At 39.9% G+C, this 72089-nt stretch overlaps 1 protein-coding gene and 3 long non-coding RNA genes across 4 annotated transcripts; all 4 read right to left on the bottom strand.

Annotated features, from left to right (window-relative positions):
* Nucleotides 1–2750: 2750 nt before the first annotated feature.
* Nucleotides 2751–8443, bottom strand: LOC139951823 (uncharacterized). Its single transcript, XM_071950889.1, has 6 exons — nucleotides 8420–8443; nucleotides 7124–7715; nucleotides 6089–6821; nucleotides 4500–4550; nucleotides 3510–3567; nucleotides 2751–2807 (listed from the first exon to the last, which is right to left on the bottom strand). The coding sequence occupies exons 1-6, from the start codon at nucleotides 8441–8443 to the stop codon at nucleotides 2751–2753; spliced, it is 1515 nt and encodes a 504-aa protein (XP_071806990.1).
* A 7997-nt stretch (nucleotides 8444–16440) lies between these two features.
* LOC139951549 (uncharacterized) lies at nucleotides 16441–17763 on the bottom strand. The gene is made up of 3 exons (XR_011787796.1): nucleotides 17640–17763; nucleotides 17132–17263; nucleotides 16441–16867 (listed from the first exon to the last, which is right to left on the bottom strand). It is a non-coding gene; the product is annotated as an uncharacterized lncRNA (long non-coding RNA).
* Nucleotides 17764–30974: 13211 nt separating this feature from the next.
* Nucleotides 30975–50288, bottom strand: LOC139951427 (uncharacterized). Its single transcript, XR_011787766.1, has 6 exons — nucleotides 50274–50288; nucleotides 46434–46510; nucleotides 43220–45589; nucleotides 39997–40235; nucleotides 35788–35873; nucleotides 30975–33477 (listed from the first exon to the last, which is right to left on the bottom strand). It is a non-coding gene; the product is annotated as an uncharacterized lncRNA (long non-coding RNA).
* A 14971-nt stretch (nucleotides 50289–65259) lies between these two features.
* LOC139951514 (uncharacterized) lies at nucleotides 65260–66186 on the bottom strand. Its single transcript, XR_011787789.1, has 3 exons — nucleotides 66092–66186; nucleotides 65585–65716; nucleotides 65260–65321 (listed from the first exon to the last, which is right to left on the bottom strand). It is a non-coding gene; the product is annotated as an uncharacterized lncRNA (long non-coding RNA).
* Between the last annotated feature and the right edge of the window lie 5903 nt (nucleotides 66187–72089).

Raw genomic sequence — 72089 nt, forward strand, 5'->3', positions numbered from 1 at the left:
AAATTATTTCTACATACTGTATAATGCTCAGACGGCGGTTCATTCCTAGCATCGTCAAGGGTGGATTAAGACAGGAAATTCTATAAAGGGGGTGGGGGCTTGTTGGTAGGGCAAACCAATTAAAGATGGAGCATGCTATAAAGCGGAACGCAAAACCTTTTTCGGCCTGGGCAAAACTTTGCATTCTAGATTCTCTGGTGCAAACTTAGGCCAATAGGCAAAACGAATGGAACAGAACATTTATAAAGCCTTTTAAATGTGAGCAGCAGTTGTATAACCTTTTTGGTTAACATCATCTTCATGTGCGGATCTATAAGCATGCTCATGTGAAACCTTTACGGCGTGGGTCGGGCCCGTTTAAGGGCCTGGGAACAGTTCACATTCTAGATGCTCTGTGGTGCAATCTTAGGGCAACTGTCAACAAGAGGCAACAAGAATGGAATAGAGCAAAGCCTTTAAAATGTGAGCAGCAGTACAACCTTTTGAGTTAACAGCATCTTCAAGTACGGATCTACATACATGACACAAGTTGTAGGGGGCAAATGAGTCCGGGCTCGCCTAAAGACTCTGGACACTATTGGTAATTTTCAAAGACCAGTCTTCTCACTTGGTGTATCTCAAAATGCCTAAAATAACAAACCTGTGAAAATCTGAGCTCAATCGGTCGTTGCGAGATATTAATGCACAAAACAAAAAAACACCTGTCACACAGAGTAGTGTGCTTTCAGATGCTTGATTTCGAGACCTGGCATTCTAAATCTGAGATCTTGAAATGAATTTCATGAAAAATTACTTCTTTCTCGGGAACTACGACACTTCAGAGGGAGCCGTTTCTCACAATGTTTGATACTATCAACCTCTCCCCATTGCACGTTACCAAGTGAGGTTTTAGGCTGATAATTATTTTGAGTCACTACCAATAGTGTCCACTGCCTTTAATCAGGCCTGGATCCTAGATGCTGTTTGGCTTCTCACACTATTGCTCAAACGTTGACAAAATTGCACCTCCCCCTTGAAACAGTGGAAGGGACTATCCCCCCCTCCCCCCCCCCATTTTTGAAGGGTGGAGGACATAAACTCAAATGTTTGCCGTATCTAATGACTTGTCTTTATCTTGAAACTCAAGTATTGCACCGTATAAGACCAAACCCTGTGTCCCGTCAATGGCATCAATCATAATGTTTGAGCATTTGTGTGAGAAGCCAAACAGCATAGGGTCCAGGCCCGCTTATAGGCGATGTGACCATGTTTACATTCAAACCACCCTCTGTTGACAAAACACTCTATACGTCATGTTTCGCCGGGCACCTGAGTTGCGCAGTCACAGTAAGATTGCGTACACTTTCTAGCTGGCTGCCAAAACACAAAGGTTTTGCCTGGCAGTATGCGCGCGAATCATGTTATGGTTTTCGTGTGATGTCAGAGGTCACATCGTCTATAGGCACGGGAAAATTCTGCATTTTAGATGCTCTGTGGTGCAATCTTCGGTCAATTTTGAGAGGGGGACGTTTGATATAGTGTCCCCCACCCTTCTAAAAAGTTGTGTCATCCTTAGGGGTCTTGTCAAAACTCATCCTGGACAGACCACAGGACGAGGCTCGTCCGATGTCACATTTTTGTCGGACGGGCCACAGGATGGGAGTTCATATGGAACAAGGTTCCACACGATGAAATGTGTATTCCCGTCCGATACACAGTACCCAAGGCACCCCACTGAGCGCTCTGCGGTTTCACTGGCTCATTAAACACTAACTAAACAAACCTGGGGTTTGCGGTTTGGGGCAAGTCTGGACTGACTGTTTGGAGGTCACTGTAGGAAAGATTATACTAGCATAGCTCATGTAAACCGTTAACAGTGTTTTATTCTCCATTCCTAAATTGTATAGGTTTATAAAAATTAAACCAATGAAAAATATAAAGCATCAAATGAAAACTTATTGCAATATTGGTGAAATTATCCACCATCTTGAAAAATAACCACATGGATGCTAATCATGGCCACCCGTTCATACACAGGAAATTCCCTTCAAAGATTTATACCCTTCAAAAATGGACCATAACACTTCAAACTTGTTGGATTGTGGGGTGATGTTCCAAGGTTATTTATTGTCTAAATTACTTTCAGGATAATTTCTATTCAATCACGATGCATCAAAAGGGATACATCATTGTAAAGGTGCTGTTTAATAACATGGATTTCTCAAATAATTAGATTTTAATCTAAAGATTTTAAAAGGGGTTGTCCCACTAGATTGAATGGCACCAACACGCATAAACATAAAACTGACTGTTTATTGTGTTGATCCTAATTCATCATTTGACGTTTGTGACTTTTGTTTTAAGGAAATATATACCGTAAGAACCGTTTGCTTTTTAACATTTTATAATCACTGCGTACAATTTTGAAAATACCATTGTAAGATATCTATTTAAAATACGTACATTTTAAGTGCATAAAACTTCTATCCTTTTGTTGATAATGAGTTAAATTAAATATATATACTGTAATTAAAAACACCCCGACCGATTTAAACTTTGTAATGAACTGAGTTTTTTGGGGGGTTGATGCAACACAATTACATTCGAGTGCCTTCAAGTTTAAGTTGACCATTAATAGTGAAAGATACGAGAATCGGATCCGTCTCATTGTTCCAAACTCTAATAAAACAAGGTACCCCGTTTGTTCGAAAACTTTTCTTGTTGATATGTTGAAACTGATTCTCTAGGATCTCAAATAATTAAATAAGCTTTTATTGACGCAGAAGAACAACATAGACAATAAAGACAATTGCAATTTTGTCCACAGACTGAAATAAAAACGTTGAAACCCATCCTGTTAAAAAGTTACAAATTGAAATGCACAGAGAGCTTAAGACATGACCAATTTGTCTGTAGTAAATACTCAAGGTCATTGAAGCCCAGTGTGAAACCGCAAACTGGCCCTCGGGAGACCCCCTGCTTGTTTTCCAGTAGATAGCAATCTAAACACTCTGCGGTTTGTAAACAAATGATCTCTGGTGAAGGCCAGTCACTGCGAGCTCGTCCTATAGCCCGTCCGATAAAGTAATCACTACAAGGGAATTGAACATGGGACAGAAACCTGGTCCTGGACGGGCGCCCGTCCGTTGGCTGTCCAGGATGAGTTTTGACAAGGTCCCTTAGCCCCCAGGATTAATGCCCATGGCGAGACACAGGGTTGGTCTTACACAGTGCAATACTTTGGCTTCATGATCAAGGTGGTCAAAAAGATGGGGGGGGGGACATTTGATATTGTGCCCCTCTTCCCTTGTCACACCCCACCCCCACCTATTTGATGCCCACCACCATTAGTAGAATTTGAAACTTTGTATGGTGGAATTATAACTATAAGAACATTTTGTGATAACACCGTGTGAGTCTCTTTTTGAATAGTGTTGGTTAGGAAAAGAACTATTGGTTAAAGACTCATGTTTCTATTAATATACGCTGATCATCTACAGGAGAAAAATCATTAGAAAGACTGTACTTACTGTTTGTCTAGATGCTACTGCTCGCCGAATGTACTTCTGTAGGGCTTCTCTACGCAACCTACAATAGACAACAAATATCGGACAAATTTACATCAGCTGCTGTTAAACGAAGAAATTCAGTCTGAATGATCTACATGTGTAGTTGCATGTTTTGTGTGCATTTGATCACTAGCACTAGGCATAGTTAATTTTTTACAGTATTACATTTAACAATCATCACCAGTTTCTTAAAAGCTCAGAAATGCCTAGTTCATTTTGATGGGCCATAATAAATAATTTGCAGATATTAATTACCTATTTGTCTTTTTAAAGACAAATTTGTCTTTTTAAAGACAAATAAAGCACTTGTGTTTTAATCCAACGAAGTCTTTTGGGGAAAAAAGTACCTACATGTGAGGTGAAACTAAACATGGATTGGAAATCACTAACAAGGCAATACTTTTTTTAGAAACCTCTTTCATCAGTGAAAAGGGTACAAAAGAATTTAGGCTTTGCATGGTGAGGTATCAATTGTATTTGGTTTGCGGTAACAAACACCATGTGTGTTTCTACTTGCCAGGTAGAGTTTGTTCTTTAGAGAACTGTCTTGCTTTATTTTACTACCGCAAAGAGTAGAATATCAGATTTTGGGGAAACTTGTTCTGAAAAGAACTGTCCTGCTTTGTAAATATACCCTGGCGCAGGTATAGAAAATTGGCTGGGACAACTACTTTAGCTTTATAGGATCATAATTAACTGCACTACCCCGGAGTCAGTCTCTTGACGATGGCTAGAGCAAGCTAGTCAAAATGTTGAGACCAATTCAAGAACTGAATAGTGATTTGGTTCCCTATTGGGCAATCCATATAGGCTTCTGCTTGCTTTTTGTTGATATGTCTCTAATTATTTTACTAATAATGCAAAAGTTATACATTTCTACTTATTGTTGCTGTGTGTTTTGAAGTTTTTAAAGCCTGGGTGAATAAATAAATAAACAAATAAATAAACTACTTGTCCTCTGCATTGTTCTCACTAAGCCTCTTCCTTGATTCAACCTCTTCCCTGCAAACAGCCAATCAAAACAAACAAAGCTCGGTAAATAACACCAAACTCACAAATCTCAACTCATGTTAATCCGGCATGGTTAGGCCTGTCGTCTTCTTGATACTCCAAGGGTTTATGAAGATGCACCAAAAATTCAATCCATACTCAGTGATACTGCCTCTTGAAATACATAATTCTAAAAACACCCCCTTTCTGGAGCTCCAGCCCTGACCCCACGCGTCGACCTGGTATTCTTTTAAAACGTAAGAGCCCATAATTTAATAACAACAAGTATGCTAGTAGCTGGGTTAAACAACAGAGGAACCGCAGTTGAAATGACCAGATAGAGAAAGGACCAATAACACTATAATTAATACCAGTATCAGCCACCAGACTTGAGATTTGCTGAATTGGGCCCGCCAGACACCCCCCCCCCCCCCTCTCCTGGGTTAAACATCTGAGGAACCACCTAAAACCAAGTTGAAATGACCAATGATGACACTATTCCCAATACCAGTATCAGCCACCAGACAAAGGTTTTGCTGCATTAGGCCTGCCAGACACCCCCCACGTTAAATATCAGACCCCCTTGTAAACCAAGTTGAAATGACAAATGATGACACTATTCCCAATACCAGTATCAGCCGCCCGACAAAACATTTGCTGCATTTTTATTTATTTATTTATTTTAAATCTTTAGACATACACAATAGTTGCAAGTTGTACAGGGGCTGTCAAGGCTAAAACAAAAGTATAAAACTGTCATCAAAAGATGTGTAAAACCAGACCCCTGCCAACGATAAAAATATAATTATACAATATAAAAAGGTGATTGCACTGAAACATTTAAGAATCACACAATAGAAATCATTAAAACACAACAAAATCAGACTATTGAAAACATAAAACTACACCCACAACAAAACACCGCAGCGATAAGAGGAAGGGACAACAATTGAAAATAATAAAAAACATACAATGGACTAAAAAAAAACACAAAAAATAAAATTGGCACAGAGTGCACCCTCACAGATTCATGCCAACCCACTGGGCTCGAGGACAATGATAGCAGAGAGCCTCCCCAAACACCCAAAAAGCACAAAGACCCCTTAGACAATTAAAACCACTAGCACTTTTAACATACTAAAAATTCCCCCCTCAGCTTCATACGAAAGGACTTGTACCCCTCCAAAATCAAAACATTCCTGGTATCCAAAGTGAGCTCTGAGAACATTTTAGGAAAGCGAACAATGGTAGAAAATTTATAAGCATCCGTCCTAGGTTTTAGGTGATGAAAAGTGAGCAATTCTGTGTGACGGGAGTTAACTTTAGACAGATTAGTTAAGTCATTCATAAAACTATACCGAGTGGACATCAACAGTTTTACAATAAAGCAAATGTTTAAAAAAAATCTTCTGTCAGACAGCAACATCAGACCCAGAGTCTTCAGTCTTTCTTGATAAGGCTGTTCCATATATGTTTGCCGAAGTATCATCCTGCTGGCTCTGCGCTGTACCGATTCGATTGATATGATGTGTTTTTTACGGTGAACCCACCAGACGGGTGAGCAGTAGTCCAAGATTGGCTGCACAAGAGTCTTGAACAAATGGAGCGATACGCACGAAGGACAGTTGCCAGAGATGAGGCGAATCAAACCAATCAGTCTATTACATTTTGAAGTAACAGCCTGCACTTGTAGATCCCAAGATAAGTTACTCTGGAATATACAGCCTAGAAGCTTGATGGAGTCCACACATTCCAGGGGGGAGTTTCCAAGATTGTATTCTGGTTTGCTCATACGTCGCCAAGTCAACCGTATCGATTTGCACTTGTCAGCATTTGAGCGCAAACAGTTCAATTTAGCCCAGTTAACTATAGTGTTTAGGTCCTTCTGAAGTAGAGAATCCGGCGCGTCAGTTGTAACATTTTTGAACAAAGATGTGTCATCTGCGTACTGTACAAGGTTCGAAGAAAGTTGAAGCTGAAGATCGTTCGCGTACAAAACAAAGATCAGGGGGCCAAGTACAGAGCCCTGTGGCACTCCTGAACCGACCGGTAGCCAGTCTGAAGTAAAGCCTTTGTAGACAACTCGTTGCAGGCGGTTTGTTACAAACGACTCAATCCAGTCAAGAGCAGCACCCTTTATGTTGTAGCAAAGTTGGAGTTTCTTAACAAGAATATCGTGGCTTATAGTGTCAAACGCACGACTGAAATCTAAGGAGATTACATCCACTGCAGGTACCCATGCGTCCAAAGATTGAAGCCATCGAGAAATAGCTGACACCAATGCTGTAGAACAAGACCTCCCAGGAATGAACCCATGTTGCCGGTCAGCTACAAGTCCGTTGATTTGACAGTGGTCGAGAATTTGACGACACAAGATTTTTTCTAAAAGCTTGCAGATTATTGGAGTCAAAGAAACGGGTCTGTAATTGATCAAGTTGCTCTTTTCTCCTTTTTGAAGACGGGCACTACATTAGCACGTTTCCACGCACTTGGAAGACAACCTGAAGCAAGAGTGTGGTTGTAAAAAGTTGTGAGAACAGGAACAATGGCTGGGGCAGCAAGTTTCAACATTTGGGCGCTAATACCATCAGGTCCATATGCTTTGTGTGCGGAAAGATTCCGAATCTCAGACGAAACTTGAGTTGAAGTGATGGAAAAACGTTCCAACGGGGGAAATTCCAACGTGGGAGAAGTGACACGGTCCTGGTCGGTGGATCCGGAGAAAAAACTGGCGAAAAGAGAGTTAAACTCATTTGCAATCCGAGATGGGTCACTTATATTTTCACCATTGATGAAATAAGAATTGGTAGATTGAGAAGATTTGCGTTTGGACTTCACAAAAGACCAGAAAGTTTTCCGATTATCTCTTTTCTTAAACAAATCAGTTACGAAGTCACTGTACGCCCTTTTGGAGAGATTGCGTACTTTGTTCCTGACAAGTTTAAATTGTTTCCAAGCTGTCTCAGTTCCACTTACACGAGCTCGTTTAAACAACCTTTGCTTCTCAAGGATGAGCTGATGAAGTTCCTCGGTGATCCAGGGCTTAGCTCTCTTGCTACCTTTTCGGACAGGAACACACTCCTTGACGCAATTGAGGAAGAAATCACTGAACGTATCCAAAGCATCGTTAATGTCGTTGTAGTCAATCACTCCCCAAGGAACTGCAGCTAGCAAAGTCTGGAAATGAACAAGGTCCGTTTTGTGGTACTGGAAGGTTTCCCTTACACGACGTGGTAATTTTCCAGGCGACCCGCGAATTAGGGGCCCGCCATCCAGGGGCCCGCCAGACACCCCCCCCCCCCGGGTTAAACATCAGAGGAACAGCCTGAAACGCAGTTGAAATGACCATAGAGAATTAGGACGATTAACACTATTCTTAATACCAGTATTCAGCTGCCTGACAGAAGTTTTGCTGCATTGGGCCCGCCCGACACCCCCCCCCCCCTACTTAAGTAAACATCAGAGGAACCACCTCAAACAAAGTTGAAATGACCAATGACACTATTCCCCAAACCAGTATCAGCCACCAGACAAGGTTTTTGCTGCATTGGGCCCGCCAGACTCCTCCTCTCCCAACCCCCAGGTTAAACATCGGAGGAGCCACATAAACCAAGTTGAAATGACCAATAACACCATTCCCTATACAAAGTTGGGGGGGGGGAGCAGAGCGTCTGCCAGGCCAAATGCAGCAAAACATTTGTCTGGCGGGTGACACTTTGTTTTTGGAAAAGTGTTTTTGGTCATTTCCACTCGGTTGCAGGTGGTTCCTCCGATATTATGTCAAAGGGGCGGAGGAGCGGGATGTCTGCAGGCCTAAGCAGTTTGTCTAGCAGTTCATACATGTGGATGTAAAGGGTTTTAAACCAGAAAGGGCTTTCAACCTTTTTCAGTTGCTCAGATCTCATGGTGTTATCTCCTTTCATAAATTTTGAACAAAAGGTTGTATAAACCTAGAGTTTTCAAAGTAGCAGAGTATAGCTTTTGCTCTTTTCAGATTTCCAAAAATTAAATAAAAAATGACAAGGGTCGAAAGACAACTCTTTTTGCCTTAAAGCATCATTGTACAAACTTAAAGTCACCTGGAAGTAGAATTTTTTTCTTTCAAACATAAGAGTATATAATTTTTTTAGTAATTGTTTGGAAAAGTTTCCGTATGGCGCCACCACTTTTTCATTCGATATGAAAAAATTTAGTATCTAATTTACCTCAATGAGATATCCTTTTTTGTAAAAATGAGTGAAAAAGTGGTGGCGCCATACGGAAAGTTATCCAATTGTTTGTCACGATTTATATGTTAAAAAAATATATAAAGTTGTTTGGGGGGCTGACTCCGCCTACCCCTTTTGTGACGCCATTCGAGGCAGACTTTGCCTGCAATGCGTATAATAAACACACGTGCAAAGTACATGTACGTCCAAGTCGTGAGTTGGTACATTTCAAAAAGTGTTTTTCTGCATTCAGCAGCAATACACCTGGTCGGCATTGCCGGAAAAAACATTTTTGTTTGTTTTTAAAAGTACAAACTCACGACTTGGTCCGTACATTTTGCAATTGTGTTTACTCTACGCATTACAGGCAAAGTCTGCCTCGATTGACGTCACGAACAGCGCCTTCTCGGGTCGGGGTCTACTGTTAAATTTGTAAATAACATAAGAACTGATTTTTTAAAACCTTAGTTAACTGATTCACATTCCACTCATCAAAACACATTAGTGACAAAAGCTTTATTTTTAAAAAATACCACTTCCAGGTGACTTTAAGAGCCCAATAAAACTTCTGCCCACAAATTAATCACAGAAGATGTTCAACTGCCTCACTGGCTGATGACCATTATGCAATACAAGACCTACCATTGGAACTAGTTGTGGTATTGGCAGTCTGTTTTTCAGCTGAAGTGCCAGGCGGAACATGTCAGTACTGGGCAGGCCCGCCCACCGTCGCCCACCATGGCTACAACACTGATCATCACCAATGAAGGTAAGTATTACAGTTCCAACATCAAGAGTACTGTACTGTAAACAAAAAAGGTGAAAGCAAATGAGAAAATTGGAAAGAAGTTGTTCAATCTTCACTTACCTTCATCCATTGTTGAAATGAACGAGCTTTACCACTGATTGGTGATGTCTTTACCTCTTCCACAGAATAGAAGAAGCAGGCGTGGGTAAACAAAGCACACATCACATATCCGTAGACAACAAAACAGGCCTAGGCCTAGTGTCAATTATTATAAAAAAATTTTTTATAGGTAATACAGCATGTACACAAAACAATGAGATCAACTGGATTATTATTAGGCCCAAAGAGAAGAAACACAGCACTAGTAACCTTAATAATCAACCACTTGATGATTGGGTACTCCGGAACTTCTGTAACTACGGTAAAACACTACCATATCGTAACTGGTAAATAACAAACTTTCCCATGCACGCAGCAAACCATCATGATTGATCATCACACTGATCACGAGCCCCATACTTAAAAAATACCAATATCCCATCTTTAGAGATAACAAAAGAAGAAAAGTCCTACTCACTTCTATACTGCACGCACGGGCGAGAATTAACTGGTTGATGGATGAAGAATAATCTGTAATTTTTAAGGCGATTTAGTGAAATTATTGGAGAACATTGGTGAAGAACAATTGGCGATATAATTTGAATCATAATGAAATTAGCCTGTCAATAGAGGGCGCTATCAAAGTTCAATTTGTATGACTTTTACCAATATTTTTGTGCAGAAATCCAGCCTTCTATTTATTTGGTCGTTATCATACAGCATTTTTCATAATATGAGCAGTGGAATGTATTGCCTGCCAGGAAATAGACTGGAACGTAGGCCTAATTTCATTATGCCTGGAAGCACAAACACTTGCTAAGCACAGAAAAATAGCTTAAAGGCAGTGGACACTATTGGTAATTACTCAAAATAATTATTAGCATAAAACCTTACTTGGTAATGAGTAATGGGGAGAGGTTCGTAGTATAAAAGATTGTGAGAAACGGCTCCCTCTGAAGTGGGTAGTTTTCGAGAAAGAAGTAATTTTCCACGAATTTGATTTCGAGACCTCAAGTTTAGAATTTGAGGTCCCGAAATCAAGCATCTGAAAGCACACAATTTTGCGTGACAAGGGTGTTTTTTTCTTTCATAGTTATCTCGCAACTCCGACGACCAATCGAGCCCAAATTTTCACAGGTTTGTTATTATATGCATATTATGTTGAGATACAGCAAGTGGGAAGACTGGTCTTTGACAATTACCAATAGTGTCCAATGGCTTCTGGCGACCCCAAAATTTAATGTAAGAAGCGTCACTGCGGTAATGCTTCTCAGATTGTGTTTCTATAGGAACTATTCTTCCCATTATGACAATGAAACTCTGAAAAACCAGTGGAAAAAAATCTAAGTGGTAAGAAGTACGACAGCTTTGGATAGTACAATGCATCGTTTAAGAAGTACATTTACGTCCGGGTATGGAAAACGGGGTACCACTTTTTATTCCCTCCCCTCCCCCCCCCCAAATTGAATATAAAAGCATTACCGCAGTAACGCTTCTCGGATTGTATCCCTATTGTATCCTAATTTGACTAAATTCTTTCCAGTTGGACCATATTGAACTCTGGAATGCCATAAAACTTTATACATGCGGTGAGGAGTAGGGCCTATAGCAGTTGGATAGTAGGCCCTACAGTGCAAGTTTTAGATAAAAAAAATTATACTTCGCTTCCTGTTACAAACGCTTGACCCCCCCCCCCCTCCCCGATCATAACACGCATTACCGCGGTAATGCTTCTCAGATTATATTCCTATTGTGATCCTTCCTATTTTTATTCTCCCAAAAATTTAAAATGAGAAGCGTTAAAGGGAAGGTACACGTTTGGTAATTACTCAAAACAATTAACTTAAAAACTGACTTGGTAACGAGCATTGGAGAGCGGTTGTTCATGGTATAAAACATTCTGGGAAACGACTCCCTCCGAAGTAACGTAATTTTTGAGAAAGGGGTTATTTCTAACTAAAATATTAAAAGACTTCTAGCTAGAAGTATTTTATTCCTAGCTGCAAGCACACCTAATGTTTTCTCGCAACTTCGATGGCCAATTGAGCCCAAATTATGACAGGCTTGTTATTTTATGCTTATGATGGGATACACCAAGTGAGAATACTGGTCTTTGACAATTACCAAACGTGTACAGTGCCTTTATTGCCTCCCAGATTGTATTCCTATAGATAATATTCAACTTTCAAATAATGGGTCAGTAAAAACTTATAACTGCGGTGAAGCTTAGTAAACAGCTTTAGATAATCGCATTTTGAGAAACATTTCATCTTTTTTGTACATTATGGGGATGAAAAAGGTGTAACAATTTTGAACCCCTCTCACAAATTGAACATAAGAATCGTTACAGCGGTAATGCTTTCCAGCTTGTATTCCTATATAAAGGGAAAATTCTTTCCATGTTGACACAAATTACACAGGTTTTTAAAAACGCAATCACTTTTTGAAATGTTTTGTTGCAGATTAATTCTATGTTTGAAGTTCTGGCATAAAGAATCGTTAACCAACGGTCTTTAAAACAAACACTTCTCAAAACAGATGTTTTACTGTGTACTATCTCTTTAATAAAACTTCCACCGTGCAAAGTTTCAAATCATATCAAAGGAAATTACTGACTGGGCAAATTGTAAATGATTTTGGGGTGAACAAAGACAAATTCACTGGAGTGGGATACAAACCAAATAACTTAAGGTTTTTCCGGATTTTTTATAGGTTAACAAATCATAATTCACACGGGCCCCTTTTCCTTTGACATTTTGACAAAACAATGCACGGTTGTTTTACAGGGCAGGGGTATTTCTACTATTTTTTACAATGATCAGTCTACATCACACAGTTGTTTCCTGTTTCACATGACCAATGCATTTATTTTACTCAAAAGCCATACTTGTACACTGAATGTTAAGCTCTATTTTTCTCTGCCTCAATAAACAGCTTTGTTTATTGGTTATCCTTTACCAAAACCAATTGTTTGTACTTGATTTCATGAAGATAAATGTAAGTTTGAATGAATAAAAACCTGGCAACACAAATTGAACATTTTAAAACTTACTATAGCTTAGACCTAATGGCAAAAGAAAACACTTCAAAGTAAAGTGATTGATAATTATGTTAATGAGCATTACCAGCAATGACATACGGATACTAAAAATAACATAATGCCAGGGAGCTGATACACAGTCGAGTTATGATAATGCATTAAAGTTAATAAACTGCAAACTAAGAAAGCTTAGACGGAAGTTTTACTGAAAATTCATGAAATTTATAAAAATCCATTCATAAATACCCAAGACAGTTTCGCTACTCCTATTGGTTGAGAGCGCTACACCTGAGGTGTTTAAATGGTTGAGAATGACCAGGGCCCAATTTTATGGCTCTGCTTACCGCCGAATTCCGCGCTTACCATCACGATTCCCCGCTTACGTGCAAGCGCCAAATTTCTGAGGTAGGCTTTTAAGCGTAGAATGCCTAGAAGCGTGGAGTAGGCTTGTGCAAAAGCCAAAATTCGTCGCAAGCCCGTGAAATACACTTGCCATATACACAGAATTCACTGCTTCCGTAAGCGCTGATTCTTTGCTTACGGCAAGCAGAGCCATGATATTGGGCCCAGCTGGAGCTGTTTATAACCAGCTTTCTGTGCTAGCCTTTTAAGCAGAGAATGCATAGAAACGTGGAGTTACCATCACGATTCCCCGCTTACGTGCAAGCGCCAAATTTCTGAGGTAGGCTTTTAAGCGTAGAATGCTTAGAAACGTGGAGTAGGCATGCGCAAAAGCCAAAATACGCCGCTAACTTGTGAAATACGCTTGCCGTATACACAGAATTCTCTGCTTCCGTAAGCGCTGATTCTCTGCTTATCGTAAGCAGTGCCATGAAATTGGGCCCAGCTGGAGCTGTTTATAACCGGCTTTATGTGCTAGCCTTTAAAGCGTAGAATGCCTAGAAACATGGAGTAGGCACGCACAAATGCCAAAATTTGCCGCTAACCCGTGAAATATGCTTGCTGTATACACAGATTTCCCTGCTTCGGAGAGCGCTGATTCTCTGCTTACTGTAAGCAGTGCCATGAAATTGGGCCCAGCTGGAGCTGTTTATAACCGGTTTTATGTGCTAGCCTTTCAAGCGTAGAATGCCTAGAAACGTCATGCGCAAAAGCCAAAATTCGCTGCTAACCAGTGAAATACGCTTGCCGTATACACAGAATTCCCTGCTACCGTAAGCGCTGATTCTCTGCCTACCATAAGCAGTGCCATGAAATTGGGCCCAGCTGGAGCCGTTTATAACCGGATTTCATTGCTAGCCTTTTAAGCGCAGAATGCCTAGAAATGTGGAGTAGGCACGCGCAAAAGCCAAAATTTTCCGCTAACCTGTGAAGTACGCTTGCCGTATACACAGAATTCCCTGCTTCGGTAAGCACTGATTCTCTGCTTACTGTAAGCAGAGCCATGAAATTGGGCCCAGCTGGAGCTGTTTATAACCGGCTGGCTTCCGCGTGTCAGGCTTGCACGTACGCCAATATACTCATGCCAAACACGCAATTCATAGCTTTTAGTAACAGGGCGTAATGTAAGTGCGCACACATATCTATTTCTAAGCGCGCTTTTTAACAAAAGGGCATTACTATTAATGGGAATAAAAGATTAGTGACTTGTTCTTAAACGTATGTTGCTGTGCAATAAAGGCCCTCGCCATCTGCTCGGGCCTTTATCACCTGGCAATGACCCTGCTGGTTTTAAAAGGCCAATAAAGAACTCGTCGCTTCCCTTTTGTTCCCCTATCAAACGTCCATCAATTGAACAGATAAACAGTTCTTGAACTTGGTTCATGATCTGCTCTAATGAACATGTTATGAACTGTTTTAGGCATGGTCATTGACTGATCATGAACATTCTTGAAAGTTCATCGAGCCTGATGGGGTTACTGGTTAAATGCATAGAGCTATATATACATACGTATATATAGCTGTATTGTTTGATGACAATTAGTTAACAACAGGGTGGACCACGTGAAGGTTGTCATCTCCCACCCCACAAAAGGGATCGTAATAAATTTGAGTGTGTAACCACTACAACAATTGCTTATTTGTAATGTTACCCCTCTCTGAAAATTATTTATCACTATTATTTTATATTATTATTATAATATAAAATCTTGATAATGAGTACTCTACTCTGCTAAGACAATGCCATGACCTTTGTAATTATTAAACCTTGTTAATGAGTACTCTATGACAATGTCATTCCCTTTGTAATTAATTAACCTCGTTAATGAGTACTCTATGACATTGTCATTCCCTTTGTAATTAAATAACCTCGTTAATGAGTACTCTATGACATTGTCATTCCCTTTGTAATTAATTAACCTCGTTAATGAGTACTCTATGACAATGTCATTCCCTTTGTAATTAATTAACCTCGTTAATGAGTACTCTATGACATTGTCATTCCCTTTGTAATTAAATAACCTCGTTAATGAGTACTCTATGACATTGTCATTCCCTTTGTAATTAATTAACCTCGTTAATGAGTACTCTATGACATTGTCATTCCCTTTGTAATTAAATAACCTCGTTAATGAGTACCCTATGACATTGTCAATACCTTTGTAATTAAATCATCTCATTGGTGAGTACTCTATGACATTGCCATTCCCTTTGTAATTAATTAACCTCGTTAATGAGTTCTCTATGACATTGTCATCACCTTTGTAATTAATATAACCTCGTTAATGAGTACTCTATGACATTGTCAATACCTTTGTAATTAAATCATCTCATTGGTGAGTACTCTATGACATTGCCGTTCCCTTTGTAATTATTTAACCTCGTTAATGAGTTCTCTATGACATTGTCATCACCTTTGTAATTATATAACCTCGTTAATGAGTACTCTATGACATTGTCATTCCCTTTGTAATTAATTAACCTTGTTAATAAGTATTCTATGACATTGTCATCACCTTTGTTATTAATTTACCTCGTTAATGAGTACCCTATGACATTGTCAATACCTTTGTAATTAAATCACCTCTTTAATGAGTACTATATGACATTGTCATGACCTTTGTAATTAAATAACCTCGTTAATGAGTACTCTGTGACATTATCATTCCCTTTGTAATTAATTAACCTCGTTAATGAGTACTCTATGACATTGTCATAACCTTTGTAATTAAATAACCTCGTTAATGAGTACTCTATGACATTGTCATTCCCTTTGTAATTAAATAACCTTGTTAATGAGTACCCCATGACATTCTCATGACCCTTGTACTTAAATAAACTCGTTTAATGAGTACTCGTAACCAACCTCCCTTTTCACACGACACAATGGCATGACCTTTCACATTAAAAGCTTTATTCAGAGTTACCAACAACAAAGTATGGTGGCCACCATGTAAGCTACCCCAGAACAAATACCATGTAAACAATTAGACTAATAAATAATTGATAGACAGAATGACACATTACAAAAGTTACATTTTATATTTGATTCATTATTCAAATTAAGTAGTAACAATACAAAACTTAATGTCTCATAAACACTTAAACACACTCATTAAAACAAATTCTCTTTTTATTTGTTATGAATTTACTACAAATAAAATTATGTTGTTTCGTATTTTGTAATTAGCAAACTGCATTACAAATTAACTTAACTTGTTTCATGGTTGTAATGCGGTACTTCATTACGCACATGAAGCTTTTACATACTTGCAATAAGGTACTTTATTGCAAGCATGTTATAATTACATGATTGTAATGAAGTACCTCATTACAAACATGCAATTTTTGTATGTGAATACATGAACTTGTATAGTACCTCAATACAAGTTTATTATGTATTCTGTCTACATACTTGTAATTTCAAGTATGTTGACAATATTTCTAAAAGCACATATACTTCCAAGAATGAATTAAACAGGCCAACGAAATGTGAAATCTTCACAAATCTTTTTTTTTTATTGTAAGTGACATAATATCTAGCCTATGTGGCTCCATACTGCAGAAGGAAGGCTTCTTCATCACCATTCCACCTTGATCTTTCTTGTGCTTATTGCTTGATGTCATCCATCTAACGCCAACTTGGTCTGTCTCTTCGTCTCATTCGTGTACTTGGGTTCCATTCTGTTGACAATGTGTTCATCTGTTGTCATGACGCCTTAGATGAGGTGGTGATGATGATGTTGTATGCTATGCTGACTTTAAATGGTACGGCATAAGGTGGCTCAGCATCTTGATGTGTCCAACTCAAAGTTGTTCGACTGCGTTAGTCCTGTAATATGATCAAAAACCAAAAAATAAACCAGTTAGATTGCGACTTGGATTTAAAGATCGAAGATTTGTGCATAATAGTAACAATAATGGCTTTTTATAAAGCATGCATATCCCTCACTCAGTGACGCTCCTGGCCCTTTAACAGTATTCGTGCAAGGTAAATGGGACTAACTTTAATTATGAGACCCAAGAAATGTCAATTTTATGCACTTTAATTGACTTCTAAACTTGAAAGTCAAGCTTAACTTAAAAGACATCTTACCTTCATATTCCATTTGGGACCCTGGTATGTAGCTGCCTCAAGCCATGATGTATCTCTCTCTCTCTGTACTGTGCTGTCACATCTTCATGGTCCAGGTTGACGGGATGGCTGGAAAGCAGTCGTCACAATCATCTGAAAGAAAATTACAATGTACTACATAAGTACAAACCATATAAAGACATAGATCATCAGGGGCAAATTTCATAGAGATGCTTATAGGCACAAAAAGGATCAAAGCATAAAATAATAGAGAACTGTTTTAGCAATATTTTCTGCCTAAACAGCTCAATAAAATTGGGATCAGATGATCATCACAGGACTACTGCTTAAAAAAATGCTTAAACTGACTTTTAAAGCACTTTTAAAGGCATTTATCGAAGAAAAGGAACCTTGTAGGGGATGGGACTTCCAACACCATTTGGGGGTCTAAACCAACATGTTTTCTACGAGGGACCAAGTGTTAAACCGAGAGCCCTTTAATTAACAAGATAATTTTCTAGCCATCTACCAATGTTTGATGTGCTTCAATCACATGGGATGATGGCTCGTAGTCAGGCACCCTCTGGGATGTGGCTCGTAGTCAGGCACCCTCTGGGATGTGGCTCGTAGTCAGGCACCCTCTGGGATGTGGCTCGTAGTCAGGCACCCTCTGGGATGTGGCTTGTAGTCAGGCACCCTCTGGGATGTGGCTTGTAGTCAGGCACCCTCTGGGATGTGGCTCGTAGTCAGGCACCCTCTGGGATGTGGCTTGTAGTCAGGCACTAAAAAGATTCACACAAAAAAACTTGGCTAGGGCAAGCACTTTTAAAGGCATTTATCGAAGGAAAGGAACCTTGTAGGGGATGGGACTTCCAACACCATTTGGGGGTCTAAACCACCATGCTTTGTAAGAGGGACCAAGTTTTAAACCGAGACCCAATGAATTAACAAAATCATTTTCTAGCCATCTACCAATGTTTGATGTGCTTCAATCACATGGGATGATGTCCTTTAGGCAGGCACCCTCTGGGATGTGGCTTGTAGTCAGGCACCCTCTGGGATGTGGCTCGTAGTCAGGCACCCTCTGGGATGTGGCTCGTAGTCAGGCACCCTCTGGGATGTGGCTCGTAGTCAGGCACCCTCTGGGATGTGGCTCGTAGTCAGGCACCCTCTGGGATGTGGCTTGTAGTCAGGCACCCTCTGGGATGTGGCTCGTAGTCAGGCACTAAAAAGATCCACACAAAAAAACTTGGCTAGGGCAAGCACTTTTAAAGGCATTTTTCGAAGGAAAGGAACCTTGTAGGGGATGGGACTTCCAACACCATTTAGGGTCTAAACCACCATGCTTTGTAAGAGGGACCAAGTTTTAAACTGAGACCCAATGAATTAACAAGATCATTTTCTAGCCATCTACCAATGTTTGATGTGCTTCAAACACATGGGATGATGTCCTTTAGGCAGGCACCCTCTGGGATGTGGCTTGTAGTCAGGCACCCTCTGGGATGTGGCTCGTAGTCAGGCACCCTCTGGGATGTGGCTCGTAGTCAGGCACCCTCTGGGATGTGGCTTGTGGTCAGGCACCCTCTGGGATGTGGCTTGTAGTCAGGCACCCTCTGGGATGTGGCTCGTAGTCAGGCACTAAAAAGATTCACACAAAAAAACTTGGCTAGAGCAAGCACTTTTAAAGGCATTTATCGAAGGAAAGGAACCTTGTAGGGGATGGGACTTCCAACACCATTTGGGGGTCTAAACCACCATGCTTTGTAAGAGGGATTAAGTTTTAAACCGAGACCCAATGAATTTACAAGATCATTTTCTAGCCATCTACCAATGTTTGATGTGCTTCAATCACATGGGATGATGTCCTTTAGGCAGGCACCCTCTGGGATGTGGCTTGTAGTCAGGCACCCTCTGGGATGTAGCTCGTAGTCAGGCACCCTCTGGGATGTGGCTCGTAGTCAGGCACCCTCTGGGATGTGGCTTGTAGTCAGGCACCCTCTGGGATGTGGCTTGTAGTCAGGCACCCTCCGGGATGTGGCTCGAAGTCAGGCACTAAAAAGATCCACACAAAAAAACTTGGCTAGGGCAAGCACTTTTAAAGGCATTTATCGAAGGAAAGGAACCTTGTAGGGGATGGGACTTCCAACACCATTTGGGGGTCTAACCCACCATGCTTTGTAAGAGGGACCAAGTTTTAAACTGAGACCCAATGAATTAACAAGATCATTTTCTAGCCATCTACCAATGTTTGATGTGCTTCAATCACATGGGATGATGTCCTTTAGGCAGGCACCCTCTGGGATGTGGCTTGTAGTCAGGCACCCTCTGGGATGTGGCTTGTAGTCAGGCACCCTCTGGGATGTGGCTCGTAGTCAGGCACCCTCTGGGATGTGACTCGTAGTCAGGCACCCTCTGGGATGTGGCTTGTAGTCAGGCACCCTCTGGGATGTGGCTCGTAGTCAGGCACCCTCTGGGATGTGGCTCGTAGTCAGGCACCCTCTGAGATGTGGCTTGTAGTCAGGCACCCTCTGGGATGTGGCTCGTAGTCAGGCACTACAAAGATCCACACAAAAAAAATTGGCTAGGGCAAGCACTTTTCAAGGCATATATCAACGGAAAGGAACCTTGTAGGGGATGGGACTTCCAACACCATTTGGGGGTCTAAACCAAAAAGTTTTCTAAGAGGGACCAAGTCTTGAACCGAGACCCCTTGAATTAACAAGATCATTTTCTAGCCATCTACCAATGTTTGATGTGCTTCAATCACATGGGATGATGTCCTCTAGTCAGGCACCCTCTGGGATGTGGCATGAGCCAGGCACCTTCTGGGATGTTGTCAGCAGCAGGTAGCAGCACATCCCCAGCAGAACTGCAGACTCCTGAATAAAATATCAATCGAGTCAAATCAAAAAGTGTAACACTGCATGTCTCTATGTGGGTCTATACATAAGCATAGACTTGGGGCCCTTTTGATTAATTATGATCAGAATTTGGAAATGAACTGACGAATTTCTGTTGAATTTCAACTCAAATTTCAACCCAAATATATTTGAATCGTAATTGAAAGGTTTCGAATAGATAAGCATTTTACGAAGTTTGCACACTCATAATCTAACCCCCCTCCCCATACTCATGAGGACTCTTGCAAATGGAAAATTGGTGATTTACAAAGATAAACTTGACCATGGAGTCCCTTTTTTCAATTTAAACAAAATCTTTATTTTAGGATAAATCTGAACAAATTATGGTCCCTCATTACTTCCCCAGCCGTCAACCAAACTGAAAATAAACTTACCTTGTGCTGTTGCCTTCCTCACAGCGTACACAGCTCCCGTTGATGTCTTCGTGGCCGGAACTGGATGGTGTGTGCAGTTTCCATTGGACTCCCATAGGCAGATGGTTCCATTCACCGTCGCCGTAGAAAATAAAAGACAAACATAAACAGTGAGAAAAGTGCACTTCGAAACAGAGTTATTCATGTTACATATGATTGTCAGGTGTGAAAAAATGGCGTGCGTGGTTGTTACATGACGTGTAAACAATGACGGATGGTGTGGAGTTTGAGATTAAGATGTCACATGCAAGCATGCTGGTATATGAGCTTAGTAGATTTAGGTTAGTGTGCAACGCTGCGCAATGGGTAGGACGTGCAAGTTTGGTTAGTATAGCAGTTATAAATAAATTAGTGATAGCAAGGTTGATAATGTACCTTTCTAGGTGGACGTGGTCCCACTGTGGTAATGCAACTCAGTAGATTCCTATGAATTAAAGATGTGTCCAAGTATGTTGAGTACCGCTTTACCATCAACAGGATTCTAGTGGTTGCAGGGCATGTGAAGATGAGAAGGACTCCATACCAGGTCACCAGACTCAGTCATTGCATGTATGGGAAAAAGGGTGACATTTCCAAGTTAGACAACAAAAATCAGAGTAGTGGTATACTATGGAGCATTTTTAGTATAGTTTTTGCATTATTAAGCACCTTAATGAGCCGGCACAAGGTGCTTAAGAACAAGAATGTTGGCATGGAAATGCTTTTCATCTTGTTAGTAATGTGTTTGCTGGGGTGCTATAACACAGCATCATTGTGGAGTTGTGTTGTTGCGAGCCCCTGCTGAAAGGTCATGACAATGTTCCGTTGGGGAAAGACATGAACTTAGCATGCGTGTTGTTTTAACTGTTGCTGGTGTAAGGGTGTACAAGGTGTTCATTGTAAAGACATGACCGACGTATATCTTTTTGTGAGCTAAAATACTAGGTGTCAAATAATTGGGGTCTCGTCTTTTGCGCGCTCTATGGTACTGAGTTGACCACGGGGTCTTGTATTTCGGATTCATTATAGTGACTACACGTAACACGCGCAAACCCCTACTATTGATTACACAGATCGGACGAGAAGGAAGCTCGGATGGGTAACGCGGCGCTAATCATAATAAACATTAAACAATCACTAAAACATATTTTTAAATCCCCAAAGCAACGTATCACGCGCACACTAATGACTACTGCAAAACACAGCTCAGGCGGGAAGGTAGCTCAAACAAGTTGCGCGGCACAAAGAGCGGTAATGTAAAGTCTTCTTCGGTTTTGCTGACGCTCGAACTAGACGCCAACGGATGCAGCTACTTTACACGAACGCATAGAGAAAGAGCCATAGTTTCGCCAACACCTAAAATATTTTGTAATTTTTTACATAGTTTTAAGAATTAAATATTTCATAAACTATAATTGTTTAACTTGACTTTGTAAACTTTCTATATCTTTTTTTTTATAAATTTGGATTTATGATTTGTTTCATTTATACATTTTTTTTATTTATTTATTTTTATTTTTTTGAACTTCATTCTTTTTGTAAACTTAAATTTTTTAATACTTAATCGACTTTAAATATTGAGTAACAATTTATACATTTTTTCCACTTTTTTCCAAAGATAACTAATAGACTTTACATTATTTCAATTTTTTTCAATTTTTTAATTTTTTTTATAATACATAGACTTTACATAGATTTATATTTTTTTTTTCATTTTTTAATACATTTTTGTATACAATGTTTAACTTTGTTTTAAAATTAATAGACTTTACATATTTCGTACAATTTCTTATTTTATTTTAGATAAATAATTATTGACTGTACATGATTTTTAATGTTTCTTATTTTTTTTTTATACTACATATAATTTACATAAATTTTGTAATGTTTTTAAAAAAATTTTTACATTTTTTTTTAATGCATTTTTATGATTAATAGACTTTACATATTTCGTACAATTTCTTAATTTTCTTAATTTGTTTAAGTAATAGACCTTTAATGTATGTATATGTGTATGTCTCTAGAAAACATTTGGTGGCTATGAACCATGAGAGTGAAGTGTTGAGAGGATGGTCCAAGAAAGGAGTAGGATTTTTTAAAAATAGGTATAAGGAACCTGTGGAAATATTTATTTATATAAAAACTATACATTTATATAGTAAAATTATATAAATTATATATATTGCACTATATCCTATATACAAATTTGTTTAATTTATACAATTAGTATAAGTAGTATTAGCAGCGTGCGGCGCCTGTGGTTTATTTCATACTCAACATAGTAGCTCACAAAGATTTATAAGTTGGATTCACTGGAAGCCAAAGTATGTTTGAACTGTATTTATGTGCAGTGTTGTCATGCTTACCGTTGTCAATTATTCAACAGTGATGTGATAACGGTGAGAATTTCCTTTGCACTTTTTTTTTGGCGGGCTGGATTGTTTTCCCTGGACCCACGCTGAGCTCACTATAACAAGAGCTTAGTGACTTATTTTTGCGAGATCCAGTTTCAAAACGCCAGGTGTGCAAAAGGAAATGTGTAATAAAGGTTCGAGGAGACGGTCGATAGTTACATTTATGTTGCAGAATGAATTTATGTTGTCATTATTGTTCTAGGAGTCTTAAAGAAACCTGGAAAGTATCGAAGAAAAAACAGTACTCACAAAACATAGCACAGCAAAGCAAAGCAAAACAGCACAGCACACAGCACACAAGCACTTCCAACCGCGGCATATCAGCGAGTCACTCAACCGTGCTGTGTGCAGGTTTCGTAGCAGAAATTTCCACTCAATCACGTGCTTACTTGAGAAGAGCTATTGTAATACTTTCACAACTGGGCTATTCACATTCAAATTAGCCAAGGAGCATGCAAGCCCCACACCAAAAATAACACAGAAATTGGATCACAAAAGCGCTCTTCTTAATCACTACGATCTTATAGCAGTAGCGATCGATGGAATCTTCACGGGCTTTTACTTTCTGAGTTATAATTGGTCAGCTATGAAATGATGTACGAAGTCATACATCCATGGGCTAGTTCCATAAAGCTGTTAAAGGCACTATTTGTAATTACTAAAAAAGATGATTTTTTAGCATTCCCCCCCCCCGGAAAGTAGACAATCGGACGTGAAATGAAAGTAAAAAAAAAATAATAATTACTCACTAATAAGACTCCAAAAGCACCAAAGTGCGCTCACTTTAGGCAGAATTGCCCCCAAATTCTCGAGACTAAAGATTTGCATAAAAACGAGTATTAATCAAAGACGTTTACTTTACGTCAGATTTTTGCAAAGTTCTTTTTTTTCGCACCATGACTAGAACCACGCACCCAAAATACCCCCTTGCCAAATCCCTATTCAAGGCCTGCGCAAAAAGGGCTCAAAAGCTAAGTTTTTCTTCAAACAATGACACTACACGGAGGCCCATATCGTATCCAAGACATTATTGAATTCGCACATACTATACACCAACGGAAAGCGCTAATCATGGGCTACAGTTTCATATTTTTGTTTTGTGTAAGTGGTTTGGATATTAGCGATGCAAGCCGACAAAGGAGGGAGCCACTTTCTGCCATTTTGGCGTGTTTGAAAATGCCAGGAATCGGGGTGCCGAAAATGGTTGGCATACAAGTTCGCCCAGACTCTGTGAACTTGACCACTATTCCTGAACTTGGTAAGCTAGAGAAACAATCAGGGTACCTGTGTGTGGCTTGAATATTACCGCATCCGATGATAAAGTAGCGGAGGCACTGCATCAACTCCGTGGTGCTCAAAAAACGTTTAAGCAAGCCTACTCCGGATGGTTGGCACGAAGAGTGTTTTCCGGATGTCAATATTAGCCATTCTGGAGAGAAGTTCAAAGTACAAAGGTTATTTTGAACCCAAAGAATTTGTTTTTATCCACACATACTATACACCAGAGGAAAGCCCTATTCAAGGGCTACACGTTTATAATTGTTTAGTGTCTGAGGCATAATTTTGCGCACAAGGGCGGCGAAAAAGCTACCCCTCACCCTAAGGGAGAAAAAGGCTAAAAAAGTAAGTTTTTCTCCAAATAATGACACTACACGGAGGCCCATATCATATCCAATACATTATTGGATTCGCACATACTATACACCAACGGAAAGCGCTAATCATGGGCTACAGTTTCATGTTTTTGTTTTGTGTCTGTGGCTTGGATCTAAGCGATGTAAGCCGACAAAAGAGGGAGCCATTTTCGGCCATTTTGGGCAAGTTTGAAAATGCCAGGCAACGGGGTGCCGAAAATGGTTGGCTTACAAGTTCGCTCAGAGTCTGTAAATTGACCATTATTCCTGAACTTGGTAGGCTAGAGAAATAATCAGGGTACCCGTGTGTGGCTTGAATAATACCGCATCCGGTAATCAACTTGCGAAGACCCTCCATCAACTCCGTGGTGCTCAAAAAAACGTTTAAGCAAGCCTACTCCGAACGGTTGGCACGAAGAGTGTTTTCCGGACGTCAATATTAGCTATTCTGGAGAGAAATTCAAAGTACAAAGGTTATTTTGAACCCGAAGAAATTTTTTGATCCTTACATACTATACACCAGAGGAAAGCCCTATTCAAGGGCTACACGTTTATAATTGTTCTGTGTCTGACGCATAAATCTGCGCAACAAGGGCGGCGAAAAAGCTACCCCTCACCCTAAGGGAGAAAAAGGCTAAAAAAGTAAGTTTTTCTCCAAATAATGACACTACACGGAGGCCCATGTCATACGCAAGACATTATTGGATTCGCACATACTATACACCAACGGAAAGCGCTAATCATGGGCTACAGTTTCAATTATTTGTTTTGTGTCTTTGACGTGGATCTAAGCGATGCAAGCCGACAAAGGAGGGAGCCATTTTCGGCCATTTTGGGCAAGTTTGAAAACGCCAGGCAACGGGGTGCCGAAAATGGTTGGCATACAAGTTCGCTCAGAGTCTGTGAACTTGACCATTATTCCTGAACTTGGTAGGCTAGAGAAATAATCAGGGTACCTGTGTGTGGCTTGAATAATACCGCATCCGATAATCAACTTGCGGAGACCCTCCATCGACTCCGTGGTGCTAAAAAAAAAAACGTTTAAGCAAGCCTACTCCGAATGGTTGGCACGAAGAGTGTTTTCCGGACGTCAATATTAGCCATTCTGGAGAGAAATTCAAAGTACAAAGGTTATTTTGAACCCGAAAAATTTTTTGATCCACACATACTATACACCAAAAGAAAGCCCTATTCAAGGGCTACACGTTTATAATTGTTTCGTATCTGTGGCATAAATCTGCGCAACAAGGGCGGCGAAAAAGCTACCCCTCACCCTAAGGGAGAAAAAGGCTAAAAAAGTAAGTTTTTCTCCAAACAATGACACTACACGGAGGCCCATATAATATCCAAGACATTATTTGATTCGCACATACTATACACCAACGGAAAGCGTAAATCATTGGCTACAGTTTAGTGTTTTTGTTTTGTGTCTGTGGCTTGGATCTAAGCGATGCAAGCCAAAAAAGGAAGCCTACTTTCGGCCAATATTTTCAATTCTATTTGAACATTCTTAGGCCCAGGTAGTAGTACAATTAAGAAAACTTTCACCTCAAATTTGAATGCAAACGTTTCTTGAAACTTAAAAATACAAAGCATCGAAAATGTATACAAGTTTAGAAATATTGGAAACTTGCACAAGTTCAAATTGCCGTTTTCGCCTATTATTTCCACTAGTTTATGTGTGCACACGCCCTGATAGTTGTTTAATAGACCGATCCACTAAGCTCCGCCCAATTGCGTATTGACCAATCACAAAGCAACGAAGGTCCGACATGCGTGCGCGTATCTTGGCGCGCGCGGCAGAGTTCTGCAGAAAAGCATTGGAGAGCCCCACGTGTTCTTGATCACACGTGCGTCGTGAGCGGTGCCTTCTGGATCGGTCTATTGATATCACTGTCACACCGAATTTGCATGCAATTGTCTCTTGAAACTATGCCTACCAAATAAAGCATCTAAGGTGACAATAAAGTGAAACTAAATTTGTTTAATTAAAGTTACTTGCGTTTAATGCCTAACAAGAAATGCGAGACTGCTTTAATTTATGTCTGTCGCCTTGGACCGGTCACCACTGGAACGGAAGATATTAGAGAGGGGTTGCAAAAGTATTATCTCTAGCCTGGTTATGGGGGTTTAAGTATTTTTTGGGACTAAACTTAGTTAAATAAGTATTACGTCACGTATTACAATGCACTAAAAGTTATTGAAATAATTATGTCACTTGCGCTTTAAATTATGCTGGACACCTCAGACTGGGCACCACTAGGTAAGGCTGTCAACCTCCCTAACATCTACTGACCTTGTGTGGTCAGGCCTTAAAAAGGTGCACTCATTATTGCAAGCATTTGTAGGGGCTTGTTACGCACGTAATCTTAATTAAACAAATTCAATAGACCGATCCATTACGCCCCGCCTCCTTACCAGTTGACCAATCACAGCCGCGAAACCCGACCACCATTAGTGCAAAGACCACCAAACAGTTAAAATGGTGATCAGATTTCCCGGTTGTGATTGGTCAATGATATTTGGGCCTGGCTTAATGGATCGATGTATTAAATTACACTGGAATTGAGGGGTTGGAATAAAAAACTTGTAAAGTTTGGAACCTCCTTAAAGGAACACGTTGCCTTAGATCGGACGAGTTGGTCTATGAACAGCGTTTGAAACTGTTTAAACATGGTTAGAAAGATGTTTTAAAAGTAGAATATAATGATCCACACAAGTATCACTCAAAATTGCACAGTTTTCATTTTACGTCGTGAACTAACTCGGTCGATTATTTATGGGAGTCACAGTTTTGACTCCCATAAATGGCCGACCGTGTTTATCGACGAGGTAAAACGAAAACCACTCAATTTTGAGGCATATTTGTGTAGATCATTGTATTCTACTTTTACAACATCTTTCTAACCATAACAAGCGGTTACAGGACGCTTTTCAAAGACCATCTCGACCGATCCAAGGCAACGTGTTCCTTTAACATTTTCAACCTAGGGTGCTCAGTGCAAGACGTCAAACATAATTTAAAGACGCAGTCATTATTGCATTACTTGTTAGTGCATAATACGCGCGTAACTCTAAATGTACAAATTCAATTAAAATGTCTGGTGCATTTGTGATACCTCGAATATGGTTGATACATTATTCGGGAGGGTTACCTTGTTTCAAGAGACATATGACAAGATATCAATTATTCTGGAACTATCAGGGCGTGTACACACATACACATAGTGAAAAACAGGCGAAAACAGACAATTTTGAATTTATGCAGTTATGAATATTTTTCGTGGTTCCTTTTTTCTACGTGATACATTGTTTTGGGTTGTTTCAAAATTGATTTCAAAATTTGAAGTGAAAATGATATAACTTTGACTACTACCAGGGATACATACATACATTATTGTAAATAGAGGCAAAATGGCAACTTGAAATTTTACAAACAATGCATATTTTACCTGCTTGCTTTTTTCTACTTTTTCGATGTGGTGTTCCAATTTCGTCTACAGGTCAAGTCATTTTTGGGGGGCCTTTAAAGACTAGACTATTTGGCGTATAACGGGCTGCACTGTAATCTTCTAGCGCCTCCTTTGCTTTAAAAAACACCTGGTAATGCTTCAATGAACTAGGAATGGTAGATCTGTATAGGACTCTTTGTACTATAAATCCGTACACTATATTTAATAATACGAAAGTATATGGCCGCCAGGTCTATAGGTATGGCAACTATTACCGCGCTGTTGCATTCTTGCAGCCAACACTAAGTCCTCCCACCGAACAAAACTCAATTTTCATTCGCCTTTGCTTTGCGTATAGGCATCAAATAGGGTTCTGTATCGGGCGACATAACAATTACACCGACACATCAGTCTGACTCCAAAGCATGGGTAGCAGCCGCCTTGACTACTTGAGTTTTGACAAAGAATATCGGTTATAATTTTTATAAGTTTCATTACCTCATAAAAGATCACAGTTTGCAGAAAGTGTCCTGTAGCCATCTTGGCATCTACGGTCTTCTTAGCTCCAATTCTTTCTTGGATGCCTCCTCTGATACTAAAACTCTCTGTCTGTCCTCTGAGGAAATGCTGGTTTTTCTCCCATCTCTCGAGACGTTGGATGATGGTTATCCGACCAGATTTGCTTGTATCAGTTTTCCCAACCGAATTTCCAACTGTCCGCAGAAATGAAAACGGTGCTATTTTCTCGCTATTGTTAGCTGTTGTGCCTCTCCCCGCTCAAAGCTCTTTGAATCTTACATCAGCCTCGTTTGATGTTGCGTTTGTGATCGACTGGAGCTTTCAGTCGAAATAATGCTGTTTCGAATGGCAAGTCAGTATAAACCCCAGTCGGCTCCACTTTTTTTATACATCGTTTCTCGATAGTACTGATTTACTATAATGTAAGGTATTGACATGTATCCTATGGCGTATAGCGGCCTGACCTAAATTTTCTAGCGCCACTTCTATACAGGGTTATGCTTCATTGAACTAGGAATGTCAACTATTTCCTTGACTTGTTATTGGAATCAATGGATGATGCAAGATTCTCTGTATAACAACGGGACAAACTTTAAGATGTCCCACAGCTTTCATGAGCAGTTGGCAATGCACCATTTCGTTTTAAGATTAACCATGGTGGAAGGATGGTTTAATAAATATGAGTACCGAGTACTGAGTAGGCATATGTACAGTGCTAACACACGTCGGTGTGTGTGGGTAAAAAACAAAATGAATATTCTTTATCCCCGATGCAAATTTAACATTAATAAATCGTTCGCAGTACCCGCTGCTAAAACATAATATCCGAACTGCCTCTAGTGTAGCCACCGGGCAATCTATGTGGTTTAGTTGGAATGACACTGCTCTAGAATTTCAAGGGTCGTGGGTTCCAATCTCACCCGAGTAATATGCCTGTGATTTTACAAGTACTTAGTTTACAAGGTTGTTAAACACATCTGTGTGTAACTGTAAAAATCCTCATGTCGCGCACCTTACTTTGGTGGATCTGGAACCTGAGATCCGATCTGGACCCAATCTCATAATACCACGATAGCCACAATATGCAAACTTCTTTTGCTAACAATCTGTTTCTGCTAAGCAATACTTTTATGTGCTTACGTTTTTTTGTATTCCTGCATGCCTACGAAATTGGTCCCAGTATGTAGCTGCTTTAAGGCAGTGGACACTATTGGTAATTACTCAAAATTTCTTATCCTACCTCCATGCTCAAAATAACTGTTGGCATAAAACCTATCTTTGTGACGAGTAATGGGGAGAGGTTGATTGTATAAAACATTGTGAGAAACGGCTATCCCTCTGAAGTGCCATAGTTTTCGAGAAGGAAGTAATTTTCCACGAATTTGATTTCGAGACCTAAGATTTAGAACTTGAGGTCTCGAAATCAACCATCTAAACGCACACAACTTAATCTGACTAGGGTTATTTTTTCTTTCATTATCTCGCAACTCCAATGACCGATTGAGCTCAAATTTTCACAGTTTTTGTTATTGTATGCATATGTTGAGATACACCAACTGTGAAGGCTATTCTTTGACAATTACCAATAGTGTCCACTGCCTTTAACGGCAGATTTTGCGCTCACTGTGTGATTTCCATTTTAAAGCAAACGCAATACCTAGGGCCCTACTTCTTGGAATAAACACTTAAACCCATCGCTTAAAGGCACTGATGGACACTTTGGTAGTTACTCAAATAATAATTGTAAGCAAACAAACTAGCTTTGTATAAAACAAACAATGAAGGGCTGTTGACAGTACAAAGTATTGTGAGAAAAGGCTCCCTCTGAATGAAGTAGCGTAGTTTCTTTATATTCGAGACCTCAGATGAGATCTCTAATTCAAGCATCTGTCAACACAATCTCTTGCAACTTCGACGACAAATATTGAGTCCAAATTTTCACAGGTTTATTACTTTATGCATTTCTTGAAATACACCTAGTGAGAAGACTGGGCAAAAATTCAGCCCGTTGCTTGTACCGTGCACAGAATCGGCGCTTACGGAAGCAGGGGACAATGAACTATAACCTCAAGCGTATTTCACAGGTTATCGACGAATTTTGGTAATTACTCTAAATAATTATTAGCATAAAAGCTTACTTGGTGACAAATAATGGGAACAGGTTGATAGTATTAAACATTGTGAGAAACGGCTCCCTCTGAAGTAATGCAGTTTTCGGAATAGAAGTAATTTTCCACGAATTTGATTTCGAGACCTCAGATTTAGAATTTGAGGTCTCGAAATCAAGCATCTGATAGCACACAACTTCCTGTGACAAGGGTGTTTTCTTTTTCATTAATATCTCGCAACTTCGGCGACCGATTGAGCTCAAATTTTCACAGCTTTGTTAATTAATGCATATAATGTTGAGATACACCAACTGTGAAGAGAAGTCTTTAGAAATTACTATTAGTGTCCACTGCCTTTAACTAAAACAAAAACGAAACAAGAAACGAGAATGTCCAAAATTACAGACACCTAGGTAGCACCATATCGACTCGTAAAACAAGAAGTATTATTCGAGTTTACAGATCACACTTAAAGCTTAATTCACACGAGAGCACTTTTAGCAAGGGTCCATTGCTAAATTGTAGCATGGTTGTTAAATTTTACAAAGATGTAGTCATGTGAAAGGACAACAATTTGTTTCTACTGCCCAAGTGTTCTTGCGAAAATTTGTTAAACATTGCTACAGTTTAAGCACCATGCTAAAATTAAGCAAGGGACCCCAGTTAAACAGAACGTAGACCAAGAACTTGGACAGTAAAATTTACCGATCAGAATGATTTCAGTGATTTGTTTTCAGTCCTTTCCTGCATACAAGATACAAGGCACTTGGCATGTAAGGAAAAATCAACCAAATAAATGTGGCGGTTCAACAATATACATTAAAAGCCTACCACCATATCAATTGTTTGTTAAAATTAAATTCATGATTCTCACTTCTAAGATACCAAATAAGCCACACAGATAGATTTAATGTGATTTGGTGTCTACCTTAAAGCTCAGATACACGGCATCCTATACGCAGGAGAAAATGGTTATTTGAGTGTGAAACAATATCAGGGTGATAGTATAATAGTGAAAGTGGCCTTTGAATAAAAGTTTTTTTATCTAAGACTTATAAGAACATGCCTAAGTTTATAACCCAAGAGGGGTTGTGGCCCAAAGATTAAAAGTAACATTTAAACCCGTTTTTTAAACTGGTTAAAAACTTACTTTATTTACAGAGTTAAAACAGAGACTTGGCATTTGGCATCTTGTAAATGGCAAGACACTAAGCAGATCAAGCCAGAAATACAATCTTATTACATACATTTCAATGCATACAGACGGAGGACAAGTTGCATCAAACATTATTAAACTAGCCTCTACATTTGAAATGTTCAAAGGCACTGGACACATTTGGTTATTGTCAAAGACCAGTTTTCTCATTGGTGTAACTCAAAATATGCTTTAAATAACAAACCTGTCAAGATTTGAAATCAACTGGTCATCGAGCTTGCAAGATTATAATGAAAGAAAAAAACACCCTTGTCGCAAAAGTTTCGAGACATCAGCTGATAACTCAGCTGAGGTCTTGAATTCAATGCAAATGTTTTTGCGAGAAATTACATCTTTCTAAAAAACTACGTTACTTCAGAGAGATCCGTTTCTCACAATGTTTTATACCATAAACAGCTCTCCATTGCTAACAATTATTTTAGGTAATTGCCGTTAGTGTCCAGTGCCTTTAATAAAACAGAAAAAAGTTGAATTAAATACATTGATTAATTTCTTCAAATAAAAAATGACCCTAGCAGGACTGAGTAGAAAGTTTGGTTGCAATTTTCAATCTAACCTTGTCAAAAAAAAGACACTGAACACATTTTGGTAACTGTCAAAGACCAGTCTTCTCACTACGTGTATCTCAACATCTTGAACTCAACTGTTCATACTATGAAGTTGTGAGATAATAATGGGAGAAAAAAACTCTTGTCACACGAAGTTGTGTGATTTCAGATGCCTGAATTTGAGACCTCAAAATCAGTTCTGAGGTCATGAAATCAAATTCAATTATTTCAGTGAGAATTACTTCTTTCTAAAAAACCACATTACTTCAGAGGGAGCTGTTTATCACAATGCTCCCCAACAGCTCCCCAATGCTTGTTGCCAAAAAAGTTTGTATGCTAACAATTATTTTGAGCAATTACCAAAAGTGTCCAGTGCTTTTTTAATAAAATAATGTCCGAGCTACTCAGGACATAATAATAAGTGACAAATGCATGAAACGCCAATTTCACCATAGTTGCATACATGAGTGTTATAGACATAATAAACAGATTGTTTTCGAATTTGAAAACCATTAAAACACATTACTTGAAAGTGTTATAACTTCACAAAATGTCACTACTTTTACTTCGAAGTCACACCAATTTTCGAAATGATAAATAAAACTTGTTTATCATAGAGTGTCGCTGCCGAGTGGTTAAGAGCATCGAATTCAAGTTCTGCCTGAATTCACCGGAGTGTGGGTTCAAATCCCGGTCGTGACACTTGTGTCCTTGAGCAAGATACTTTACTATAATTGCTTCTCTTCACCCAGGGGTATAAATGGGTACCTGCCAGGGTAGAGGTTGATATTGTGAATGAAAAGCTTTTGGAGTGCACAGCAGCTCGGGGCTGTATACTCCCTAATGGGAGCTGAGAAAGATTAAAGGGATGTTTATTGGCTCAATGACCAGGGGACTAATGTAAAGCGCATTGATACGGTTTATTGTGAAATGCCCTATATAAGAACTTGTTATTATTATTATTATACCATTTTTTATTACTAATAGTTCAGGGTTGAATATCATACCTCCTGATTCGTCTAGGTGTCTGACCAATCTGAGCCGTTGTTTCATTCATTTTATAAGAGGCTTGCTTTGATTGGCCAAGCGAGATTTCTTGTAGTGATCCATTTGATTGGCTGGAAAGAGTACTCTCTTGCGAAGAAGTATGTGGTGCTGGCTATCTAAGAAAAATAAAGAAATCCGATAGAAATATAATAATTAATTGACTGGGTTTGTTTTGGTGTTAGCTCTTTTTCTTTTCCAAATTAAAAAATACCCTTGGTTGGCCTGCCTGGTATTAACTAAAAGTAATGATAAAACTAAAGTCTTGTAATGTGCACATATCCACCATGCTGGGTGTTCAAGGCGTAGTAAAAACCAAAAACAAAATTAAAGAAAACAGACACAACAAAATTAGTCCTAATTGAAAACCTGTGGCATAAGATAAGTTTTGATTAGATTTAAATTTTGTGGTACAAAGAAAAGATCCAAGATTAAGTGGTAGAGAGTGCCAGTACGACGCTGCACTGTTCCTCACTCCAAAGATTCGAGGAAGAAGCTGAGATGATGGGGATGCACACATCATGGGCAAAAACCAAGATCCAGAACTGTACCAACCTCCGCCAAACACCTGCTTCAGTCAACGTTGAGGGTAACTCTGTCCAAATTACACAGAAGTTCAGGTATCTCGACTGTGACATCCATTCCTCCGGCTCATCCTCCCCCGACATTCTCCGACGTCTTGGACTTGCCTCATCCACCTTTGGCCAATGAGATTGTGTCTGGAGAAACAAACGCCTGAAGCTCACAACCAAGCTGAAGGTATTTACTACCTGTGTCCTCCTCGTCCTACTCTTTGGCTCAGAAACATGGACACTCCGGGCAGACGACACAGGAAGGCTCCAAGCCTTCAGCCTAAAGTGTCTACTTCATCACTAATGCAACAATCTCGGAGACCACCATCATTGATGACATCCCAGAGGATACACCTTCCCATGTGACCATTAAGCTGAATGTCGACGCACGGGGAGGATCCCGCCCCTGCCTACCTTGCGGACTTTGAGTATCTGCGTGGCAGCTGTGGCGAAGAGCATTAGAACCCATTGGTTTGGCAGCTTAACGTCCCCATAATGTATTAAGAGAATGATGACGACGACGATGATGATGATGATGATGATGTTCCAGATGCATGGCAAAGCTGAAGAAAAAGACCTGTCACTCCATGAGTGTTGAGACTGGGGTTCAATGAGGAGAAGCATGGAACATGATCAAAGACTCCATGACAAAGTGTAAACTTGAAGCAATTCAGAGATATAGTGGGGAGCCTTGCCATGTCAATTTCCCCAAGTCCACACTTTCCTGACCCGAAGTTTGCTGCAAACGCTGGCAATAAAAAAAAAGAAGCTAGGAATAATCTAGACTTGTGGACAAGTCTAGGATTAATCTTGTGGACAAGTCGTTAAATCGGCCCCTCGGGCTGAGATAGCGCTCTCACGAGATCAATGCTCTTGCGCGAACTGATGGCTCCCCGATTTCGACTCCTTAGCGCGTGGGGCCGATTTACCGACTTGTCCACAAGTCTAGGATTAATCTTGTGGACAAGTCGTTAAATCTGCCCCTCGGGCTGAGATAGTGCTCTCACAAGATCAGTGCTCTCGCGTGAACTGATGGCTCCCCGATTTGGACTCCTCAGCGCGTGGGGTCGATTTAACGACTTGTCCACAAGTCTAGGATGAATCTAGACTTGTGGACAAGTCGTTAAATCTGCCCCTCGGGCTGAGACAGTGCTCTCTCTCGATTATGACTCCTCAGAGTCATAATCGGAAACCATCAGTTCACGCGAGAGTGCTCTCATGCGAGCACTATCTCAGCGCGTGGGGCCAATTTAACGACTTGTCCACAAGTCTAGGATTAATCCCGATCTAGAGTAAGGACAAGTTACTCATCCCAACTTAAGGAAGGGTTCAATGTGTCTTAACTAGTATGGTTACGGAACTTAACTCGTCCTAAGCCATTAGATTATATCCTAAGTTAGGAAGAGTTTGGTGAAATCAACGGCTGGTTATACAGTGGATCGCACTCTGTATAATAAACAACTAGCATTAGTTGAGTAATTGACTGATTGATTGATTGATTGATTGACTGATTAAAGTTATTTGGTTAAAAATACAGTAAGAACATGCCGAAAAAACACACACACAATATGAGAAAAAAAATGAAATAAGATAAACCAAAATGTCACGTAAGATAGAAATACTGCACAATTATAACCCCCAAAAATCAACCTTACAATGTCAAAGACCAACAAGGTTTTTATACCAATCTTCACAAACTGTTATTTTGTCTGTATTTATTTTGTTTTTCTCTATTGTTACAAACAAGTACACTACCATCAGCTATTGTTGTAATCTACAAACAAGTACAGTACCATCAGCTATTGTTGTAATCCGAATGAATTATATGAATTGTATGGATTCGTTTGAAAACAATACCTTCTTTAAAAACTCTGGCAAGCGTATTGGGCAGTCTTCCCTGGTACCAGTCTTTCCAAGCACAGTTTAATAAAAAAGGCAAGGACCTGGAGATACAGATAAGAAGACGGATGATAAATTAGCAACACCCCCTGAATACAAAACATTACAAGACATGTTGAAATAAAAATGAATAACGAAATAAATCACAGCAGGACTGGGCACCTATCAATGTGGTGGGTGTTGATACTTAACAAGAAAAATATGAGAGCAGAAAAATAAGTAAGTGAAATCCTTGTAAAGAGAAGTTCATATGCTCACTATTGGTAATGACTCAAAAAAGTTATTAGCATAACACCTTACTTGGTGACGAGTAATGGGGAGAGTTCGATAATAAAGAACATTGTGAAAACATTGTGAGAAACAGCTCCCTCTGAAGTGACATAGTTTTCGAGTAAAAAGTAGTTTTCCATGAATCTGATTTCAAGACCTCAGATTATTTGCTAACACGTGACGGACAATCCTGCAATCAAATGGCAAGAATCTGCTTGGGTGTCATATAATATAAAACATTGCGAGAAACAGCTCCCTTTGAAGTGACGTAGTTTACGAGAAAGAAGTAATTTCCACGAATTTGATTTCAAGACCTCAGATTTATAATTTGAGGTCTCGAAATCAAGCATCTGAAAGCACACAACTTCGTGTGACAAGGGTGTTTTTTGTTTCATTCATATCTTGCAACTTCGACGACAAATTGAGCTCAAATTTTCACAGGTTTGTTATTTTATGCATAATAGATGTTGAGATACAGAAGACTGGTCTTTGACAACTACCAATAGTTTCCACTGTCTTTAAATGATGCTGTTAAATATTCATCATCTCTATCTGTGTTTGTTAAAAACCTACATAACAGTTCCGTTCCTTGACTCTTTTTCAAGTTGTGTTGGTCTTGTCTCATCCAGAGCCCAGAGCACTTTGGTTAAACGAACAAGGTACCAATATTTGAGTACAAGAACATTTACTGGATAACCTGACATAGTCAGATATGGATGTTTGCCATGGACACCCAACAAAGACGCAATATAATGAGCTGAATCAAACATTGTAGGTACCACCTAAAACCAAGTCGATATGAACAGTAACGATATTCTTCGTTTAAGTATCAACCGCCAGACACGCCCCCCCAACAAAAAAAAATCAGAGGAACCACCTCAAACCATGTTGAAATGACCAAAATCAATATTTCCTATACGACGTATGAGCCGCCAAACAAATGTTTTGCTGCATTAGGCCCGCCAGACAACCCCCCCCCCCCCCCCCCCCCCCCCCGTGCCATGGGTTAACCATCAGAGTAACCACCTGAAACCATGTTGAAATGACCACATTGGAGGAACCACCTGAAACCAAAATGAAATGACCAGTAACAATATTCCCAATAAAAAGATCAACATCCGTACAAATTGTCTGCTGCATTTTGCCCGCCAGTCACCCTCTATCCCCTCTCCCTGGGTTTACTATCTGAGAAAGTAATTGCAACCAAGTTGAAAATGACCAATAACACTATTCTTTAAACAAGTATCAACAACCAGACAGGCTGCCATACACCCCCCCCCCCCACATCGGAGGAACCACCTGATGAAACAGTGCTGAAATGATTAAAAGCACTATTTCCTAAACAACGTGTGAGCCGCCAGACAAATGTTTTGCTGCATTTAGGCCCACCAGACAACACCCTCCCCCGCCCCCTGGGTTATGCATCAGAGTAACCACCTGAAACCATGTTGAAATTACCAAAAAAAGTATACTAAATACATAGTATCAGCCACCAGACAATCATGACAATGCAGACACCCCCCCACCCCCCTCACCCAACATTGGAGTAACCACTTGAAACCAAGTTGAATATGACCAGTAACACTATTCCCAATGAAAAGATCAACAGCCAGACAAATTGTCTGCATTTTGCCTGCCAGACACCCTCTATCCCCTCTCCCTGGGTTTACCATCTGAGAAAATACCTGCAACCAAGTTGAAATGACCAACAACACTAATCTCCATACAAGTATCACCCACCAGATCAATTGTCTGCTGCATTAGGCCAGCCAAACACACCCCTCCCCGTCACATCGGAGGAGCCCTATGAAACCATGTTTAAATGACCCAAAAAAACTAATCCCAATACAAAGTATCCTCTGCTTTGCTGCATTAGGCCTGCCATGGACAACACCGCCCCCCCCCCCCCCACCATCGGAACCACCTGAAACCAAGTTCAAATGACCAATAACACCATTGCCAATGAAAAGTATCAACCACGAGGCAAATTGTCTGCTGCATTTTGCGCGCCCAGATACCTCCTCCGCCCCCTCCCTGGGTTTACCATCTGAGGAACTACCTCCCAGCAAGTCGAAATGACCAATAAAAACACTACTCTTCCAACCAGTATCAACAACCAAACAACATGTCTTCTGCATTAGGCCCGCCAGACACACCCCCTCCCTCCCCCAACATCGGAGGAGCTATCTGAAACCATGTTGAAATGACCAATAACACTATCCCAATGAAAAGCATCAACTGCTAGACAAATTGTCCGCTGCATTTTGCCTCAAGAGACACCCACCCCCTCCCCCTCTCTGGGTCAAAACCAAGTTGAATTGACCAATAACACTTTTCTCCATACAACATGTACAAGCATTAACTGCCAGACAAATTGTCTGCCGCTTTAGGCCCCCCCCCCCCACCCTCGGAGGAACCACCTGAAACAATGTTGAAATGACCAAAAACGCTATTTCCTAAACATTGTATAAGCCGCCGGACAACTGTTTTGTTGCATTAGGCCCGCCAGACAACCACCCCCCTCCTCCCCACCCCCTGGGTTAACCATCACAGTAACCACCTGAAACCATGTTAAGATGACCAAAAAAAGTATACCGAATACATAGTATCAGCCACCACACAATGTTTTGCTGTGTAAGGATGCAGACACCCCCCACCCAACATTGGAGTAACCACTAGAAACCAAGTTGAATATGACCAGTAACACTATTCCCAATGAAAAGATCAACAGCCAGACAAATTGTCTGCCCCATTTTGCCTGCCAGACACCCTATATCCCCTCTCCCTGGGTTTACCATCTGAGAAAGTACCTGCAGTTGAAAATGACCAATAACACTATTCTTCATACAAGCATCAACCACTAGACAAGTTTTCTGCTGCATTAGGCCAGCCAGACCTCCCCCCTCCCCACATCAGAGGAGCCCCATGAAGCTATGTTTAAATGACCCAAAACTCTAATCCCAATACAAAGTAGACTCTGCTTTGCTGCATTAGGCCTGCCATGGAAAGCACCCCCCACCCCCCGAAGTACCACCTGAAACGAAGTTCAAATGAACGATAACAGCATTGCCAATGAAAAGTATCAGCCACTAGACAAATTGTCTGCTGCATTTTGCGCCCAGACACCCACCCCCCCCCCCCCCTCCCTGGGTTTACCATCTTAGAACACCACCCCCTTCCCCTCTCTTGGTCAAAACCAAGTTGAAATTACTAATAACACTTTTCTCCATACAAGCATTAACCGCCATACAAACTGTCTGCCGCTTTAGGCTGCCATACACCCCCCCCCAACATCGGAGGAACCACCCGATGAAACAATGTTGAAATGATCAAAAACACTATTTCCTAAACAACGTACATGTTTGAGCCGCCAGACAAAAGTTTTGCTGCATTAGACCCACCAGACAACCCCCCCTCCCCGTCAGAGTAACCACCTGAAATCATGTTGAAATTACCAAAAAAATATACCGAATACATAGTATCAGCCACCAGACAATGCAGACACCCCCCCCCCCCTCACCCAACATTGGAGTAACCACTTGAAACCAAGTTGAATATGACCAGTAACTCTATTTTCAAAGAAAAGATCAACAGCCAGACAAGTTGTCTGCTCTTTTTTGCCTGCCAGACACCCTCTATCCCCTCTCCTTGGGTTTGAGATCTGAGATAGTACCTCCAACCAAGTTGAAATGACCAATAACACTATTCATCATACAATAAGTATCAACCACCAGACAAGTTTTCTGCTGCATTAGGCCTGCCAGACACACCCCCCCCCACATCAGAGTAGCCTAATAAAACCATGTTTAAATGACCCACAACACTAATCCCAATACAAAGTAACCTCTGCTTTGCTCGATTGTTGACTTTGATGGATTTGAATCTTGTAAAAGTTACCTCACACTCAGCCACAACAGCAATCTCATTGTATCCATTCTTCTGCAGGGTGTATTTTCCTCCAATTTCGTCGATTCTCAATCCCGACTGTGAGACGCCTCCCTACTTCGAGCCACCTTCTCACCGGACCTGGGCGAAGAATGCTTCTTCCTACACAGGGATGTCCTTGACACCTGTTTTGTCTTGAAAGTTTACTTGTGTGCGTGTTGACATTGGGATGTTAACGGCTACACTGGGATCTAGCTTGTAAATTATGTAAGAAGAAAGACAGACAAAAATCAGTTAATTTATTTTTGCAGATTACTAGATTGTTTAAAGACTAATTCTGTCATAGCGCTGACATGAACTAACAGTAAAACATGTATGAAGCTATTTACATGTAGTATTGTATTGGTCTGTCATGATGAATTTGGACTAATCTATGGCATGTGATTTAGGCCTAGATGTATGATACTTCACTGTGGCACCAAAGGCGATTGCCTCCCTGGCCCCTGGTCATTGCCTTGGTGCCCTTGAAATGCTCCAGTGCAAATTTATAATTTCCTCCCCTTTTCCAAGAGAAAATGCCTTGGTGCGCTTGCCCTTTCAAAAACGAAGCAATATCATACAGGCCTGATGTATTGTATTGGTCCCTCTTGATGAATTTTGAGTATGGCATGGGATTTAGGCCTAGATGTATGTAAAAAGCACATCGAAAAAGAGTAAATGTACAACCATAAATCACTAAATAATATGGACACAATTAAACTCACTAAAATAACTAAACTGCACTAACAAAGTATTTAACTACTTACAAATGGTCAGATTTATCGGAACCTGAATTAGTATGCAATAAAATAATTGGTTGACTCAATTCACAGGATTTAAAGGCAATGGACACTGTTGGTAATTATCAAAGACTAGCCTCCACAGTTGGTGTACCTCAACACATGTATAAAATAACTAACCTGTGAAAATTTGAGCTCAATCAGTCATCAAAGTTGCAAGATAATAATGAAAGAAAAAACACCCTTGTCACACGAAGTTGTGTGCGTTAGGACATGTTAGATGGTCGATTTTGAGACCTCAAGTTCTAAATCTGAGGTATCGAAATCAAATTCATGGAAAATTACTTCTTTCTCGAAAACTATGGCACTTCAGAGGGAGCCGTTTCTCACAATGTTTTATACCATCAACCTCTCCCTACTACTCGTCACCAAGAAAAGATTTGTGCTGAACATTATTTTGAGTAATTACCAATAGTGTCCGACTGCCTTTAAGGGCACTTGAGCGGCTAAAAGATGCTATGTCAGATGTTTGGCCCCAAACATAAAAAAATAGATTTGTTTGAGTGAATGGTATTTCAAAGAGTATCACCTGCTCCAACGAAAAAAAGTTTAACTTTTACTTTCAATGGTCAGGAACCATTTTACAGAATGGTTTAGCCCATTTAGCCCATCAACAAAATAATGCGTTTGATGCGACAGGTTCAAAATATGAACCTGGGAATCGCTCCAGGATCTGTAAGTTTTTGTCCATTGTTCTTCGAAAAATATTCTAAATGGTGTTTTGAGTATTATGGAAGGCTGCATTAGACATTGCGGATTAAGTTCGTACCCTCAGAATTTGTGTCATGATTTTTGAAAGTGGTAAAGATGGGGCAAATCTGGTGACTAGCTGTCGAAATTGTATGTGTTGGACCAGATCAACTGTTTCCGATCAAAAGAATCTCGTAACCCTATGGCCTGGCGGCCGTCGGGAGGAGAGTTACGTATCGCAACTAGTATGTGATGCTTAAGTGCTAGTTCCCAAGGTTCTGGAATTGGGTGAATGGGCTTTTGCAACTTTTCAAATTTGACTTTAAAGGCAGTGGACACTATTGGTAGTTACTCAAAAACATAATTAGCACAAAACCTTACTTGGTACGGAGTAATGGGGAGAGGTTAATGGTAAAAAACATTTTGAGAAACGGCTCCCTCTGAAGTGCCATAGTTTTCGAGCAAGAAGTAATTTTCCACGAATTTGATTTCGAGACCTCAGATTTAGAACTGGAGGTCTCGAAATCAACCATCTAAACGCACACAACTTCGTGTGACAAGGGTGTTTTTTTTTTTCATTATCTCGCAAGTTCAATGACCAATTGAGCTCAAATTTTCACAGGTTTGTTATTTTATGCATATGTTGAGATACACTAACTGTGGGGACTAGTCTTTGACAATTACCAACAGTGTCCACTGCCTTTCAGCCACTCAGGTGCCCATAATAATTCTGCAAAACAACATCATCATCATTCAATCATACTCATAGACATAGTGCAACATTAAAGGAACACGTTGCCTTGGATCGGTCGAGTTGGTCTTTGAAAAGCGTTTGTAACCGTTTTTTGTAAAATGCGAATGGGTAGAAAGATGTTGTAAAAAGAGAATACAATGATCCACACAAACATGCCTCGAAATTGCGTGGTTTTCCTTTTACCTCGTCGACTAACACGTCGGCCATTTATGGGGGTCAAAATTTTGACTCCCATAAATGGCCGACCATGTTAGTTCGCATAGTAGAAGGAAAACCACGCAATTTCGAGGCAAACTTGTGTGGATCATTGTATTCTACTTTTAAAACATCTTTCCAACCATATATGCATTTTATAACAAACGGTTACAAACGCTTTTGTTTTGACCAACTCGTCCGATCCAAGGCAACGTGTTCCTTTAATACTGGTGTCAATCAAAATGCTCAGTCAGTAATTGTGAACCGAATTAACAAACTATTTTGTTGCCTACTACACTCAAGTTCCGCTAAATCTGACCATTTGGATAACTTTCCGTATGGCGCCACCACCTTTTCACTCATTTTTACAAAAAGGGATATATCAATCAGGTAAATTAGATACTATATTATTTTATTTCGAATGAAAAAGTGGTGGCGCCATACGGAAACTTTTCCGACCTTTTTTTAAAGTGTAACATAATCCTGAGTGACCATTTGTAAAGTTTTTAGGCATTTTATTGGTGCAGGTTAGATAATACTGCAGAAGTACTGTATCTGGTAATATTGCACATGTCTTATGATGTACACATGTACTGTGTACTATGCATTGGTAAGTAATATACTTTACAAAGGAATATGCAAGTTAAAGTTGGGCAATTTCGAGTCAATAAAAGAAGTACTCTTGTTTGAACACTGATGACTGAAGTAAGGTACGCTACCAAAATAAATAATTTTGCTTTGGTTTTCCATAACATACCTTAATAGATCTTCCCTTGCCAGAATACTTATTGTAGGCCCTTACAATTATGAAAATACACACCGGCTGTGTGGTCCAGTTCACGGACCAGTTTCAGGATCTCCGCCGTTTCAGCAGCCGAGGAATACACCGCCAGTTGGTGGCGCTACAACATCAGGGTTCGAATTATCTGGGCGTTTTAGAAACGGCGAATGGATATAGCAGACTTTAAGTACTTTTGGATCCTGACCTGTAAAAATACCTGCGTTTCAAAAAGACCCTGGTATTTTCGAAACGGCGGACTGGAAACAAAAGGTTTTCAGAGCACTACACTCACACTCACGCGATGCTGTTTGTTCAACTTACAAAATGGCCGCACAAACACACGCTGTGAGATAGCTGTGTTGTCAACTTAAAAAATGGCCGCCTGCTCGCATACCGGGGCGCGTATATAGGTCAGTGCGCGCTCTAGTTCTTATATATAACTCTATGGTTTGTGCTTGCTAAAAGTAGCTATATGAAATTGGGCACTGATGTTAATGCTACTGTACAAGTACATTGCATGGTTTGTTAATACTATCACAGGCAGTACGCATCTTAATTTAAAAAAAAAAAACAATAAGGACTGAACACGTTTGGTTTTTGTCAAAGACCAGTATTCTTACTCGGTGTATCCGAACATATATGCATAAAGAAACAAGAATGTGGAAATTTGGACTCAACTGTTCATTGAAGTTGCAAGAAACTGATGAAAGAAAAAATCACCCTTGTTGTATAAAATAGTGTGCTTCTGGCCAATTTTTATATATATTATTTTAGTGAGAAATTATCTCTTTATAGGAAGTCGTTTCTCACAATGTTTTATACTATCAACAGTCTTCCGTTGCTCGTTACCAAATAATGTTTTATGCTAATAAAGGCCTATTTTGAGTAATTACCAAATGTGTACAGTGCCTTTAAAACAGTAAGTTAACTTTGTTCCTTGTTATAAGTTTTGCTTTTTATACAAACCCTACTATCCCATATAACATCATATAATTTTTTTAATTTGTTGTTGTATTCATGCCCTTATGGAAAGGGTTTGCTTTGTGTATGGCATCCTGTCACATAATTTGATAAAGGCATTAACAAGTCCACGGTGCTAATTCATTTAGGGGTTAGCACTGCATACCAGTTGATTATGAGTAATGGGGAGAGGGTGATAGTATAAAACTTTGTGAGCTCAAATTTTCTCAGGTTTGTTATTTTGTGCATATGTTGAGATACACCAACTGTGAAGACTAGTGTTTGACAATTACCAATAGTGTCCAGTGTCTTAAAAGCCAAGTTAAATAATTATACATCTGAGGTGGTTTAATACATTTAAAAGCAACTGGTACAACTGTAGCGTCATTGTTGCAGTTAATATGTATAAAACTCAAGGATAACAAAACAATAAAACCTGTTTAAAAAACTTCGGGATTGACGCCTTCTTCCGGTACTTTCTTATGGCTGATGCTTCTGGTGTGATGACCAGGAAACGCTGCAGAGAGCTCATCACCTTGGGATTTCTGTGGTGAACCCCAAGGTGATGGGATGACAGCATCTTTTCTTGGAGATTTCTCCGTTGATCGTGTTGGCGATGGAGGCTCTGAACCGACTGACTTTGGTGAAGCATTACCAAATTCATCACTGTGACAAAAATGACGTCGTCTGAGCGACTGGACTTCAAAATGGTGGACCTCACCAGTCTTATCTGACCTCTCCTTAGGATTTTGCTTGGTGACCACCTGAACCTCAAGATTCCCATTGGTGTTCTGGTCGGCAGACTATGGGGCTCTCTTGATGGGCTTGGGTACCATCACTATAGACTATGATTACAGGTGTTTTGGATGAGGCCTGATGAGCTGCTCGCAGTTTGAATCATACTCCCAATCAATCAAGTCAAGCGCCATCTAGAGGCTCGAGCCTGCTCAGTGATTTTTCTCCAGATGTTCCGGTCCAGCATGAAGGAGCGTAGTTCTTCAGCGCTGGTCAAGCCGATGTCTCATTTCAGTGTGTCTAGGTAGGAGAGTCATCTTCTCCCACAAGAAGCCTTGCCTTGGGTGGGCTCTCAGAGGATGATTGGGCAAGGGGCAAGCTCTGAGTGGCGGACACAGTGCCGAGCAAGCTTGAGGCGGCGTTCACGGATCTTCTCTGTAGCCTTTGGCCAGCCAGCATACAGATTGGAGTTTCTCATGTGGTCTTGCCAGGGGATGTTTAGGGTCATACGCTGCATCCTGGTGTAGCAACCATCCAGAGACTTCTCCATCCTGGTGGTTAGGGTCTAGGTCTCATCTCCGTATAGTAGCACTGACTCCACTGTTGTGACAAAAGGTGATCTTTTCACTCCCACTCCAGCGCTGCTGCGTGCTGCAGATGAAAATAAACATTACACAATAACTTTACATTTCTAATACAAGCAATTTGGACAGTAACAACAAGAATTTTTACTACTGGCACTACAATTATTTATTGTTAATAGGGTTATGGGTCAGTCAGTTTTTTAAACCCAGGATTTGAGCTGCCTCTAGCCATCGGGCTAGCTCGGTGGTCTAGTTGTAGGACATCTGCTTTAGCAATGCAAAGGTAGTGCGTTCAAATCCCACTCGAGTGATTTGCATACTATATTTGTTTTCACAGGGTACAGTGGTTAAAACACATCAGTGTAAAGGTTAAAAACAAATTATAAACCCAGAAATGGTTGAGTTAATAAATGCATTCTCATTCAGGGACAATCGATAAAAGGAATGACGATCTCAAAAACAAGTACAAAGTTGTATCTTTAAAGGGTTTTGGTACCTTTTGTATAACAATTTTGCCCATTACATAAATCCCTATGCACTGTGAATGATGTACATGTACTATACAATTTTAGCAACATTAGTTTTAAAGTTTTGCGAAGAAAACAAAAGGCAAAATCAAACAGCAAGGTTTTCAGGAGAGTAGCGTAAATACGTTTTACATGCTAAGATCACTTTTGTTTCATGAAACAAAAACTACTTTCATAATATTGTTTTACTCATGTCTCAAAACTTACAACCTCAGCAAGGCAAGTAATATTTTAGAAGCCTTCTACCACCATTATCTTCAAACCGGATAGTTTAATGTATATCTGTTGACATTGAGTTTTGTGTTGTACAAAAGGTATCCAAACCCTTAAGTACGGTGTTGCTGAGATGTAATCTTGAATAAGAAAAAAAACAGTGTCTCTTACAGAGTCTTCCTCCGCTTCCTGTTATCCTTCATTTGACTCTCCAGCTCAGCTCTTTTGCTCTCTTGGGTTTTGTGCAACTGAGAAAATGAGAAAACATTCATAATGTTATAATTTGTTTAGAGTGACCATTAGCATCGACGTCAATCTGTCTTGAAAGATGGGGGGAGGAACATCGTTAGTCATACCATCTACGGCGTGGGGTCCCGCCTCGCTTAAGGGCCCCAGGAAAATTTTAAGGCCATTTATGCTCTCTAGTGCAATCTTATGAGTCTGAGGGAAGATGTGCCCCATCTGAGATCTTGGAATTTAATGGCTATTTCGAGCTATGACAAATGATGCACCATTTAATTGCTATCCTGGTTATTAGCTAAAAACCAATTCAATTATAGCTGCGTATACAAATTATTTCTACATATAATGCTCAGACGGCGGTTCATTCCTAGCATCGTCAAGGGTGGATTAAGACAGGAAATTCTATAAAGGGGGTGGGGGCTTGTTGGTAGGGCAAACCAATTAAAGATGGAGCATGCTATAAAGCGGAACGCAAAACCTTTTTCGGCCTGGGCAAAACTTTGCATTCTAGATTCTCTGGTGCAAACTTAGGCCAATAGGCAAAACGAATGGAACAGAACATTTATAAAGCCTTTTAAATGTGAGCAGCAGTTGTATAACCTTTTTGGTTAACATCATCTTCATGTGCGGATCTATAAGCATGCTCGTGTGAAACCTTTACAGCGTGGGTCGGGCCCGTTTAAGGGCCTGGGAACAGTTCACATTCTAGATGCTCTGTGGTGCAATCTTAGGGCAACTGTCAACAAGAGGCAAAAAGAATGGAATAGAGCAAAGCCTTTAAAATGTGAGCAGCAGTAGAACCTTTTGAGTTAACAGCATCTTCAAGTACGGATCTACATACATGACACAAGTTGTAGGGGGCAAATGAGTCCGGGCTCGCCTAAAGACTCTGGACACTATTGGTAATTTTCAAAGACCAGTCTTCTCACTTGGTGTATCTCAAAATGCCTAAAATAACAAACCTGTGAAAATCTGAGCTCAATCGGTCGTTGCGAGATATTAATGCACAAAACAAAAAAACACCTGTCACACAGAGTAGTGTGCTTTCAGATGCTTGATTTCGAGACCTGGCATTCTAAATCTGAGATCTTGAAATGAATTTCATGAAAAATTACTTCTTTCTCGGGAACTACGACACTTCAGAGGGAGCCGTTTCTCACAATGTTTGATACTATCAACCTCTCCCCATTGCACGTTACCAAGTGAGGTTTTAGGCTGATAATTATTTTGAGTCACTACCAATAGTGTCCACTGCCTTTAACCAGGCCTGGATCCTAGATGCTGTTTGGCTTCTCACACTATTGCTCAAACGTTGACAAAATTGCACCTCCCCCTTGAAACAGTGGAAGGGACTATCCCCCCTCCCCCCCCCCCATTTTTGAAGGGTGGAGGGCATAAACTCAAATGTTTGCCGTATCTAATGACTTGTCTTTATCTTGAAACTCAAGTATTGCACCGTATAAGACCAAACCCTGTGTCCCGTCAATGGCATCAATCATAATGTTTGAGCATTTGTGTGAGAAGCCAAACAGCATAGGGTCCAGGCCCGCTTATAGACGATGTGACCATGTTTACATTCAAACCACCCTCTGTTGACAAAACACTCTATACGTCATGTTTCGCCGGGCACCTGAGTTGCGCAGTCACAGTAAGATTGCGTACATTTTCTAGCTGGCTGCCAAAACACAAAGGTTTTGCCTGGCAGTATGCGCGCGAATCATGTTATGGTTTTCGTGTGATGTCAGAGGTCACATCGTCTATAGGCACGGGAAAATTCTGCATTTTAGATGCTCTGTGGTGCAATCTTCGGTCAATTTTGAGAGGGGGACGTTTGATATAGTGTCCCCCACCCTTCTAAAAAGTTGTGTCACATTTTTGTCGGACGGGCCACAGGATGGGAGTTCATATGGAACAAGGTTCCACACGATGAAATGTGTATTCCCGTCCGATACACAGTACCCAAGGCACCCCACTGAGCGCTCTGCGGTTTCACTGGCTCATTAAACACTAACTAAACAAACCTGGGGTTTGCGGTTTGGGGCAAGTCTGGACTGACTGTTTGGAGGTCACTGTAGGAAAGATTATACTAGCATAGCTCATGTAAACCGTTAACAGTGTTTTATTCTCCATTCCTAAATTGTATAGGTTTATAAAAATTAAACCAATGAAAAATATAAAGCATCAAATGAAAACTTATTGCAATACTGGTGAAATTATCCACCATCTTGAAAAATAACCACATGGATGCTAATCATGGCCACCCGTTCATACACAGGAAATTCCCTTCAAAGATTTATACCCTTCAAAAATGGACCATAACACTTCAAACTTGTTGGATTGTGGGGTGATGTTCCAAGGTTATTTATTGTCTAAATTACTTTCAGGATAATTTCTATTCAATCACGATGCATCAAAAGGGATACATCATTGTAAAGGTGCTGTTTAATAACATGGATTTCTCAAATAATTAGATTTTAATCTAAAGATTTTAAAAGGGGTTGTCCCACTAGATTGAATGGCACCAACACGCATAAACATAAAACTGACTGTTTATTGTGTTGATCCTAATTCATCATTTGACGTTTGTGACTTTTGTTTTAAGGAAATATATACCGTAAGAACCGTTTGCTTTTTAACATTTTATAATCACTGCGTACAATTTTGAAAATACCATTGTAAGATATCTATTTAAAATGCGTACATTTTAAGTGCATAAAACTTCTATCCTTTTGTTGATAATGAGTTAAATTAAGTATATATACTGTAATTAAAAACACCCCGACCGATTTAAACTTTGTAATGAACTGAGTTTTATGGGGGGTTGATGCAACACAATTACATTCGAGTGCCTTCAAGTTTAAGTTGACCATTAATAGTGAAAGATACGAGAATCGGATCCGTCTCATTGTTCCAAACTCTAATAAAACAAGGTACCCCGTTTGTTCGAAAACTTTTCTTGTTGATATGTTGAAACTGATTCTCTAGGATCTCAAATAATTAAATAAGCTTTTATTGACGCAGAAGAACAACATAGACAATAAAGACAATTGCAATTTTGTCCACAGACTGAAATAAAAACGTTGAAACCCATCCTGTTAAAAAGTTACAAATTGAAATGCACAGAGAGCTTAAGATATGACCAATTTGTCTGTAGTAAATACTCAAGGTCATTGAAGCCCAGTGTGAAACCCCAAACTGGCCCTCGGGAGACCCCCTGCTTGTTTTCCAGTAGATAGCAATCTAAACACTCTGCGGTTTGTAAACAAATGATCTCTGGTGAAGGCCAGTCACTGCGAGCTCGTCCTATAGCCCGTCCGATAAAGTAATCACTACAAGGGAATTGAACATGGGACAGAAACCTGGTCCTGGACGGGCGCCCGTCCGTTGGCTGTCCAGGATGAGTTTTGACAAAGTCCCTTAGCCCCCAGGATTAATGCCCATGGCGAGACACAGGGTTGGTCTTACACAGTGCAACACTTTGGCTTCATGATCAAGGTGGTCAAAAAGATGGGGGGGGGGACATTTGATATTGTGCCCCTCTCCCCTTGTCACACCCCACCCCCACCTATTTGATGCCCACCACCATTAGTAGAATTTGAAACTTTGTATGGTGGAATTATAACTATAAGAACATTTTGTGATAACACCGTGTGAGTCTCTTTTTGAATAGTGTTGGTTAGGAAAAGAACTATTGGTTAAAGACTCATGTTTCTATTAATATACGCTGATCATCTACAGGAGAAAAATCATTAGAAAGACTGTACTTACCGTTTGTCTAGATGCTACTGCTCGCCGAATGTACTTCTGTAGGGCTTCTCTACGCAACCTACAATAGACAACAAATATCGGACAAATTTACATCAGCTGCTGTTAAACGAAGAAATTCAGTCTGAATGATCTACATGTGTAGTTGCATGTTTTGTGTGCATTTGATCACTAGCACTAGGCATAGTTAATTTTTTACAGTATTACATTTAACAATCACCAGTTTCTTAAAAGCTCAGAAATGCCTAGTTCATTTTGATGGGCCATAATAAATAATTTGCAGATATTAATTACTATACCTATTTGTCTTTTTAAAGACAAATTTGTCTTTTTAAAGACAAATAAAGCACTTGTGTTTTAATCCAACGAAGTCTTTTGGGGAAAAAAGTACCTACATGTGAGGTGAAACTAAACATGGATTGGAAATCACTAACAAGGCAATACTTTTTTTAGAAACCTCTTTCATCAGTGAAAAGGGTACAAAAGAATTTAGGCTTTGCATGGTGAGGTATCAATTGTATTTGGTTTGCGGTAACAAACACCATATGTGTTTCTACTTGCCAGGTAGAGTTTGTTCTTTAGAGAACTGTCTTGCTTTATTTTACTACCGCAAAGAGTAGAATATCAGATTTTGGGGAAACTTGTTCTGAAAAGAACTGTCCTGCTTTGTAAATATACCCTGGCGCAGGTATAGAAAATTGGCTGGGACAACTACTTTAGCTTTATAGGATCATAATTAACTGCACTACCCCGGAGTCAGTCTCTTGACGATGGCTAGAGCAAGCTAGTCAAAATGTTGAGACCAATTCAAGAACTGAATAGTGATTTGGTTCCCTATTGGGCAATCCATATAGGCTTCTGCTTGCTTTTTGTTGATAGGTCTCTAATTATTTTACTAATAATGCAAAAGTTATACATTTCTACTTATTGTTGCTGTGTGTTTTGAAGTTTTTAAAGCCTGGGTGAATAAATAAATAAACAAATAAATAAACTACTTGTCCTCTGCATTGTTCTCACTAAGCCTCTTCCTTGATTCAACCTCTTCCCTGCAAACAGCCAATCAAAACAAACAAAGCTCGGTAAATAACACCAAACTCACAAATCTCAACTCATGTTAATCCGGCATGGTTAGGCCTGTCGTCTTCTTGATACTCCAAGGGTTTATGAAGATGCACCAAAAATTCAATCCATACTCAGTGATACTGCCTCTTGAAATACATAATTCTAAAAACACCCCCTTTCTGGAGCTCCAGCCCTGACCCCACGCGTCGACCTGGTATTCTTTTAAAACGTAAGAGCCCATAATTTAATAACAACAAGTATGCTAGTAGCTGGGTTAAACAACAGAGGAACCGCAGTTGAAATGACCAGATAGAGAAAGGACCAATAACACTATAATTAATACCAGTATCAGCCACCAGACTTGAGATTTGCTGAATTGGGCCCGCCAGACACCCCCCCCCCCCCACCCTCTCCTGGGTTAAACATCTGAGGAACCACCTAAAACCAAGTTGAAATGACCAATGATGACACTATTCCCAATACCAGTATCAGCCACCAGACAAAGGTTTTGCTGCATTAGGCCTGCCAGACCCCCCCACGTTAAATATCAGACCCCCTTGTAAACCAAGTTGAAATGACAAATGATGACACTATTCCCAATACCAGTATCAGCCGCCCGACAAAACATTTGCTGCATTTTTATTTATTTATTTATTTTAAATCTTTAGACATACACAATAGTTGCAAGTTGTACAGGGGCTGTCAAGGCTAAAACAAAAGTATAAAACTGTCATCAAAAGATGTGTAAAACCAGACCCCTGCCAACGATAAAAATATAATTATACAATATAAAAAGGTGATTGCACTGAAACATTTAAGAATCACACAATAGAAATCATTAAAACACAACAAAATCAGACTATTGAAAACAAAAAACTACACCCACAACAAAACACCGCAGCGATAAGAGGAAGGGACAACAATTGAAAATAATAAAAAACATAGAATGGACTAAAAAAAAACAGAAAAAATAAAATTGGCACAGAGTGCACCCTCACAGATTCATGCCAACCCACTGGGCTCGAGGACAATGATAGCAGAGAGCCTCCCCAAACACCACCCAAAAAGCACAAAGACCCCTTAGACAATTAAAACCACTAGCACTTTTAACATACTAAAAATTCCCCCCTCAGCTTCATACGAAAGGACTTGTACCCCTCCAAAATCAAAACATTCCTGGTATCCAAAGTGAGCTCTGAGAACATTTTAGGAAAGCGAACAATGGTAGAAAATTTATAAGCATCCGTCCTAGGTTTTAGGTGATGAAAAGTGAGCAATTCTGTGTGACGGGAGTTAACTTTAGACAGATTAGTTAAGTCATTCATAAAACTATACCGAGTGGACATCAACAGTTTTACAATAAAGCAAATGTTTAAAAAAATTCTTCTGTCAGACAGCAACATAAGACCCAGAGTCTTCAGTCTTTCTTGATAAGGCTGTTCCATATATGTTTGCCGAAGTATCATCCTGCTGGCTCTGCGCTGTACCGATTAGATTGATATGATGTGTTTTTTACGGTGAACCCACCAGACGGGTGAGCAGTAGTCCAAGATTGGCTGCACAAGAGTCTTGAACAAATGGAGCGATACGCACGAAGGACAGTTGCCAGAGATGAGGCGAATCAAACCAATCAGTCTATTACATTTTGAAGTAACAGCCTGCACTTGTAGATCCCAAGATAAGTTACTCTGGAATATACAGCCTAGAAGCTTGATGGAGTCCACACATTCCAGGGGGGAGTTTCCAAGATTGTATTCTGGTTTGCTCATACGTCGCCAAGTCAACCGTATCGATTTGCACTTGTCAGCATTTGAGCGCAAACAGTTCAATTTAGCCCAGTTAACTATAGTGTTTAGGTCCTTCTGAAGTAGAGAATCCGGCGCGTCAGTTGTAACATTTTTGAACTAAAATGTGTCATCTGCGTACTGTACAAGGTTTGAAGAAAGTTGAAGCTGAAGATCGTTCGCGTACAAAACAAAGAGCAGGGGGCAAAGTACAGAGCCCTGTGGCACTCCTGAACCGACCGGTAGCCAGTCTGAAGTAAAGCCTTTGTAGACAACTCGTTGCAGGCGGTTTGTTACAAACGACTCAATCCAGTCAAGAGCAGCACCCTTTATGTTGTAGCAAAGTTGGAGTTTCTTAACAAGAATATCGTGGCTTATAGTGTCAAACGCACGACTGAAATCTAAGGAGATTACATCCACTGCAGGTACCCGTGCGTCCAAAGATTGAAGCCATCGAGAACTAGCAGACACCAATGCTGTAGAACAAGACCTCCCAGGAATGAACCCATGTTGCCGGTCAGCTACAAGTCCGTTGATTTGACAGTGGTCGAGAATTTGACGACACAAGATTTTTTCTAAAAGCTTGCAGATTATTGGAGTCAAAGAAACGGGTCTGTAATTGATCAAGTTGCTCTTTTCTCCTTTTTTGAAGACGGGCACTACATTAGCACGTTTCCACGCACTTGGAAGACAACCTGAAGCAAGAGTGTAGTTGTAAAAAGTTGTGAGAACAGGAACAATGGCTGGGGCAGCAAGTTTCAACATTTGGGCGCTAATACCATCAGGTCCATATGCTTTGTGTGCGGAAAGATTCCGAATCTCAGACGAAACTTGAGTTGAAGTGATGGAAAAACGTTCCAACGGGGGAAATTCCAACGTGGGAGAAGTGACACGGTCCTGGTCGGTGGATCCGGAGAAAAAACTGGCGAAAAGAGAGTTAAACTCATTTGCAATCCGAGATGGGTCACTTATATTTTCACCATTGATGAAATAAGAATTGGTAGATTGAGAAGATTTGCGTTTGGACTTCACAAAAGACCAGAAAGTTTTCCGATTATCTCTTTTCTTAAACAAATCAGTTACGAACTCACTGTACGCCCTTTTGGAGAGATTGCGTACTTTGTTCCTGACAAGTTTAAATTGTTTCCAAGCTGTCTCAGTTCCACTTACACGAGCTCGTTTAAACAACCTTTGCTTCTCAAGGATGAGCCGATGAAGTTCCTCGGTGATCCAGGGCTTAGCTCTCTTGCTACCTTTTCGGACAGGAACACACTCCTTGACGCAATTGAGGAAGAAATCACTGAACGTATCCCAAGCATCGTTAATGTCGTTGTAGTCAATCATTCCCCAAGGAACTGCAGCTAGCAAAGTCTGGAAATGAACAAGGTCCGTTTTGTGGTACTGGAAGGTTTCCCTTACACGACGTGGTAATTTTCTAGGCGACCCGCGAATTAGGGGCCCGCCATCCAGGGGCCAGCCAGACACCCCCCCCCCCCCCCCCCCGGGTTAAACATCAGAGGAACAGCCTGAAACGCAGTTGAAATGACCATAGAGAATTAGGACGATTAACACTATTCTTAATACCAGTATTCAGCTGCCTGACAGAAGTTTTGCTGCATTGGGCCCGCCCGACACCCCCCCCCCACTTAAGTAAACATCAGAGGAACCACCTCAAACAAAGTTGAAATGACCAATGACACTATTCCCCAAACCAGTATCAGCCGCCAGACAAGGTTTTTGCTGCATTGGGCCCGCCAGACTCCTCCTCTCCCAACCCCCAGGTTAAACATCGGAGGAGCCACATAAACCAAGTTGAAATGACCAATAACACCATTCCCTATACAAAGTTGGGGGGGGAGCAGAGCGTCTGCCAGGCCAAATGCAGCAAAACATTTGTCTGGCGGGTGACACTTTGTTTTTGGAAAAGTGTTTTTGGTCATTTCCACTCGGTTGCAGGTGGTTCCTCCGATATTATGTCAAAGGGGCGGAGGAGCGGGATGTCTGCAGGCCTAAGCGGTTTGTCTAGCAGTTCATACATGTGGATGTAAAGGGTTTTAAACTAGAAAGGGCTTTCAACCTTTTTCAGTTGCTCAGATCTCATGGTGTTATCTCCTTTCATAAATTTTGAACAAAAGGTTGTATAAACCTAGAGTTTTCAAAGTAGCAGAGTATAGCTTTTGCTCTTTTCAGATTTCCAAAAATTAAATAAAAAATGACAAGGGTCGAAAGACAACTCATTTTGCCTTAAAGCATCATTGTACAAACTTAAAGTCACCTGGAAGTAGAATTTTTTTCTTTCAAACATAAGAGTATATAATTTTTTTAGTAATTGTTTGTCACAATATATATATGTTAAAAAAATATATAAAGTTGTTTGGGGGGCTGACTCCGCCTACCCCTTTTGTGACGCCATTCGAGGCAGACTTTGCCTGCAATGCGTATAATAAACACACGTGCAAAGTACATGTACGTCCAAGTCGTGAGTTGCAGACCTGCCAACCTTGTAATTCTTTTTTGAGTACCACATTATCGCAGCGGCATAAACATGATCGCCCAGTGCACAACGGCATATGGCACAATGCTTACGGTCAGTCAGCAAAAACCATGGACCACTTCATTTTAGATGAACCATTCATTTAATGTAATTGTATATCATATTCACACAAAATACAGGCTACTTCATAATAAAAAAAGTTGTATCATGATATCAGTGGTTATTTTAGGGGTGGTTGATGTGGCCTTTTCTGACTTTTTGTGATCGTGACCTTAAGTCTGAAAAAAAAATGAAAACGAAATAACCAGTTGACTGCTGGAACCATGTTCCAAATGCCTAGATCAAGGATTTAAAACTGAAGGAGTGATTAAAACTGAAGGAGTGAAGGGGCAAAATTTTTTTTTTTTTTTTTTTTTTTTTTAACATCACAAAAAAATTGGCCAGGGGTTTCCCTGCGGGCGGTGAGCCCATTTTGACACATTTCTGATCCATAACATATATTAATTTCATTGACAAGCTCTGTTGAACAATGTTCCTAAATTATGAGTAACTTACACTCGGAATGCAAATATTATAACTTGGTATCCATCTTTGGTTGCCCAGTAAACGGACAAACGAAAACCCACCGTAGAGTTTTCAAGTTCCACTTCAATTCAGGCATGCTTCAATTCATCATTTGTTTCCCTTATCAGGCTTATACAAAGATTACAGGCCATCAAATTCCCATTATTCTCCCCAAATTCTCGGGAGTTGGGAAAAAATCGTGACGTAAATAATAACATGAATGCTACCTCCTGACCTAAACTGCTGCCGCTCTTTGAGATGTCTAAATGTCAAAGTGTGTGTACTGCCGACTGCACACGTGCACTGTGCAAAATGCATTATTTTCCACGTTGAGGAAGAAACATCTTTGGAGCATGCATTCTCTTTTTTCCGGGTAGAGGAGTACTTTTTCCCCCATCACTGACACTTCGCCTACGATCGGCGTCCATGTTGCATAATAGATAAACACACGGCGACGCCGAACGAATTCGAGCCGAACACGTGCGTTGTGTGCATGTACGTGTACATCCATGCATAAGGCTGTACATGTACTATACCAGGTTGACCGAACTGGTATGCGCCCTTCCCACCCCTTCTGTACGCATTGGTTTATTAGTTTTCCAGCGGGAGTAAGAATTTAAAAAATAATTCTAAGCACAACCTCTTTTTTATCGAAGCGCATAATGATCACTCAGATGTGGGGTGTGTGGGGTGTTTTTGATCTGTTGTTTTGCACTTGGGGTCGAACGAATAACAGTTGATTAAATTGAGAACAAAATTGTCCGTTCGTGCTGCAGTTTTAAAACACCGCGATATAGATTTTGCTTTTTGCGTACGTTCTGCAGAATATCTCGTACCACCGTACTCAGGGGTGAAAATGCGTGCATGGTACGCAAAATGCGTACAGGTTGGCAGGTCTGGAGTTGGTACATTTCAAAAAGTGTTTTTCTGCATTCAGCAGCAATACACCTGGTCGGCATTGCCGGAAAAAAACATTTTTGTTTGTTTTTAAAAGTACAAACTCACGACTTGGTCCGTACATTTTGCAATTGTGTTTACTCTACGCATTACAGGCAAAGTCTGCCTCGATTGACGTCACGAACAGCGCCTTCTCGGGTCGGGGTCTACTGTTAAATTTGTAAATAACATAAGAACTGATTTTTTAAAACCTTAGTTAACTGATTCACATTCCACTCATCAAAACACATTAGTGACAAAAGCTTTATTTTTAAAAAATACCACTTCCAGGTGACTTTAAGAGCCCAATAAAACTTCTGCCCACAAATAAATCACAGAAGATGTTCAACTGCCTCACTGGCTGATGACCATTATGCAATACAAGACCTACCATTGGAACTAGTTGTGGTATTGGCAGTCTGTTTTTCAGCTGAAGTGCCAGGCGGAACATGTCAGTACTGGGCAGGCCCGCCCACCGTCGCCCACCATGGCTACAACACTGATCATCACCAATGAAGGTAAGTATTACAGTTCCAACATCAAGAGTACTGTACTGTAAACAAAAAAGGTGAAAGCAAATGAGAAAATTGGAAAGAAGTTGTTCAATCTTCACTTACCTTCATCCATTGTTGAAATGAACGAGCTTTACCACTGATTGGTGATGTCTTTACCTCTTCCACAGAATAGAAGAAGCAGGCGTGGGTAAACAAAGCACACATCACATATCCGTAGACAACGAAACAGGCCTAGGCCTAGTGTCAATTATTATAAAAAAAAATTTTATAGGTAATACAGCATGTACACAAAACAATGAGATCAACTGGATTATTATTAGGCCCAAAGAGAAGAAACACAGCACTAGTAACCTTAATAATCAACCACTTGATGATTGGGTACTCCGGAACTTCTGTAACTACGGTAAAACACTACCATATCGTAACTGGTAAATAACAAACTTTCCCATGCACGCAGCAAACCATCAATGATTGATCATCACACTGATCACGAGCCCCATACTTAAAAAATACCAATATCCCATCTTTAGAGATAACAAAAGAAGAAAAGTCCTACTCACTTCTATACTGCACGCACGGGCGAGAATTAACTGGTTGATGGATAAGGAATAATCTGTAATTTTTAAGGCGATTTCGTGAAATTATTGGAGAACATTGGTGAAGAACAATTGGCGATATAATTTGAATCATAATGAAATTAGCCTGTCAATAGAGGGCGCTATCAAAGTTCAATTTGTATGACTTTTTCCAATATTTTTGTGCAGAAATCCAGCCTTCTATTTATTTGGTCGTTATCATACAGCATTTTTCATAATAATGAGCAGTGGAATGTATTGCCTGCCAGGAAATAGACTGGAACGTAGGCCTAATTTCTTTATGCCTGGAAGCACAAACACTTGCTAAGCACAGAAAAATAGCTTAAAGGCAGTGGACACTATTGGTAATTACTCAAAATAATTATTAGCATAAAACCTTACTTGGTAATGAGTAATGGGGAGAGGTTCGTAGTATAAAAGATTGTGAGAAACGGCTCCCTCTGAAGTGGGTAGTTTTTGAGAAAGAAGTAATTTTCCACGAATTTGATTTCGAGACCTCAGGTTTAGAATTTGAGGTCCCGAAATCAAGCATCTGAAAGCACACAATTTTGCGTGACAAGGGTGTTTTTTTCTTTCATAGTTATCTCGCAACTCCGACGACCAATCGAGCCCAAATTTTCACAGGTTTGTTATTATATGCATATTATGTTGAGATACAGCAAGTGGGAAGACTGGTCTTTGACAATTACCAATAGTGTCCAATGGCTTCTGGCGACCCCAAAATTTAATGTAAGAAGCGTCACTGCGGTAATGCTTCTCAGATTGTGTTTCTATAGGAACTATTCTTCCCATTATGACAATGAAACTCTGAAAAACCAGTGGAAAAAAATCTAAGTGGTAAGAAGTACGACAGCTTTGGATAGTACAATGCATCGTTTAAGAAGTACATTTACGTCCGGGTATGGAAAACGGGGTACCACTTTTTATTCCCTCCCCCCCCCCCCAAATTGAATATAAAAGCATTACCGCAGTAACGCTTCTCGGATTGTATCCCTATTGTATCCTAATTTGACTAAATTGTTTCCAGTTGGACCATATTGAACTCTGGAATGCTATAAAACTTTATACATGCGGTGAGGAGTAGGGCCTATAGCAGTTGGATAGTAGGCCCTACAGTGCAAGTTTTAGATAAAAAAAGTATACTTCGCTTCCTGTTACAAACGCTTGACCCCCCCCCCCCCCCCCCTCCCCGATCATAACACGCATTACCGCGGTAATGCTTCTCAGATTATATTCCTATTGGGATTATCCTTCCTATTTTTATTCTCCCAAATAATTAAAATGAGAAGCGTTAAAGGGAAGGTACACGTTTGGTAATTACTCAAAACAATTAACTTAAAAACTGACTTGGTAACGAGCATTGGAGAGCGGTTGTTCATGGTATAAAACATTCTGGGAAACGACTCCCTCCGAAGTAACGTAATTTTTGAGAAAGGGGTTATTTCTAACTAAAATATTAAAAGACTTCTAGCTAGAAGTATTTTATTCCTAGCTGCAAGCACACCAAATGTTTTCTCGCAACTTCGATGGCCAATTGAGCCCAAATTATGACAGGCTTGTTATTTTATGCTTATGATGGGATACACCAAGTGAGAATACTGGTCTTTGACAATTACCAAACGTGTACAGTGCCTTTATTGCCTCCCAGATTGTATTCCTATAGATAATATTCAACTTTCAAATAATGGGTCAGTAAAAACTTATAACTGCGGTGAAGCTTAGTAAACAGCTTTAGATAATCGCATTTTGAGAAACATTTCATCTTTTTTGTACATTATGGGGATGAAAAAGGTGTAACAATTTTGAACCCCTCTCACAAATTGAACATAAGAATCGTTACAGCGGTAACGCTTTCCAGCTTGTATTCCTATATAAAGGGAAAATTCTTTCCATGTTGACACAAATTACACAGGTTTTTAAAAACGCAATCACTTTTTGAAATGTTTTGTTGCAGATTAATTCTATGTTTGAAGTTCTGGCATAAAGAATCGTTAACCAACGGTCTTTAAAACAAACACTTCTCAAAACAGATGTTTTACTGTGTACTATCTCTTTAATAAAACTTCCACCGTGCAAAGTTTCAAATCATATCAAAGGAAATTACTGACTGGGCAAATTGTAAATGATTTTGGGGTGAACAAAGACAAATTCACTGGAGTGGGATACAAACCAAATAACTTAAGGTTTTTCCGGATTTTTTATAGGTTAACAAATCATAACTCACACAGGCCCCTTTTCCTTTGACATTTTGACAAAACAATGCACGGTTGTTTTACAGGGCAGGGGTATTTCTACTATTTTTTACAATGATCAGTCTACATCACACAGTTGTTTCCTGTTTCACATGACCAATGCATTTATTTTACTCAAAAGCCATACTTGTACACTGAATGTTAAGCTCTATTTTTCTCTGCCTCAATAAACAGCTTTGTTTATTGGTTATCCTTTACAAAACCAATTGTTTGTACTTGATTTCATGAAGATAAATGTAAGTTTGAATGAATAAAAACCTGGCAACACAAATTGAACATTTTAAAACTTACTATAGCTTAGACCTAATGGCAAAAGAAAACACTTCAAAGTAAAGTGATTGATAATTATGTTAATGAGCATTACCAGCAATGACATACGGATACTAAAAATAACATAATGCCAGGGAGCTGATACACAGTCGAGTTATGATAATGCATTAAAGTTAATAAACTGCAAACTAAGAAAGCTTAGACGGAAGTTTTACTGAAAATTCATGAAATTTATAAAAATCCATTCATAAATACCCAAGACAGTTTCGCTACTCCTATTGGTTGAGAGCGCTACACCTGAGGTGTTTAAATGGTTGAGAATGACCAGGGCCCAATTTTATGGCTCTGCTTACCGCCGAATTCCGCGCTTACCATCACGATTCCCCGCTTACGTGCAAGCGCCAAATTTCTGAGGTAGGCTTTTAAGCGTAGAATGCCTAGAAGCGTGGAGTAGGCTTGCGCAAAAGCCAAAATTCGTCGCAAGCCCGTGAAATACACTTGCCATATACACAGAATTCACTGCTTCCGTAAGCACTGATTCTTTGCTTACGGCAAGCAGAGCCATGATATTGGGCCCAGCTGGAGCTGTTTATAACCAGCTTTCTTGCTAGCCTTTTAAGCAGAGAATGCATAGAAACGTGGAGTTACCATCACGATTCCCCGCTTACGTGCAAGCGCCAAATTTCTGAGGTAGGCTTTTAAGCGTAGAATGCTTAGAAACGTGGAGTAGGCATGCGCAAAAGCCAAAATACGCCGCTAACTTGTGAAATACGCTTGCCGTATACACATAATTCCCTGCTTCCGTAAGCGCTGATTCTCTGCTTATCGTAAGCAGTGTTATGAAATTGGGCCCAGCTGGAGCTGTTTATAACCGGCTTTATGTGCTAGCCTTTAAAGCGTAGAATGCCTAGAAACATGGAGTAGGCACGCACAAAAGCCAAAATTTGCCGCTAACCCGTGAAATATGCTTGCTGTATACACAGAATTCCCTGCTTCCGTAAGCGCTGATTCTCTGCTTATCGTAAGCAGTGCCATGAAATTGGGCCCAGCTGGAGCTGTTTATAACCGGCTTTATGTGCTAGCCTTTAAAGCGTAGAATGCCTAGAAACATGGAGTTAGGCACGCACAAAAGCCAAAATTTGCCGCTAACCCGTGAAATATGCTTGCTGTATACACAGAATTCCCTGCTTCGGAGAGCGCTGATTCTCTGCTTACTGTAAGCAGTGCCATGAAATTGGGCCCAGCTGGAGCTGTTTATAACCGGTTTTATGTGCTAGCCTTTCAAGCGTAGAATGCCTAGAAACGTCATGCGCAAAAGCCAAAATTCGCCGCTAACCAGTGAAATACGCTTGCCGTATACACAGAATTCCCTGCTACCGTAAGCGCTGATTCTCTGCCTACCGTAAGCAGTGCCATGAAATTGGGCCCAGCTGGAGCCGTTTATAACCGGATTTCATTGCTAGCCTTTTAAGCGCAGAATGCCTAGAAATGTGGAGTAGGCACGCGCAAAAGCCAAAATTTTCCGCTAACCTGTGAAGTACGCTTGCCGTATACACAGAATTCCCTGCTTCGGTAAGCACTGATTCTCTGCTTACTGTAAGCAGAGCCATGAAATTGGGCCCAGCTGGAGCTGTTTATAACCGGCTGGCTTCCGCGTGTCAGGCTTGCACGTACGCCAATATACTCATGCCAAACACGCAATTCATAGCTTTTAGTAACAGGGCGTAATGTAAGTGCGCACACATATCTATTTCTAAGCGCGCTTTTTAACAAAAGGGCATTACTATTAATGGGAATAAAAGATTAGTGACTTGTTCTTAAACGTATGTTGCTGTGCAATAAAGGCCCTCGCCATCTGCTCGGGCCTTTATCACCTGGCAATGACCCTGCTGGTTTTAAAAGGCCAATAAAGAACTCGTCGCTTCCCTTTTGTTCCCCTATCAAACGTCCATCAATTGAACAGATAAACAGTTCTTGAACTTGGTTCATGATCTGCTCTAATGAACATGTTATGAACTGTTTTAGGCATGGTCATTGACTGATCATGAACATTCTTGAAAGTTCATCGAGCCTGATGGGGTTACTGGTTAAATGCATAGAGCTATATATACATACGTATATACAGCTGTATTGTTTGATGACAATTAGTTAACAACAGGGTGGACCACGTGAAGGTTGTCATCTCCCACCCCACAAAAGGGATCGTAATAAATTTGAGTGTGTAACCACTACAACAATTGCTTATTTGTAATGTTACCCCTCTCTGAAAATTATTTATCACTATTATTTTATATTGTTATTATAATATAAAATCTTGTTAATGAGTACTCTACTCTGCTAAGACAATGCCATGACCTTTGTAATTATTAAACCTTGTTAATGAGTACTCTATACAGCTAAGACAATGTCATGACCTTTGTAATTATAAAACCTTGTCAATGAGTACTCTATACAGCTAAGACAATGTCATTACCTTTGTAATTAGAAAAACCTTGTTAATGAGTACTCTATACAGATAATGTCATGACCTTTGAAATTATTCAACCTTGTTAATGAGTACTCTATACAGCTAAACAATGTCAATAGCTGTGTAACTAAATAACCTCGTTAATGAGTACCCTATGACATTGTCAACACCTTTGTAGTTTAATCACCTCGTTAATGAGTACTCTATGACAATGTCATTCCCTTTGTAATTAATTAACCTCGTTAATGAGTACTCTATGACATTGTCATTCCCTTTGTAATTAAATAACCTCGTTAATGAGTACTCTATGACATTGTCATTCCCTTTGTAATTAATTAACCTCGTTAATGAGTACTCTATGACATTGTCATTCCCTTTGTAATTAAATAACCTCGTTAATGAGTACCCTATGACATTGTCAATACCTTTGTAATTAAATCATCTCATTGGTGAGTACTCTATGACATTGCCATTCCCTTTGTAATTAATTAACCTCGTTAATGAGTTCTCTATGACATTGTCATCACCTTTGTAATTAATATAACCTCGTTAATGAGTACTCTATGACATTGTCAATACCTTTGTAATTAAATCATCTCATTGGTGAGTACTCTATGACATTGCCGTTCCCTTTGTAATTATTTAACCTCGTTAATGAGTTCTCTATGACATTGTCATCACCTTTGTAATTATATAACCTCGTTAATGAGTACTCTATGACATTGTCATTCCCTTTGTAATTAATTAACCTTGTTAATGAGTATTCTATGACATTGTCATCACCTTTGTTATTAATTTACCTCGTTAATGAGTACCCTATGACATTGTCAATACCTTTGTAATTAAATCACCTCTTTAATGAGTACTATATGACATTGTCATGACCTTTGTAATTAAATAACCTCGTTAATGAGTACTCTGTGACATTATCATTCCCTTTGTAATTAATTAACCTCGTTAATGAGTACTCTATGACATTGTCATAACCTTTGTAATTAAATAACCTCGTTAATGAGTACTCTATGACATTGTCATTCCCTTTGTAATTAAATAACCTTGTTAATGAGTACCCTATGACATTGTCATGACCCTTGTACTTAAATAAACTCGTTTAATGAGTACTCTTAACCAACCTCCATTTTCACACGACACAATGGCATGACCTTTCACATTAAAAGCTTTATTCAGAGTTACCAACAACAAAGTATGGTGGCCACCGTGTAAGCTACCCCAGAACAAATACCATGTAAACAATTAGACTTATAAATAATTGATAGACAGAATGACACATTACAAAAGTTACATTTTATATTTGATTCATTATTCAAATTAAGTAGTAACAATACAAAACTTAATGTCTAATAAACACTCAAACAAACTCATTAAAACAAATTCTCTTTTTATTTGTTATGAATTTACTATAAATAAAATTATGTTGTTTCGTATTTTGTAATTAGCAAACTGCATTACAAATTAACTTAACTTGTTTCATGGTTGTAATGCGGTACTTCGTTACGCACATGAAGCTTTTACATACTTGCAATAAGGTACTTTATTGCAAGCATGTTATAATTACATGATTGTAATGAAGTACCTCATTACAAACATGCAATTTTTGTATGTGAATACATGAACTTGTATAGTACCTCGATACAAGTTTATTATGTATTCTGTCTACATACTTGTAATGAAGTACCTCATTTCAAGTATGTTGACAATATTTCTAAAAGCACATATACTTCCAAGAATGAATTAAACAGGCCAACGAAATGTGAAATCTACACAAACCTTTTTTTTTTATTGTAAGTGACATAATATCCAGCCTATGTGGCTCCATACTGCAGAAGGAAGGCTTCTTCATCACCATTCCACCTTGATCTTTCTTGTGCTTGTTGCTTGATGTCATCCATCTAACGCCAACTTGGTCTGTCTCTTCGTCTCATTCGTGTACGTGGGTTGCATTCTGTTGACAATGTGTTCATCTGTTGTCATGACGCCTTAGATGAGGTGGTGATGATGATGTTGTATGCTATGCTGATTTTAAATGGTACGGCATAAGGTGGCTCAGCATCTTGATGTGTCCAACTCAAAGTTGTTCGACTGCGTTAGTCCTGTAATATGATCAAAAACCGAAAAATAAACCAGTTAGATTGCGACTTGGATTTAAAGATCGAAGATTTGTGCATAATAGTAACAATAATGGCTTTTTATAAAGCATGCATATCCCTCACTCAGTGACGCTCCTGGCCCTTTAACAGTATTCGTGCAAGGTAAATGGGACTAACTTTAATTATGAGACCCAAGAAATGTCAATTTTATGCCCTTAATTGACTTCTAAACTTGAAAGTCAAGCTTAACTTAAAAGACATCTTACCTTCATATTCCATTTGGGACCCTGGTATGTAGCTGCCTCAAGCCATGATGTATCTCTCTCTCTCTGTACTGTGCTGTCACATCTTCATGGTCCAGGTTGACGGGATGGCTGGAAAGCAGTCGTCACAATCATCTGAAAGAAAATTACAATGTACTACATAAGTACAAACCATATAAAGACATAGATCATCAGGGGCAAATTTCATAGAGATGCTTATAGGCACAAAAAGGATCCAAGCATAAAATAATAGAGAACTGTTTTAGCAATATTTCTGCCTAAACAGCTCTATAAAATTGGTCCCAGATGATCATCACAGAACTACTGCTTAAAAAAATGCTTAAACTTACTTTTAAAGCACTTTTAAAGGCATTTATCGAAGAAAAGGAACCTTGTAGGGGATGGAACTTCAAACACCATTTGGGGGTCTAAACCAACATGTTTTCTACGAGGGACCAAGTGTTAAACCGAGAGCCCTTTAATTAACAAGATAATTTTCTAGCCATCTACCAATGTTTGATGTGCTTCAATCACATGGGATGATGGCTCGTAGTCAGGCACCCTCTGGGATGTGGCTCGTAGTCAGGCACCCTCTGGGATGTGGCTCGTAGTCGGGCACCCTCTGGGATGTGGCTCGTAGTCGGGCACCCTCTGGGATGTGGCTCGTAGTCAGGCACCCTCTGGGATGTGGCTTGTAGTCAGGCACCCTCTGGGATGTGGCTCGTAGTCAGGCACCCTCTGGGATGTGGCTCGTAGTCAGGCACCCTCTGGGATGTGGCTCGTAGTCGGGCACCCTCTGGGATGTGGCTCGTAGTCAGGCACCCTCTGGGATGTGGCTTGTAGTCAGGCACCCTCTGGGATGTGGCTCGTAGTCAGGCACCCTCTGGGATGTGGCTTGTAGTCAGGCACTAAAAAGATTCACACAAAAAAACTTGGCTAGGGCAAGCACTTTTAAAGGCATTTATCGAAGGAAAGGAACCTTGTAGGGGATGGGACTTCCAACACCATTTGGGGGTCTAAACCACCATGCTTTGTAAGAGGGACCAAGTTTTAAACCGAGACCCAATGAATTAACAAGATCATTTTCTAGCCATCTACCAATGTTTGATGTGCTTCAATCACATGGGATGATGTCCTTTAGGCAGGCACCCTCTGGGATGTGGCTTGTAGTCAGGCACCCTCTGGGATGTGGCTCGTAGTCAGGCACCCTCTGGGATGTGGCTCGTAGTCAGGCACCCTCTGCGATGTGGCTTGTAGTCAGGCACCCTCTGGGATGTGGCTTGTAGTCAGGCACCCTCTGGGATGTGGCTTGTAGTCAGGCACCCTCTGGGATGTGGCTTGTAGTCAGGCACTAAAAAGATTTAAAAAAAATTCGGCTAGGACAAGCACTTTTAAAGGCATTTATCGAAGGAAAGGAACCTTGTAGGGGATGGGACTTCCAACACCATTTGGGGGTCTAAACCACCATGCTTTGTAAGATGGACCAAGTTTTAAACCGAGACCCAATGAATTAACAAGATCATTTTCTAGCCATCTACCAATGTTTGATGAGCTTCAATCACACGGGATGATGTCCTTTAGGCAGGCACCCTCTGGGATGTGGCTTGTAGTCAGGCACCCTCTGGGATGTGGCTCGTAGTCAGGCACCCTCTAGGATGTGGCTCGTAGTCAGGCACTAAAAAAGATCCACACAAAAAAACTTGGTTAGGGCAAGCACTTTTAAAGGCATACATCAACGGAAAGACACCATGTAGGGGATGGGACTTCCAACACCATTTGAGGGTCTAAACCAAAAAGTTTTCTAAGAGGGACCAAGTCTTAAACCGAGACCCCTTGAATTAACAAGATCATTTTCTAGCCATCTACCAATGTTTGATGTGCTTCAATCACATGGGATGATGTCCTTTAGGCAGGCACCCTCTGGGATGTGGCTTGTAGTCAGGCACCCTCTGGGATGTGGCTCGTAGTCAGGCACCCTCTGGGATTTGGCTCGTAGTCAGGCACCCTCTGGGATGTGGCTCGTAGTCAGGCACCCTCTGAGATGTGGCTCGTAGTCAGGCACCCTCTGCGATGTGGCTCGTAAAGATAAATGTAAGTTTGAATGAATAAAAACCTGGCAACACAAATTGAACATTTTAAAACTTACTATAGCTTAGACCTAATGGCAAAAGAAAACACTTCAAAGTAAAGTGATTGATAATTATGTTAATGAGCATTACCAGCAATGACATACGGATACTAAAAATAACATAATGCCAGGGAGCTGATACACAGTCGAGTTATGATAATGCATTAAAGTTAATAAACTGCAAACTAAGAAAGCTTAGACGGAAGTTTTACTGAAAATTCATGAAATTTATAAAAATCCATTCATAAATACCCAAGACAGTTTCGCTACTCCTATTGGTTGAGAGCGCTACACCTGAGGTGTTTAAATGGTTGAGAATGACCAGGGCCCAATTTTATGGCTCTGCTTACCGCCGAATTCCGCGCTTACCATCACGATTCCCCGCTTACGTGCAAGCGCCAAATTTCTGAGGTAGGCTTTTAAGCGTAGAATGCCTAGAAGCGTGGAGTAGGCTTGCGCAAAAGCCAAAATTCGTCGCAAGCCCGTGAAATACACTTGCCATATACACAGAATTCACTGCTTCCGTAAGCACTGATTCTTTGCTTACGGCAAGCAGAGCCATGATATTGGGCCCAGCTGGAGCTGTTTATAACCAGCTTTCTTGCTAGCCTTTTAAGCAGAGAATGCATAGAAACGTGGAGTTACCATCACGATTCCCCGCTTACGTGCAAGCGCCAAATTTCTGAGGTAGGCTTTTAAGCGTAGAATGCTTAGAAACGTGGAGTAGGCATGCGCAAAAGCCAAAATACGCCGCTAACTTGTGAAATACGCTTGCCGTATACACATAATTCCCTGCTTCCGTAAGCGCTGATTCTCTGCTTATCGTAAGCAGTGTTATGAAATTGGGCCCAGCTGGAGCTGTTTATAACCGGCTTTATGTGCTAGCCTTTAAAGCGTAGAATGCCTAGAAACATGGAGTAGGCACGCACAAAAGCCAAAATTTGCCGCTAACCCGTGAAATATGCTTGCTGTATACACAGAATTCCCTGCTTCCGTAAGCGCTGATTCTCTGCTTATCGTAAGCAGTGCCATGAAATTGGGCCCAGCTGGAGCTGTTTATAACCGGCTTTATGTGCTAGCCTTTAAAGCGTAGAATGCCTAGAAACATGGAGTTAGGCACGCACAAAAGCCAAAATTTGCCGCTAACCCGTGAAATATGCTTGCTGTATACACAGAATTCCCTGCTTCGGAGAGCGCTGATTCTCTGCTTACTGTAAGCAGTGCCATGAAATTGGGCCCAGCTGGAGCTGTTTATAACCGGTTTTATGTGCTAGCCTTTCAAGCGTAGAATGCCTAGAAACGTCATGCGCAAAAGCCAAAATTCGCCGCTAACCAGTGAAATACGCTTGCCGTATACACAGAATTCCCTGCTACCGTAAGCGCTGATTCTCTGCCTACCGTAAGCAGTGCCATGAAATTGGGCCCAGCTGGAGCCGTTTATAACCGGATTTCATTGCTAGCCTTTTAAGCGCAGAATGCCTAGAAATGTGGAGTAGGCACGCGCAAAAGCCAAAATTTTCCGCTAACCTGTGAAGTACGCTTGCCGTATACACAGAATTCCCTGCTTCGGTAAGCACTGATTCTCTGCTTACTGTAAGCAGAGCCATGAAATTGGGCCCAGCTGGAGCTGTTTATAACCGGCTGGCTTCCGCGTGTCAGGCTTGCACGTACGCCAATATACTCATGCCAAACACGCAATTCATAGCTTTTAGTAACAGGGCGTAATGTAAGTGCGCACACATATCTATTTCTAAGCGCGCTTTTTAACAAAAGGGCATTACTATTAATGGGAATAAAAGATTAGTGACTTGTTCTTAAACGTATGTTGCTGTGCAATAAAGGCCCTCGCCATCTGCTCGGGCCTTTATCACCTGGCAATGACCCTGCTGGTTTTAAAAGGCCAATAAAGAACTCGTCGCTTCCCTTTTGTTCCCCTATCAAACGTCCATCAATTGAACAGATAAACAGTTCTTGAACTTGGTTCATGATCTGCTCTAATGAACATGTTATGAACTGTTTTAGGCATGGTCATTGACTGATCATGAACATTCTTGAAAGTTCATCGAGCCTGATGGGGTTACTGGTTAAATGCATAGAGCTATATATACATACGTATATACAGCTGTATTGTTTGATGACAATTAGTTAACAACAGGGTGGACCACGTGAAGGTTGTCATCTCCCACCCCACAAAAGGGATCGTAATAAATTTGAGTGTGTAACCACTACAACAATTGCTTATTTGTAATGTTACCCCTCTCTGAAAATTATTTATCACTATTATTTTATATTGTTATTATAATATAAAATCTTGTTAATGAGTACTCTACTCTGCTAAGACAATGCCATGACCTTTGTAATTATTAAACCTTGTTAATGAGTACTCTATACAGCTAAGACAATGTCATGACCTTTGTAATTATAAAACCTTGTCAATGAGTACTCTATACAGCTAAGACAATGTCATTACCTTTGTAATTAGAAAAACCTTGTTAATGAGTACTCTATACAGATAATGTCATGACCTTTGAAATTATTCAACCTTGTTAATGAGTACTCTATACAGCTAAACAATGTCAATAGCTGTGTAACTAAATAACCTCGTTAATGAGTACCCTATGACATTGTCAACACCTTTGTAGTTTAATCACCTCGTTAATGAGTACTCTATGACAATGTCATTCCCTTTGTAATTAATTAACCTCGTTAATGAGTACTCTATGACATTGTCATTCCCTTTGTAATTAAATAACCTCGTTAATGAGTACTCTATGACATTGTCATTCCCTTTGTAATTAATTAACCTCGTTAATGAGTACTCTATGACATTGTCATTCCCTTTGTAATTAAATAACCTCGTTAATGAGTACCCTATGACATTGTCAATACCTTTGTAATTAAATCATCTCATTGGTGAGTACTCTATGACATTGCCATTCCCTTTGTAATTAATTAACCTCGTTAATGAGTTCTCTATGACATTGTCATCACCTTTGTAATTAATATAACCTCGTTAATGAGTACTCTATGACATTGTCAATACCTTTGTAATTAAATCATCTCATTGGTGAGTACTCTATGACATTGCCGTTCCCTTTGTAATTATTTAACCTCGTTAATGAGTTCTCTATGACATTGTCATCACCTTTGTAATTATATAACCTCGTTAATGAGTACTCTATGACATTGTCATTCCCTTTGTAATTAATTAACCTTGTTAATGAGTATTCTATGACATTGTCATCACCTTTGTTATTAATTTACCTCGTTAATGAGTACCCTATGACATTGTCAATACCTTTGTAATTAAATCACCTCTTTAATGAGTACTATATGACATTGTCATGACCTTTGTAATTAAATAACCTCGTTAATGAGTACTCTGTGACATTATCATTCCCTTTGTAATTAATTAACCTCGTTAATGAGTACTCTATGACATTGTCATAACCTTTGTAATTAAATAACCTCGTTAATGAGTACTCTATGACATTGTCATTCCCTTTGTAATTAAATAACCTTGTTAATGAGTACCCTATGACATTGTCATGACCCTTGTACTTAAATAAACTCGTTTAATGAGTACTCTTAACCAACCTCCATTTTCACACGACACAATGGCATGACCTTTCACATTAAAAGCTTTATTCAGAGTTACCAACAACAAAGTATGGTGGCCACCGTGTAAGCTACCCCAGAACAAATACCATGTAAACAATTAGACTTATAAATAATTGATAGACAGAATGACACATTACAAAAGTTACATTTTATATTTGATTCATTATTCAAATTAAGTAGTAACAATACAAAACTTAATGTCTAATAAACACTCAAACAAACTCATTAAAACAAATTCTCTTTTTATTTGTTATGAATTTACTATAAATAAAATTATGTTGTTTCGTATTTTGTAATTAGCAAACTGCATTACAAATTAACTTAACTTGTTTCATGGTTGTAATGCGGTACTTCGTTACGCACATGAAGCTTTTACATACTTGCAATAAGGTACTTTATTGCAAGCATGTTATAATTACATGATTGTAATGAAGTACCTCATTACAAACATGCAATTTTTGTATGTGAATACATGAACTTGTATAGTACCTCGATACAAGTTTATTATGTATTCTGTCTACATACTTGTAATGAAGTACCTCATTTCAAGTATGTTGACAATATTTCTAAAAGCACATATACTTCCAAGAATGAATTAAACAGGCCAACGAAATGTGAAATCTACACAAACCTTTTTTTTTTATTGTAAGTGACATAATATCCAGCCTATGTGGCTCCATACTGCAGAAGGAAGGCTTCTTCATCACCATTCCACCTTGATCTTTCTTGTGCTTGTTGCTTGATGTCATCCATCTAACG

Source organism: Asterias amurensis, chromosome 19 (genome assembly GCF_032118995.1).
Source record: "Asterias amurensis chromosome 19, ASM3211899v1".
Lineage (NCBI taxonomy): Eukaryota > Metazoa > Echinodermata > Asteroidea > Forcipulatida > Asteriidae > Asterias > Asterias amurensis.

Excerpts from the sequence above, each read along its gene's own strand:
- LOC139951823 (XM_071950889.1), bottom strand. The coding sequence starts at position 8,443 with ATGAGATCTGAGCAACTGAAAAAG. Across the intron at positions 4,551-6,088 it reads GACTACTGCTCACCCGTCTG|GGAAGAGGTTGAATCAAGGA; the intron begins GTGGGTTCACCG and ends GGCTGTTTGCAG. Across the intron at positions 2,808-3,509 it reads CAGTAGCATCTAGACAAACA|TCTGTGGACAAAATTGCAAT; the intron begins GTAAGTACAGTC and ends TTTTTATTTCAG.